Here is a 72,089-nt window from a genome sequence, read left to right as displayed (position 1 = left end):
TATTTTCACTAAGTTTGTGCTATTTCTTTTAGTAGGAGTGTTGCCAGATTTGAGAAGACATCCGTGGTGCCTTCCGTTACACTATTTCGTGCTCACATTGCATTATTTTCACCCACTTCGTATAAAAGGTGCATAGCTTCTCATCCAGTTGGAGGAAGGAAAGTCACCAAGCCCTTGCGGAAGTCCTCACCGCTGTCAACACTATGACTGGCGGGGCTTCACGGATGGGACAAAAGGCAATTCGCGTGATCTAATGACCTTTCAATGACCCATGTGCTCAATACCAAAGTAGCACTATATATGGGCGCCATGGTGCTGTTAATTTGCATTCCTAACATCTCAGAAAACGACACTCATGCCTTCGGATTGCGAAGTAGGAATGCAAAAAACGGAATTAACATCCCCAAACAAGTATTGCAAGTTTGCTTACTGGTGCCATTAGGTAGCTTTGGGATAACTTCACCGTCCACGGTCCACAGTGAGGGACGACGATAAGCAGCTTCCATGGCTGATTGTGATGCGTCAAAAGCACTTTTCATAAACACTTAACAGGGTGTAGTTTCCTACTCAGATGAAGGGGGCCCCAGCCCCTAGCTTTAGCTCCAGTCCCCCCCCCCCCTCCCAACCTTGAGAAGAAAGTAGGCGAACTCCGGGAAGAAACACGTTTGATGACTTATTTCAGGCGGAGGTCAAGTCATTTTTAAGCGTTTAGCCACCAAACTCATTTTGCTCCTGATACTAACAAAAGTACTTCGGTGGACACATCAGCAGCTCACGATTTCTCGTCTTTACGTTGCAACTACGCTCCTGATACTAATAAAAGTACTTCGGTAGGCACATCAGCAGCTAACGATATCTCGTCTTTACCTTGCAAAGCGTGAGTATATCTTAGCAAAGACATCTATGCAAAAATAAAAAAAACACCGCCTCCACCTGCAATACAACGCCCTGCCGTCAAGCAGTTAAGACCTAATATCAGGCGCCAAATGCTACTCCTAAGTTTTGCCAGTTAGTAGTCGGGACAATAATGTACCTTTTCCGTCACAATCGTCTCCGAATTTGCATCATTATTATAGACCACAAAGGAATGCATCGGAATTAATACGAGTGAGCATTACGTGCGATAGAGTGCTACTTCTTCCACACAACCAAGCAACGATAGTCAGAATTGGAGGTGAAGTAGGTAGAGTTTTCAGACAGTACAACAGTGCCACATACTACCTTTAGAGTCCCCCAAGTACCAGATGATAAACAATTGAGCACAAAATGAGCCTTTTATGGCACATGAAAACTTACCACCCATTAAAAAAATTCCATAAAAAGCTATTGGTGGACGATGCACTGTTCAATCGTTGTCAATCTGCAGCAAACATAACATAATCAAAGTGGTATGTGTAAACGCAGGCGTGGTATAAGTGGTCTATATTGCTACACGGCATATTTCATATCACGCTAGTAGCGCATTATGTACCAACATATCTGCCATTTTGAGTCCCCGTCTTCTGCTGACGGTCGCCAGGCGTGCCCACGTGAGCGCCTTTCCCGTGGCGCGCGGATGACGCGTCCCATCGCTCAGCGAGGTGTCATGGCATCAGACCACGCCCGGGGTGTACTCCGCGGGTGCCAGATGGTGTGCAGGTAGACATGCCTCTAACTGAGTTGCGGGTGCACGGCACCCGTCCCATCCTATCAGCTGGACGACCGGCGAGGCCAGGCCAACCTGTGGGTAACATCGGGTGGAAGCGATAGAGGCGGTCTGCTGTAGCTGGTGGCGTCTCATCGCAGCTAGCTGCAAAACACGAAAACGGACGTCGACAATCAAATCTCAAGCGTGCGGCCTGGTGTATTTGTCATTTTATGTATGGCCCGCAGGTTTTGTTTGAGCTCTTGACTAATTTAGGCTTAAAAGCGTGTTGTTCAAATTTTGGCTGCGCGTGCGCATGCATACGTTAAACAACCGATATACGTAAGAACTAATTACTGACAATAAGAAGTGATGCAGCTGCAAAGAAAGGATTCGAAGCGAAGGAGCGTCCGAGTAAAACAGACATAATAAACACCTTCCTTGCTGATAATAATCCGATGAAACGTAGACGGACAGTTTCCGAAAGACGAGGATGCTGTAAAAATTGTGCGAAGCTGCTATTTACCATTCTAGTAACGTGTATGAACTACATCAAGAGGGGCACTTTCGCACCTGTGTTAGCCCTAGCTCGCCGCAGAGCTCTCTTAAGCCATGGATAGTAATTCTGCAGGGTCCCACCTTAGCCTACCAGCAAAGCACCTTAACATGGCATACTTTTGCACACGTGTAATCTGCCGGTGCCGAAAAGTCCCGAGTCGCTGAGGTCACGAAACCAGCTCCAGTACCACGAAACGCAGGGAAATCGGACAGCTGTTCCGGGATCATGGGAATAAACAGCCCTCTGCAGCCAGGGCGACTCGCAGCTGCGACATCGAGACCGTGTGACTGCGTCTGACATGAGAAATCTGATGTTTCAGGGTCGAAGGATTAGGCCGCCGTCCAGATATCTCCGCGGCAAGGACTAACCCGAATATGCGATATCGTCCCTTCTGCGACTTCCCTTGGCGGCAAACCTGCCGCCAAATGACTTTAAAAATGCTGACAACCATTCGGCACCCGTAAACCGATCCGCCATCGCCCATTCGCTCATGTCAGCAGCGGACCATTGCTTACACCAGCCATCGCGAGTGGACGCACCACACCGTCACACCACAACCACGTGCCGGGCCGGGCCGAGCCCGGCCGACCCGGGCTCGGCCGGTCTGGCGGAGCGGCCTGACGAAATCCACCAGTCCCACCTGAAAACTACGCCCGTCGCTTACATAACGCGTCAGTCACCCTGACGTCACGGCCGCATGGCGGGGTGAATCGTCCGAGACCGCGGCGGCACGGAGCGGGCCCCGACAGGCCTCTGGGGCACGTCGCGCGCCGGCCCGGGGTCACGACGAACATGGCCGACCCTGTGCGCCGCGGTAGGCAGGGGGAGGCTGAGTCGTGCCCGACACGACGCACCGTTGGCGACGCCTCTGATCGCGCCGTGAATGGCACACGCCGCGATCGACGCGACCCCGGTGGTGACAGTCGGAACTGTTAGTTCCGATCGAGTTCGGGGCAGCACTGATCGGGTGAGATCGTAAGGCCCTGGCGGACCGAGAGACCAGGCTCTAAGCACTGCCAATGGTGTAGGAGCGTTCCAAAACTAAAGTCTAATGCCCGACGCAACGTTGCGTGCATGTCGACGCGCCCTTAAGGGAAGTGATTCACATTTCTATGGGGTTTTGAACTGAACTAGCCATCTTGAAGATCATTCGATACTGTCCACAGCACCGCCCTTCTTAAGACCTAAGCCCCTCTACACCCTCTTGTCAAGCAGTGACGTATCGATGAGCGTGCATACTAAACAAAGAAATTGTGTTGTCCAGAGCAAAATGATGCACTTAAAAGTACTCCAATATTTATAAGCCAGCTTGTTTCATCATATCTGATGCCTGTTTACATATACTCAAATGTAAAGCATTGTCTTTATACACCAAACATCAACACAACACCATCGGAGACAATAATCTGTCTCAGTATGGTTCCACACATGGTCTCATGCGCTTGAAGTTAAGCTTTCACGGAACATGAGGGGTCATCACAAAGGAGAGAGAGAGAGAGAGAGAAAAAGCTTTCACGGAACATGAGGGGTCATCACAAAGGAGAGAGAGAGTAGAGAGAGAGGAGAAAGCTTTCACGACGGAACATGAGGGTCAGCACAGAGGAGAGAGAGAGACGAGAGAGAGAGAGAGAGAGAGAGAGAGCGAGAGAGAGAGAGAAGAGAGAGAGAGTGAGAGAGAGAGAGAGAGAGGAGAAGAGAGAGAAGAGAGAGAGAGAAGAGAGAGAGAGAGGAGAGAGAGAGAGAGAGAGAGAGAGAGAGAGAGAGAGAGAGAGAGAGAGAGAGAGAGAGAGAGAGAGAGAGAGAGAGAGAGAGAGAGAGAGAGAGAGAGAGAGGAGAGAGAGAGAGAGAGAGAGGAGAGAGAGAGAGAGAGGAGAGAGAGAGAGAGAGAGAGAGAGAGAGAGACGACCGGCTATCTGGAGAAGGCTATCCTGGTCAAAGGCATATTCGCAGGGCAGTTATTGCGCGGCGATGCTGCACAGCTCCCGCTGTGCCTAATCATCACTCGGTGATATCGACCGGCTCACCACTTCAGAACGGCGCTGAGCTCTGCCGTACACGACTTGTTAGCACATAAGGCCTGAGGTCCGATAATGTTAGGGCACGCACTTTTTAAGTGTGTTCTGGTGAAATGGTGATACCACTGGTGAAATGGTGATGGGCGGAGACCAACATCGTACTTACTTCAAAAAAGTGACAAGATATCTCCCGCTAGTTATCGAGCAGAACCCCAACGCTCACTCTCTTTCTCCAGTGCCCCCCTGGCCGAACGAAATCCTTGAACGGCTCCCAGGACACTTTTCCGCCACGTTCAACCTGCATTCACAAAAAAACTAAACGGTTTCAAATCTAGCCAGTCGTGTGCAATAAATCTTGCCACTTTTTTGCGAACGACATGGGAACCTGTGTCTCACGGAGATCAAACTGATCGACGTGCAGACCATTATACAACGTTCCAAAGCATCAGCCATCAACTTTTGATCGACACGCTGGAACATTCGTACCACATGTTATGAAATGGTTTTCCTCTTATCTCCCACACTGTAAGCAAAGCAGCGCAGTGCATGGTAAATGTTTGCGGCAGACGGCGGTCAAGTCTTGAACGCCAGAGGCGAGTCTCTTACACCCCTTTTCATCGCCCTGTTCGTCAACGACCTCCCAAGTAACATTGGGGTGGGGTGTTACACGTTTGCTGATGGCTTTAGGCAGAATCACAAAATTTCAGCACCGGAAAACGCAACTCCGCTGCAAAATGACGCTGACTGGAACAGCGTTCCGCAATTGTCGTCAGATTGAAAATTCAAATTAAATCCGAAAAGAACCATTGTTTTAAAAACGTTATCAGGCACCAACACGCAGCCACCGCGCACTAAATTAAAAACATCACATTGGGTGGCGTCACCCATAACATCCGCCAGCGATTTCGAAGTCTGGCTGCACACCGACCCCACCTTTATATACGACGTAACTTACCGTGGCAAAAGCGAACACGGCGTCCGGCTTAATGGCCCGATCCCTTGACAGCGACGCAAGCAGTCCGAGCTGCAATCCAATTCGAACACATTGCTTCGGCCATGCGCGTTCCACACTTGATTATGGTTGTGAAATTGCGGGAAGCGCATCAAAGGGAGAGTGAACGCTTCGATAGGGCTCGGCATAACTTGATTACCCGTCTGGCCTTGCAAAAACCCAGCGCGCCCGTTCCATCCCTTAGCAAACACGGATTTGCTGCAATCTTTCAAGTCACCTCAGTGCCACAGATGTTAAGACAGTGTGTCACGTTGTATGTGCGCAAGGATTGTCCTGGAAAGATGATTTCCCTTTCCTTGCTCCAAAGATTCCCCTTCATTTCCCTGCGTCCTGTCTCATCGATGCACTCTTACCAAAGTTTCCAGCGTGTCTTTTGGCTGAGTGGACGCCATCAGGTGCGGTGCGGTTACACGTGCCGCGTGCACCACCAATACTTCACTACGTTCATATCCAACCGACGTTTTCCTCGCCACTGCAGGTGTTTTTTCAGATTAAACGTATTATTTTGCATGTAGCAGGCATCGTTTTAGCATCTTAGTGCAGTGGTATGTATTTGTCAAGTCCGTGTATTCTGAACCCTTTGCGTTTTATTCATGCCATTTAAATAATTGTATTATCGTGGCATGCAGTTGTTATTGCCGGTGTATCTAAGTACATACAAAGCCTTTTCGCCTCTTCATGTTGTCTGCCAATCTATACCGGACACTTCAACTTGGTACACTTAGCTTGGACTTGCTGACTTGGGCTGTCATTGGGGATAACTTTTTTATTGACTCATCCTTTATCAACCCTCTCCCTGGTTCGCCGTTCTTCATGGCGCGGGCTGATATTGGTGGCGGGGGGGGGGGGGGGGACGATGTAATTCTCCTGCCATTTCAAAACCTAAAAAAATAAAGCATCGCGGAAAAAAGCAGCCGATTGGTCTCAGCGAAATATTTCCACTGGTGATATGCTCTGTGTTATTCCTAGGGCAATAACTAACAGCACTAGCCAGAGTCAAAGGTAAAGTTTACTGAAAATTGAGCTTTTAAGCTTTATATGTCTACATTTACAGCACCATGCCAGGTAAGAACTGGTGCTGATAAGTTTAGGACTATCTCGCAATGAGGGAATCCCGGGACTGAGCTCTTCCAAATCACGGGATCCTGGGAGTGAGCAGCTATCTTATAAAAAAGCAGGCATGTTGGGGCTTTTCCTGAAATATTGAATACGGCGCACACTTGTCGTCATGGCAATGATTATCCGTTAGCCATACATCATATTCGGCCGTAACAATCTTTATGCCCACCAAGATGGAAGTTCAGAGTAAGACATCTTGACAGACTTCCGTGCTCTTAGCCTCGAACAAAGTAATACGTACGAATTTCGTACATCCTGTATTTCTTGGTTATATTTCGGGTCAGGATGCACACCTCCTCATTGCAACCCGACCACCAGGATGCCACTGTCCTGCTCACATAAGTCACTCGCCACGTTGGTGACACTTCAGGGAGTAGAGAGCATCAACGGGCTCTCGCCGTGACTAGACCGCACTTTTGCGGCGATATTTCAGACAGTGGCGAATACCCGCTCCAACTCAAAACGCACAGCCCTGCCCTTCTGTCAGCAAGGAGCCAGGGACACCATGTTTGTGCTTATCGAAGAGACAACTTCTCTAACTCTTTCCTAATGGCCTCAGCCATAAAGCAAACTTCAAAAAAAAACTGATCACACCCGCAGATGAGCTGTGGTCTGACTCTGAACCACTAACCCTATCTAGAGCTTGTTGAAGCATCGACGGAAGCGACTGCACTGGAATCAACGTGGCCACCAAAGTTTATCTGGTAACCCCGTTGTGACGTCATCGCGGGCCTCCTTGACAAGCCACAGCATTACAAGCCCACAGGAAAGCGTCTTTCTCAGAGGCAGTCTTTGGGAAGATTGAGAAGGCACAAACGGCTGACATGCTTTCAGCATATGGAAAAACGTGTGCCCTCTCGTCCGCCAGGTGCGTTTTGGGGGCCCAGTGCCTTAGCTTCAAAGTGCAAGCCATTTTGCACGGGCACTGCCCTGCTAACCTAAGTGGCGTCATTGGTACCAACACCTGGTTTACAGATGACGCTAGTGTTGTTCATGGGCTTATGACACTCATCCAGTTTTTCTCGTTGCTTGTCTCTTGCTTCCCAAAGCGGTGCGTGTTTGAATGCTAGCTGGGCTTGTCGGGTTGGAAATACGGCAACACCTCACATGTCAATGCCTTTCCTTTATTCATTTCCGGTCGCCAAGGCACATGCACGATCCCGTTGCCTGACATTTTAGTTTGAGTGTCAACGAACGTTCTACCTTGGTCACGCACATATGTGTACTTGCTAAGGTTGGCGTCGAATTAAAAACATGAGTTTTCGACACGATTGGCGTTTTTAAACTTTTTTAAGCGTCCCCGAGAAAAACAACCCCGAGAAAACTAATATTTTCAGATGTGCCAGGTGTCATACATATACGAAAATGAAATACCATACAAATTTATATCGCGAAACAGACATCAAAGTCGCTGCCTGCGATCGGCGGCTTTGTCGGTTACCGCCCGCCGCCCACGCCCACGAAAGACTGCCATGCAGTATTCCTAAAAAGGCCACCTTTCGGAAGCCAGACGCTATAGATACACTTTTGAGTCCAAACACACGCAATCAATGCCCCAGATGATACCAAAAAACCTGTGAACGACTGAACGACATGCCGGAAATATATCCTCAGAGAACCTTGGGGGGGGGGGGGGGCGCATCGACAGTTTTCCAGCTCATCGACACTTATCAAGGGAAGCTAAACTAGCTCAAAAGCACATAAAATGAAAAGCATGCGTAAGCCATATTCATGTATTTGCATGGATAACCAGTTCCTGCTTCAGCGCCTAAGCTGCCCATGGGGCTGGCACCGCCACTGGAGGTGGTTCCTTTTGCGTTGTTCACGTCGCGCTTGCGCGCAGAGAATGAATCTGGGTCCTTCGCTGTATGGAGTGTTCAAGCTTCGAATCGCGTACAGAACCCCTTTGCAATAAAATGCTGCGAACGGACCCTGGTCTTTAAAATCTTGAACAGGCACTTAACGTCGACAGGCACGAAACCATCCGTGCTGCGCATTTCGTCTGATTTCATTGAAAAATAATGATGGGGCCATGGTGGCTGTATTCTCGTTTCACGGTGCACTGCGGCACGATACTGCGCGGCGGATCTTCAGCAATGTCAAACAGATACAAATAGACCGTTTATGCGCCTTAATTTTTATTCTGCGAACTTATGCCACGCCACGAGTTTGTAGAGACCCGTAACCATGGCAATGACAACAATACCAATGGATTTTGTAGAGTATCGAATTTAGCACTGCTAAAATGCTTCACAAACAACAGACATGCATGCTAAATTGTTTCGGCTTACATTCGTTAGACATCGGAAAAGCAAAAGCCAACAAAGATATTGCAGCATTCGCTACTTTCTTGGATTTTATTAAATTATTTTTTCCTGGGCCATATCATTGAGGAAAGCTGCATTAGCCCAGCAGTCTAGTCGATGAGATGCCGTATTCAGTAGGGAATCTAATCTCCCGCGAGTGCATCACTGCTTGTCAGATTCACATAACCTATAGATTGAGTAACCGTGGATCATCAACGTTCACCACTCCTGGATCTACATCGATTTCAGTAGCATGCATCCGTCCTCCAATATTTCTGATCATGTGAAGAACTAAGTGCTGTGCTTCTTTGCGTGAGGACTAGTGAAAAGGTCTTTCCAGATTCTGTCTGCCGTAAGATGTTAGGAAGCGATTGAAGGAGTTTTTCCGCACGCGATCGTCTCTGTCTGATGAGCTGTTTTCAGTGGGCGCTGACTGTGCCAAATAAAAAATTGCCGGTTTAAATGGTTGCCCCCTTAATCACGAAAATTTAACAAAATGTGTGTCAACATATCCGCGACGAGCATATCAAAAATTATTTTGGGAAGTGCAAACCTTTCAATGCACATTAATTCAGTACTAACCGAGCCACAGAACACGCTCGCTCACAGACATGACGCTCGACCTGCTCCGACCAGATACTCCGCACCGCGTGTCCTCGGGTACCATGAAGTGTTATGGCGCGTGCATCAGGAGACGGCGCGCGAGAGGAGCTCGAGCTCCGAGCCTGACACGGTGTGAAACGATGTCGCGTATAGTTCTCATAGACTCATCTCATAGTTGGCGGTTCATCTCATAGACTCGCGGTTCAACAAAGCTGAGATGCCGTTTAACCGTGCAAACGTTATAACAGAAACTGAGACCGCACCAACTGTCATACAGTAACCCGATACGCCTTTCTGTTCACCAACGTGAAACCAGCAACTGCTAAATGCCGTACAAAATATCCATCGCCAGGTCAATTAGATGGACAGATTTGGCGTAACGACCACATCTGAGGCGTATTGACGGTGCTCAACAGCTGTGACCCACCGGGTGGCAGACGGTGAAAGGTATCACCACAGCACCGGTACCCTGCAGCCGCTGTGGCAGGCCCCGCCATCACAGCCCCTCCCATGAACGTCATGGCCCCGGCAGGCGCGCGCGGTAACGTCCGGCCGGTGGGAGCGGCCGCCCTGGCCGGTGTCGAGCCGTCGCAGTCCGCCAGTGCCGACCGGTCGTCACGACAGCGGGCGCGCCGTGCCCTGCTGACCGCTATGGCATGCTGTCCCCTCTGACCCCGCGGTCGGGTTTCCTCCCGTCACCGGCCCGGGTGATAGCGCGCGCGCTAGTTCAGGCGCACCGTACTGAATCGTGCAATGACCTCGGTTTTGAGCGGCCGTTCGGACATTCGCCATCTAAATTATGCAGGATGAAGGACCGTATTGTTTGCAGAGGCTGTGTTTTTCACTGCCTTTGTAATAGTGGCATATATTTGATTACATCCTAAATGAAAAGCAATAGCGTGTGCACCGTAACTTGACCATGCAACTAAAACTACTTGGATACAATCCTCGCTACATCTGTAAAACCGTATTTTCATTTTACAATTAATAATTGTAAATATTCAACGTCACCCTCCCTTTCAATCACCAATCCCACGCAAGGGCACGGCCCTAATCTCTGGTGCTTGGAAAACGCCCTCAGGCACGCAACACAGATAACCGGATCCCCTTGGACGGCCGGTTTCGCCCGCGCTGAGTCCGCAGTCCGCCCATCTGACAAAGCGGCGCCACTGACAGCGGGGGCAGCCACCTCCACTCCCCTCGAACCCGTCCGATCGGGCGGGCTTGCAAGGGGGAGGGCAGGCGGTGGAGGGGGGGGGGGGGGCGGGGGGCGTGCCGACACCGGCCTCCGAGTCACGCAGCCTCACCCTGCCGCGGCCGCCGTCGAGGATTGCAACACGAATACTGGCTAGCCAGCTCACATGATCGTCGTTAGCGGCGGAGAGCCGGCTGACGATTTGGTCCAGCCATGATGTCTTTACACTCTCCAACACAGGTAGATGCGCCCACGGCACTAAGCCTGGAGGTAACGAGCGTCACCTGGTCTATGCCAGGAGCTCACCAAGGACAAACCATTTATCCTCCCGGATGCCGGAGACCGGGATTGACGTTAGACGAACGCCGGCGGCGGAGCAGTAGCCAGTTCATGCAGCGGATCAAGTTCACGTATGCTTATTTCTTTATTTATTTATTTTCATTAGCGCGGTATCACCGCACATATCTACGTTGCAGAACTTAACCGACTTTGGACCTACCGCGCCAAAACTTCATGAAAAAAATAATGCCGCGATGCAGTGACGCGTCGTGGTCTCATGCGATGCCACGTGACCACGCGCGTCATGGTGGAGCAGCAGAATAGCTAAGCTTTCCCATAATATGCCCCAAACCGGGCTGCTCTCCCGGGCGCCGGTAGTGCACTGACTAAGCTGCGTGTCTAGGAAATCGGAGGCATGGGACAGAGGTAGGTATCGAGCCTTCTCCAGAAAAGGAAATCCTCGTAGTACGGCCAGTACATTTTAGGATTCTTATGTATGTTACTTCATACACACAAAACGACTTCCTTTGTGCAGCTTCAGAAAACCAAGCGTGGTGCGTAGGCATATTCATGGATTGCGGTGATTTTCTCCAGATCATAGTGGATACTGCCATTAGGTCATGTTTTTCAGATAGCATATGACAAAATGAACATAGGTTGAGCACCATTAAAATCAAGCACGACAATCAATAAAATTCGCTTGAGACTATTCTTGGTCGCCTGGAGGCCTAGACATCTATCGTTGTGTTCTTTTAAAAGGATGTGTCCATTCAGTCGGATATACACCTTTTCAGACATTATGGGCCTCCTCGGGGTCCAAGGGGTGCCCCGTGCCCCCCCCCCCTCACAGGCCCTCTGGATCTTCCCCGGTCCCCCCTCATTTTGCCGATTTTCTCCTTAACATTGAGAGAACTAGAACCATCGCTGGGAAAGGGGAACAGACTGAAGCTCCCCCCCCCCCCCCCCCGCCGCCCCAACAGAATAGGAAACAGTAACCCTCCCTGGTGATTGATAATGCTACGCATCATAACATCGCATAAGTTATTCACGCTTATCAAGCGGTGCATGATGCGTAACCATGCCGAAAAGTGCGCTCGCAGTCCGCATTGGACCGCCCACTCCCTCCAGCCCTACCACAATGCGGACAGACTTACGGGTTTCCCGTCCAACCGACGATAAACAGAGATACCGAGTACAGCCGTAGTCGGTCCGCTCAAGCACCTGATACCTGACCAAGCCACAAACCCACAGATACGCTTGGCCGGACGATTTCGGGATAGTCGCGATGCATGTTTGCTGCTTGGCACGTGTGTGTAGATCAATGGCGCTTTTGGGCACGGATGCGGCGGATTATTGTCGGGTTTCTACAGTATGAAAGTAAATCGTGGGTTGAGCATGCAGGCGAGCAACGACACGAGTTCCTGACCAGGTCTATGTGGCATGGAAGATATCATCGCAATGGCAAGCTCGGCTTTTGGTACCCTAGCCAAATGCAATATGTCAAGCGCTGGAATGAAGAGTAAATGGCAACAAAAAAAGACCAAGCACGTAATCTTGCGTATTACGGCACCACATGTACCTCAGGGAAAGCGAGTGGTAATCATAATGATCAAAAAGTATTGGGCGCATGAGTACAGCCGTTATTGGGCGCTCTTGGAAGTCTTGGCACACGTTAGGGTGGTGAGTGCCGTTGAAGGGAGTATGCTACCTTTTTAGATCAGACGCGTCCGATTTTGTCGATAATATCAGTATTTCGAATTCCTAGCACAGATGTTCTCATAATTTCATATATATATATATATATATATATATATATATATATATATATACACATCCCCATAATGAGGGGTAGCTTAGAATTTCGAGCTCAAGTAGCCGCTACGGTGGGAGAAATCTCATTGGACACGCGCTACCCACCAATATGGAAGTATTACTTCTAATTTGCCTTGCCTTTTCCAACGTGAGTGCCCTGTTATGTTTGCATTACGCCAATTCTTTAAATTGTTTGAGTAACAAATGCTACGACAGCTTGAAACTCTCTACTTAGGAAAAAGGATACACAAACATTAGGCCATTATCACGATAATTCAACAAAATATACCATATGCCTTGGATTGCATCTCTACACCGTTGAGCACATTGACTCTGTTCTAAGTGCACTTTGGCTTTGAGAAACAGAGCATCACATGGTCTGTTGAGGAGCTGGTACTTTCTAAGATTTGGAAAAACCGCATCCACCCCGCATCCAAACCTGAAACCACGCACTTTTCCCGCAAGGAAGGTTTCCCTAAAAAGCACGCATGACCCCACCAAGTTTATTTTTTCATCGCAGGTACACATGCTAAAACGTATAGCATTATTAGTGCCAAAAAACTGTAAGAAACAAATAAACATGAGCATGCGTTCAATTGTGCTTTTGTCACTGCTAACATCAAAATGCTTCATTTCTATTCGAGGCACATATGCTTAATGTCGTAAGAGCTAGCTCAAGCTTATAATATATATATATATATATATATATATATATATATATATATATATATACTTTATTCCCTTAATGTTATTCCCAAGAGTTCCCCACCTCTGGGGTATATTTCAAACGCACACTTCGGTGAAACCTCAGGACCATTTAGTCTAATGAAAATGCAATCAAATATATACATATATATATATATATACATATATATATACATATATATATACATACATATACATATATATATATATATAGTATATATATATATATATATATATATATATATATATATATATATATATATATGCACGGACGGATGCCATTATGACAATATATGCATCTTTACAAGAAGTTCACCGAATAATACGGAAGTCACAAATGTTCGGCTTGCATGCTATCCTGACAACAGTAAAGTTGCCGGTTTTTTAATGCCCGTTTTGGTGCCAGATTTCGACGGTCTTTCAAATTTTTATATCCACATATCCCGCGAGAAACAGATTTTTAAATTTTGTTGCTGGTTGTCTGCCAGCACTAGCACCAATCCCCCGCTCGGCATGCGTTGCCTTAAAATATCCACGAATAGCGACGGCCGCGGCGGTAGCACCACCTCACTCATGGTAAAAATGTGAAATATTCATAAAAAACCGGTTGCTGGCAGCTGGACGCGCCTGTTTTCTTGCTATTTTTCATCCCTATGCGAGACTCAACTCAACGTGCCAAGAAACCACACCTATTAGGTTGTGATCAGCTAAAAAATGGCACCGATACATATAGTTCACAGCCCAGCACTGACCTACACTCAGTACTCATCCCATCATTATTCATAGTTGTGCATGGTGGGCCATGGTCTGTGAGGCTGGGCGACTAATCTGATAGTGCATCAGCGGCCTGCAAGCGTTCTTTAAGTGAGTTATCCACCTAAATGACGTGCATTTCTCAATACGAGGCCTTAGAAAAGTTTGTCAAAGGCAATATAGATAGGACCTATTTTGGCGGTTGTTCTCAACGCACACATGCATACATCAGACACTATAGCTCCCCCCTCCCAATCCATCACTACACACAAATAGGAATAACTCTGCTCTGTTCAGCGCGTGCCGGCGATTGTCCAGCTCGCCTCTAGTACCACACACTCAGAATTTTGCCACAGAACCGACATCTTCAATTCACATCCCTATGACATCCTGCCAAATACATGAATGTGGCGTCCCAGAAATTGCATGGAAAAGTTTAGTTTTTTAAGACTTGTAGGAAACAATTACACGACCTTTACCACTTTTTTCGTTTACGCATTTAGGTCAAAAAGCCAAAAAAACCTAGGGTAAACATTTTGGTGGCGCTTAACGCAACAGTGACGAATAGAAAATGCTTACATCCTCCAATTAGATTGCAAAAATAGGACAAAAACCATTGGACTGGTATTTATGCAATGTTGCTAATAATTGTGACATTTTAGTATTTTTTAAATGAGGTTGACTAAAGCTCATTTTTCTAAACCGCAAAGAGCACCTTTAAAACGGGCCGTTGCTCACACGAGAAAATGACACCGGAAACCAGCAAAAATGCATGATGTAACGAGAAGGGAAAATATGCATGTAAAACATTATCATTTTGCCTAAAATTTTCTGGACTACATGACAAAACTCTACGCATCATTCCATATATCTTTTAACTCCATACGTTCTTACAGACAGGCGTGAGTCGGTGCCGCGTCTTCAGTGGCATTTAACATCCCTAGGGTAGCAATAAAAATCCGGCTGCCAGCGAGGGTGAAACTATCGAGGGCTAATTTGGCGCTCGAGTTACAATTCTGATATTTATTTTTGTGGTTTGAGCGTGGCTGGAGACCAGTGGGTTATGAAGTGATCTAGGCACGTTAGAACTAGACCAGCGCGCCTGATAGCAGTGACACTTGAGGTTAAATTGCATATGGGCTGGTTGCCATTGACTCCAAATACCTTACACTCCAGTCATTACCTTGTGGTGTGATTATGCGTCCCTGTGACTGTACCGTGTAATATGAGCATTTAAATGATGTTGAATATGCTATTAGCCACTTAGATTCCAGCTTCTAGCTCACTCCATGCTGATGAGATCTGTCAATGCTTGGCTTATTATTATCGTTAGATATAGGTCAGCATCAGTAGGTGTTTGTATGTGTACCTGTAAGACATGTTCTGTAGACGTGTAGCTCATTTTAACTCACCCGGAACTAAAAAAAGATACGTTTGTGTCTCCGGATTGTATTATGATGCACAACACAGGTCAGGTCAAATACGGACAGGGTGGGACATGCTGGATGCGCAGTATGGTGGTTGCAGGAGGCAGGCATAATCTTCTCCATTTGCTGTAAATGATATTTTACAGGATGCAGAACATGATGAAGGATGGGCCTGGTTCTTCTGTTGGATCACCTGAAAGATAAGGTCAGAATGTAGCCTTGGAATGCATCACATGATGCAAACATTGCCCGTATCCAACGTTCTGAGTGACAGTCAATGGTAATCTCAGAAAAATGCATATTGATTTGGCTGGTTGTTTTGTGGCGGAGAGACTATCTACTATATATATATACATATATATATATATATATATATATATATATATATATATATATATGTATATAATGTCAAGATGCCGAACAATGAAAAGGGATCACTTTCCATTCCGATGTCAGGACAAAATCAACACTGGTGCATATGCTCCTGTTACCAAACACATAAGCCTCACATTCATGATTTTTTGCCACTCCGTCAAAAAGTATTTAATCATGACTATTGCTCTACTGTAAACGGTATTCACCTCTGGTGTATGTTCCATATCACTGTTCTAAGAGGTTCAATGTGCCAGCCGGGATATTTTTTGTTATGAAAGATTCTGAGATGCGTACGCTCTGTACGTGTCAGAGCGCATCTATAATTATGAAATGAGGTATAGAAAGGCGCCTTGGGGCTTGTATGCAATTCGTGTACTCGCATCACGATATCTCTCGCTGGCAGTAATTTGGAGATTTGGGAACAGCATGTCCTGGAATCGAGCGTTACTAAACCTGTTAGGTGATCTCGTAATTTGTACCAATAGCTCTTGGCCTGCTCTCGCCGCTAGCTGTGCCAATCACGGACGTTTATTTGTTTTGACATCGATCATACCTGTGGAGGTGCTAATTAGGTACGATTTGGCAAAGTAATTTGCAAGTTAAAACAACTCAAATGTGGCACCCCTAGTCCGTAACAGCTGACGACGGCCCTTGACATGTTGTGACATTGCCATGATGACGGCAGTCGCGACAACTTCACTTGCTGCGGACTATGGCTACACTCTGAGGCTGCCAATGAAGGACTATAATAAAAAAGGACATAATGCAGAAGGATATAATAAAAAATAAATACATCAGTGCCATGACACAACGCTGACAGCGTCGCTAAGACCCGAGAACAATTGAAGTTAATTTCCTCGTTATATCCCAATGGTGCTGCAGTGGCATTAAACAGTGCTATTATTAGACGTCATTGATCCTGATGTTACACCAGAGAATGTTTTTTGAAACATATTCCAAAGGTAGAACACTCCCTTTAATGTAAATTGCTACGTGCATGCCTACGTCCGAGCCTTTCCTACGTCTATACCTCTGTCCCGAATGCGTTTCACTGAGGAACCCGTACCGGCACGATGTGTTGATTTTGACTTATCCACTTTCTAACGTTCAAATGTTCTTTGGTACGAGTTAACATGATAAGATTTGATGATGGCAGGTTTTGAATTCATTGTTAAATGATATATCCTCAACAAAGTTTTTATCTTTTTGGGGCACATCACAAAAATATTCTGCTTCATTTCTTTTGGTGATTCAATTTTTTCAACAGGCAGCACGGTATGCTTGCAAACACACTTTTCAACAACAAGTACACAGCAACTGACATATTACCATGTCACAGCTTTGTGTTTGACGGACCAAACCACTAACGTGACTGAAAAAGCCTCTAAATCTAGGGTTCTGAGGACGGCCGGATTAAGCTTCTACCTCTGTCTGGATTCTACCCGTTAAAATTGATATCAAATGTCTGAAGTCCGTCTATCAAACATCTGTTAAATCCGTTTTACAGGTTACCCTCAACATAAGCTAACAGATCTCATAAAGCTGTGATGTTCTTCTTTTAATCAGCCATATCATCACTTCGTAACCCCAACGCTTCCTAGATTCCCTTAATTAAGATACAAGCAATAGCAACAGGTGCGGCAAAACCTATAGATCCCGTACACAACAGTTGAAAAATGCTTGACCACCACCAATCATGCATGGAGAATATGGAATAGTATGTGACCACGAGTGCAACAACTTTCCTTGGAATATGCAAGATGTTATCACTTTCCATCGAAAAACGCCCATTCTTAGCGGCTTGATCGCGCCCACTTTCCACGCTCTCCACGCTGCTTGACCTCTTGTGCGGCGTGGGGCGAGCGTTTCAGGACTGTTGGCAAGGATTCTGCGCCGATGGCGCACGTTCCGACGTAACTGACCTTTGCGTCCTGTAACTGACCTTTGTAACTGACCTTTGCGTCGGAGCGCAAGTCATCGGGGTCCCACCGGCTGGAATGCTTTGACTGATGTAGCAGATATGTTTGAAGCCAAGTCCTCCCACCCCAGGGCGTCATGATCATGCAAGACCACGGTAAAAAGAGGTAAGCAACAACGAACTCAACAAGGAAGATTGTACATCGTATTGTATGTCAAGTATCACCACATTAACATGCAATATGCTAAGTATGGTGATTCGTCACTCACAGAGAAAAAAATTAGTGCCACTAGGATTACAAACATTTACGCTAGCAAAAAGCATCGGGATATATGGGTGCCCATTCAGAGCTCCAGTAAAAATAATTGTATCTGCGTAGTAGTGCTGCCAAGCATCAACTTTGTCGACATGCCACATTACGAGCGCTCCTACGCAGACAACCGTTTTCAATATATCGAAAGCCTTTGTTTAAATCGGACCAAACTATGCTTTCATTTGGTGATGGCTATATGGCTACTTTCTCCTCATCAGACTGGGCAGGGTCAACACGTTCCACACAGTGCGGATGTGATATCAGGATCAGTCACCTCGCGGTAAAGCAAGAGTCAGACTTCAGCTGCAAGGTCGCTTCAGGAGCTTGCCATTTTGGTGTCGCCATTTTGTCCGGGTACTGTCCCATGGTCCCCCTTGCTTTCTAGAAGTTCATTTCGCCTCTCCACACACGTTAGGAAACAAATGTTATATCACATGCTTAAAATGTATGACTTGATGTTCACAGCACATGTGAACCGAGTTTGCCGCTTGTTCCCTGATACCAACACCCGAGGTCAGCCGATCCAGATAATGGGATAGCCTGTCCTGACCTTCTTTGAAGACGAGGCTGCGTAGGGCTTTACGTGCCGTGCTGGCACGGCTACGCGGGTCAGGTCGGCCCCAGTTTAAACAGTTACCAGTATATCTGACCTCGACAGTCGGTCAAAACTCGAACACAGCCGCACGGGCCAGATGGGTCCCGTTTGGCCAGTTGCCTCCAGACCTTCGATCGATAGCCTGGCAAAACATCAGTCCGCTACCAGCGTGGTCTCCGATACCAACGTATAGTAAATCACCAGCTGCTTTCTTCCGCTTGGCCACGCAGTCTGCACACAACTGTCGCACAAAAATGCTAACACTGCACCAGTGTTCCTGATCCCGGAATGCAGCCGCACGCATGGACAGAGACGTTGAGAACTTGGAGAGGCTTAGGAACTAAACGGATCCAGACAATGCGCTGTGTGTCAACTAAGCTTTAATGTATGCAATCTGCGGGCAATAATGGATAACCTTTGTTCGTGCATAACTCTCGCCCGAGACGGAAACGGTAGCCGGAACATTACATTTTTGACCCAATGCAATCTGATAACTTGTGTAAGCGTGGGACCGACATGGACATTCACGATCGACCAACGCCTCGTTCTTTCTAATCGGTCGTTTCGTCAGCCTGCCTCCCACACGTCACTGCACCTGCACCGTCGTGGGCGGCAAGTTGAGCAGGCTTTTTCTTTTCAAAACAAAACAAGTAAATGCCAAACTTGCCTTGTCATGAAACACCTCTTATGTTGTTGGTTTACTTGTCAGCAAGTGGTGCACATTTTACTTCACTGGAAGCACGCCTTTCGACCTTTTGCTCGTTGTTTTTCAGCACACATAACTTATCAGATTTCACCACTCCAATGAGACAAGTTCGGCATCTTGTGCAACCCTCTCAATTTGAGAGCTTTACGGTAATTTCAGCTTTTAGGCCAGAATTTCATAATTTCATACCAGGATGGCGAATTATTCGGCTATCATGCATGTTATCATGTCATATGGTAGCCCCTTTAGGAAATGACGGAAGTGAGAACACAAGCACAGGGCAGGTCGGAACAGAAGAACAACCGCAAACGCACCCACAATGTTATCATTGGACACTAGAAAAAAAGCGTTACCGTTCCCGATTCACACTTCAAGAGGGTCACCGAATGCCACCGATACGATGCCGCTGGTTGCGCAGCGCGTGAGCAGCCAGTCCTCCGCCGGGTCCACACCGGGTCTGAGCAGGCCTGGTCCACTGAGGTCCACACCGGGTCTGAGCAGGCCTGGTCCACTGAGGTCCACACCGGGTCTGAGCAGGCCTGGTCCACTGAGGTCCACACCGGGTCCGAGCAGGCCTGGTGCACTGAGGTCCACACCGGGTCTGAGCAGGCCTAGTCCACCGAGCTCCACACCGGGTCTGAGCAGGCCTGGTCTACTGAGGTCCACATCGGGTCTGGGCGGGCCTGGTGCACTGAGGTCCACATCGGGTCTGGGCAGGCCTGGTTCACCGAGGTCCACATGGGGTCTGGGCAGGCCCGGTCAACTGAGGTCCACATCGCGTCTGGGCAGGCCTGTTCCACTGAGGTCCACATCGGGTCCTCTGCCCGATCCACATCGCACTTGTCAGGCTTATAATACAGAACAACAAAAAAACGTGGTGTTCCAGTGCAGATCTCAAGCCCCTCACCACTATATGTTTAGAAAGCTTGTGCGGTAGATTCATCATCTCGAGTCCAGCGAGATCAAATTTCGTATTTCTTGGCTCCGCGGATCGCCCCTGGCGGATAGGCATGCTTGGCAGTGAAGCCGGGGTCAGAGAGTGAGACGCTGAGACAATTATGCTGTCTCCGTTGACGGCGGAGACGTCTAGAGGCTACGAATACGTATCCGATTACTTGTAGAGAGACGGAGATGGCACGTCGCTCGCTATTATTGGTATATACGTGCTGGCAAGAGCACTTCACTTCAATTAACCAATCAACGAGGAACGGTGTGACATTTACGTGACACTTGTCTGAAGAGTGGCGGATCAAAAACGTGCCCGGGATGCCATGCATCCGAAGTGACATCACTGTGTCAGCTAGCGGCGTATCATTCCTGTCAGTAAAGGTCAGGGACAAAGGAAATGACACACGCGGCTCGCGTGCTACGGTGGAAACATGTCGGTGGTGCAGATAAAACCGCCATTTCAGTAAAAGAGAACTTACATTATCTTAACAATATTCATGAAAGGCGTCCAAGACCGGGCAAAGAGTGCCCCCAAACGTATGTGCATGTCACCTTAAGGCCTACAAATGAAGGAGGATCAAAAGGAGCTATCCGACCGGGATGGGTCAGCGGGCCAACTGATAACAGCCGGTCTGCCAGACCCAACATGGCCAGGATGGGTCAGCGGGCCGACTGATAACAGCCGGCCTGCCAGACCCAACATGGCCAGGATGGGTCAGCGGGCCGACTGATAACAGCCGGCCTGCCAGACCCAACATAGCCAGGATGGGTCAGCGGGCCGACTGATAACAGCCGGTCTTCCAGACCCGACATGACCAGGATGCGTCAGCGGGCCGGCTGATAACAGCCGGTCTGGCAGGCCCAACATAATCACGATAGCTTTTACAGCAGAGATCTGAGACAAATTCATGAACCATTTGTTGAGCTTTCTTCATGGGTGAGCGCACCGTGCGTGTTGTGGCTACCGTGCACGTTAACCGCACGGATCCGCTACGAACAAGCCCAAGACCGGATATCTGTCCCGGGTTTAAGGCGCGCTTTTTCAGCACACAGCAGAGCCAACCACAGCCTTGGCTGCTACAGGTCCCACGTCGAGGCTAGGCACGAATAAGCTTACCCGGTCTACGCGCCGAGTCCTGATAGCACGGAGGAAACTCTCGGCAGACGAGACCAAACTCCACGTGTATCCGGAATTTAGCCTTGGCAGCTGATAGATATTGAGCGTCGACTACAACAGCTGCTGATACAATCCACGGCTTTGCCCACGCATCTGACTCTCGAGGTCATTGTACCGCCATTGGTAGTGCCCCGAAGAGGTGACACGCGCCCAGAAACAAGCCCCCAAAACTTCGCGTGGACAAACCGATCAGTCGAAACGTAGTACAACCACCGCAAAGCAGCACGGTAACACGCATAATAGTGGTTCAAAAAGTAACTCCAGAAAACTTGTGACAGAGCGGATTCCATTGGCCAAAGAGATATCAACGCCTAGTACACCTGAGTGCAGCCTTGGCTGCTGGTACCAGGTGCCCCCTCCCACGAATGTACCACAATTGTCTGTCCGCAGCCCTTCAAGTATAAGCCAAACCAAAATATGCTTATCAGCCTAGAGCGTGATACACGCGATGTTTACTTCCAATGATGGAAAAATCAGTGACGTTTGACGCCCAGAACACTGTGTGCCCCCCTCCGGTTGCCCTTGCCTTCGCCCTTGTCTTTGTCTTTGCCCTTGTCCTTCCCCTCCCCCAACCGCAACGTTCAAAACATATGGTGGCCACCACTCCTCGTCTTGAGGCCAGCGAGCACATGTGTCTGACGGTATCTCACAGATGCCGTTCGATCGCTCGAGTTGAGCCCGGTTCTACAGGGTGGTCAGGTACACACCATTCTTCAAGTAACCCTATACATGCAGATCCTGGAGCGAGATCGGGCCGAGTGTGCTGGCCAAGTCGAAAGACATACGTAACTGCACAAATTTGGCTCTCTGGTTTTTGCTTAGCTTTCCATATCCGGAAATAAATGATGGTGATCCTCAAGCTGCATGGATTGTCAAAATAATAACATTTAAGGTATAAGATCACTTAATACCGTCAGATATCTAATATATCTGAATCAGAACTATATCTATATTAAATAAATATACCAAATATATATATATATATATATATATATATATATATATATATAAATTTATTAGTGGTGGGACTAATTGATACATATATATATATATATATATATATATATATATATATATATATATATGATATCTTCAGAAATCTACGTGATATTTTGGGGGTATATCTGGCATATATAACGTAAAATACAACAGCCGTAGATATGACCCAGGTGTTCATCAGATTATTCCGGTCATCTTCACATCAATGGTAGTGTGCCCCAAACGTGAAAAAGTGGCTGGTGGAAAGAGTTGCTGCTAGATGATGCCGGTTTTAACCGGTTGAACCGGAACGTGGGAGAATCTAGTTTCGGTCGCCAGAAATAGAACCCTGAACTTGGAGGCACTTTCGAGTTTGATTTTTCAGTTTTATGATCCATAATGTTACGGCCCACGGCAAAGACCAGCGAGATAGAAGTCGATGTGTCAAAAGTACCCATTTACCATGTGCACCACTGCACGGAAACAAACTAAATCATCGCCAAACCTTACACTCTCTCATAGCATTGCCACCGGGCTCAACTATTCCACTGAATGACGAGGGTATCCAGAGGGTTCATAATCAGTCAGCGACGAAAGTCCGGAGCCAGTCATTCTGAAGCGTTCGCCAAGCTGCGTGGCGGTTCATCACGCGGCAGTGCTGCTGCTGTTCGCCACCACCGTGCGGGGCGAGACCCGACTCGACTCGTGTCCCGACTCTCGACAAAGACTGAGAGGCCTCAGACTGTTGGCAGGCGCTTGCAGCAGGCTGATATGCTCAGGGGCATATGTGCCTATCTCGTTAGCTGCGCACGAATATCTTAAATAGGCCCATAAAAAACTCGCTGCTGCTTAGCGGGTGAGTCACCTGAAGTGAAGCATACTTACGTGATGCACTCGGTGGCTTTCGACTGATAACCGGTTTTTTCGTACTAATGCCCAGTACCACGAAGCTTTCACCTTTACCATTCGTTCAGGAAGAAAAGTGTTACGTAACATGCTATAACGTGAATGGACTGATCTCAATCCATGTCTTCAAATAGTCCCACCACTAATCGCAAATGCAACAACAAAAAGAACAACGCAATCCTCAGATTCATCCTAAAAGCGGTTTTACGCAAAAAAAAAACACTGGAAGACAACAATCCGGCAAATAAATACACTAGTAATGGCTTTCATACCCAACTTTCGGACCAACAGCCGACGTTGACAGGCAAGTCAGTGGGCGACCTTTCTGCAGCCGAAGAAAATGCGGATGACTTTCTCCCGTTCACGAGATTCGGTTCATCTTTCATATGAAAATCGCCAATCACCAACTCTGTTGCACTTGAAATCACGGGTCCTAAGCCGTCAGACAGGTGGTGGGGGATAAAATGTGGTCAGCTCGTGCACGGGCAGCCCCAGTTCTGGGACTGGGGGCGCCATGTAACAGAACGAAGGGGGCATCTGAGCCGAGCCATGCTGTGGATCACCGCGAACCCCGTGATCCACCGGCACACGCCACGGCGATGACCTACGCCCCGCAGCCATCCCCACTGTGAGGGTCGCCTGGGAACGCCTCTGCTCGATGCGTCCGGAGATATCCGGCAGCTGCCACGGACACCATCGTGCAACAATGCCAAAAACCAGACGTGCTGGTTCGCCTCGTGGCCTCTGCAATCACGAGAGGCGCCGAGCGGCGCGCTGCCGGCCATTTCGAGAGCCCTCACCCGGCCGTCCCGGTGCCGCAATGCGGAGGGGCTCGGGAGAAGTCGCCCTGCCGTCGGGCCGTGTCCGGCCGCGCGACCGGGGAGCCTGGAGGCGCCCCAGGCAGTGACGTCACGGGGCCGCTCGGCTGCGGCGATTTCCGGGGCCGGCTTCAGGGCCCATCGTGCGCTCGGGGTGGGGTGCGGGCACCCTGGGGCGGACACCACCGCCTGATGGAGGACACCCTGGGGCGGACACCACCGCCTGATGGAGATCATTTCGGGCCGAACGCACGCACGTCGGCGGGAAAGGACGTCACGGATTAGATCCTAAGGCTACAGGTCAAAGCTTTCGCCACTAAATTCCTGGAATTGCACGATTCCAGGTCACCATTCGTTGACCCGGCATTGCACGATGGAATGGTAGGGGCGAAGGCTCACACAGCAAGCACCGCTTAGCATGATATTTGATCCAGAAATATATCCACTCGAATTGTTCGGATAAAAACCGTAACAATTGGACGTGCAAGACGGACGGGAGGCAGCGGCCTGTGACCCCGTTGGAGGAGCTGCCGGACGGGGAGGCCCAGCGGGCGACGGGAGATATTCCCTGGGCCACGGCGATTGCTGATGCGCCGAGCCGACGGGCACAGAATGACCGGTGACGGGAGATATTCCCTGGGCCACGGCGATTGCTGATCCCCCGAGCCGACGGGCACAGAATGACCGGCGTTCTGAAAACATCCATCCATGCTTCGGATGGAGCTGCTAAACCCGTCAGCGCTGCGGTCAGTGGCATCGCCATGGTTTCTTCCAGGAGTGGAGCAACTCTGGTCACTCGTGGTCATCACCCTTCAGTCTGGAGGACCCTCCTCGTCGGTGTAGGGACCGTTTTTAATTCACACGACGCTTTGAAGCTTGGGTTGCTATTTTCAGGTCCTGTGGACTTATTATGCTTTAGAAACCCTGCGGCGTCGTTGACTTCCAAAAAGGACAGGAGTCTTGGGTCACAGGGCCCTGTCACGTCCGGGGCAGGGGGCGGGGAGGCAAGGCCTCAAACGAAGCCTGCCGAATGTGGTGTGCGCGGATGTGGACTGAGGCCTGGCTGGATGAAGAATATGCGTCCAGACTGCGTCAGGTAAAATACTGAGACCGGGACGAGACGGGTATAGAATAATCCACTCCTGAATGTTCGAGGGGCGCCGGGAAGAGTGCCGGCCGCCGGAATTGTGTTGGTACGATGTCCTAGCTTGCTTTAGTGAATGGGCTCGTGGCAGCGCCCCTGCCACATAGCTGTCGTGTTTATTTCGCGTACATCAGTACTGAGGTGAACGCAACCAAGGCGTAAATGCTTGGCCACATTAGTTGGGGTTACGGATATGGAGTGACCATATATGACATGGAGTGTGTTGTCTGAGTCAAAAGGCATGCTTTAGTCGGCTGTATTTTGTTGACTTTCATCGCTGTTCGATGCGCAACATTGCAGCGCACTTTGTTATACGATTATTTATATACATGCTAGAGAGAAGAGCGACATTTCGATATTTGCGCCGTATATTCTCGTCATTTCATAGCACTGCAGAAAATGCTCTTCCTGGCAGGTAGGGGCAATGGTCGCATGACTAGGGTGGTCGGACGATACTTCCGTAAAGCATTGATGGCCCATCGTGTGGTGCATATAGGGCTGGTCAAACGGGATTTCACAGCCTTCCCACAGCCTGAATTCCGAATTCTCAGGGTATACGACGAATATTCGGGATCGTCGCTGCATTATGTCGCCAGCTGGTGCGTAGATGTCAGCTGACGTCTGGCGGTGAGCTCCGCAGCAGCGTGCTATGACCGAATTACGCCGTCAAGTTTTACATCGCCACGGCACTGGACAAAAAGCCTGTGAGACCTTGCAGAATATGCCCTTGTCACAGCTCAGGTAAATGAGTTATACGCCTGTGGAGCGGGCGCCCACGGAATCCCCGCGTTAAGCGCTGCAGGTGGTACAGAGTTGCCGTGCTTCAACGATCGAGACTATATTACTTAATGTAGGCAATAAGAGTGGCTAGCTCCTTGAACTCTGGGCTGCGGGTTTTACGAATTCATAGGTCTTATGACTGACGGCTATCGACCTTCCATACATCAGAAGGTGCTGGTTACATGGCGTTGTGGGGAAAGCACTGGTCATATTGTCAATGCCCGACCTTTCAAGCTGTGCAAATGGTCATGAGTGGTCATATGTGCTGCATATGTGCTTATGATCACGAGTGATCATATCACGTCCTTCGTACGTGCTTATGTCCACGAGTGATCATGAGCACAGCATAAAACAACAAGTATTGACTTGCTTCCTTGGTAACGTCGTTCAAGCAGCACATCCTGGTGCACTGGAGGTCGACAACTGTCAGGCACTGATACTCAGAGTTGCCACGCTGCACACTGCGGCACAGCTGGTGGAGAGAAAGGTAGGGAAAATGCCAGAACGAAGCAGGATTAAGAAGCCCGGTTGGAGAAAAATGTGCACGAATCCGCGTGTTATACAATTGCAGACAAACGCCTAAGAAACATGGTAGGTCACCATGCCGCAGCGAAGGTGAACGGGAAGTTAAAAATCAGTGGCAAAAGCTGGTATTAGCTGGATTAAAGATCGCTGGCTCAAACGAAGTGAATTCCAACCACGCCACTAAAGATGTAATTAATCTAAAACCAAAACAAGTAGCCGACAAAACCACATGCATGCTTGAATATCATAGCGGTAGTTATGCGACACATAACAACAATATCCTGAGAACATTCAAGGAGTATTATGATAGCTTGCATGCGAAAAGCGTAAACGATTCTTGCAGGTTAAAACCCACCGATACCGACAGATATATACCAGGTACCTAGCAGAATATCACAACGATTACAACTTCTATCAAAACCGGCGTATGCGGTGCGAAATATATTCGACAGTTGTCACAACAGATATAAAGAGCTGTTAACTGTCAGACACACAAAATTGACGGCATTTGGCGTCATATATGTCAGAACAGCTTCAATTAGCGGAAGCAGCATTTTTGGTTCTATGCACTGCGAAGGGAGACCGGCGGCGCTGTCAGTGGCAGCCAGTCTTCGAGAGGATGCTGCATGTGTGTCGGGCGGAAGTAGCCAAATGTGCTCCACCGAGACGTAGCCACCCATAAAACGTGACTGTCTCAGATGTTTGAAGTCACATTTCGCATAATAATTTCTAAGGCGTTCAAGATCTTCCGTCAATTTGGGCTGCTCAAATGCACGCTTAAAGGGACTGTTCCACATTTTAAAATACTGAGGCAAGCATCAGATATCATTGGAAAGATCACTTGCTTGTGCTTGTCAGGGGAGGAGACTGCTTTTAATAACACAACTTCACTATTAAGTAAATGTGATTCTCAACACGTCATCGTTTGGCAGCGTCACAGAACTTCTTATGACGTCAAAGTCGCTGCCAGACCGCATGGGTCAGAATCGCTACTGTGCAGGCGACATGACTCACTTTGGTAGATACAATTATCGCAGACGGGATTTAATCCCACGAGCGTCATGTCCGTGTGTTTGACATTTTCTCTTAGTACACTTTTTCGGTTTTGTCTGCCATAGCTTTCTCACTATTTCATTAACATTCCCAGCTGCAGCCTCTTCTTGATTTATTCGATTATCAGCATCATGTTCTTCGTAACAAGAAGTAGCGAACATGCCTGTTACGCATTCTCAAACGCGGCTCCTGATCCAGACTTACGTTCGGCAGCTCAATCTCCCTGTTAGCTAATCGTCCCCTGTCGGTGGACGTTCGATGCTGAATGACTGCGAACACCAATATTTCAGAGGCCATATTTGTGTCGACCAGGAGCACATTGCAGCCAATGAAGTGGGGGCATTCCCCTGACGTTTCTATTCCGGCAACCATGTCTGGGTGCAGAACAAAATAGTACTTCATATGCACAGATTTTATATACAATCATTACAACCAAGCTAGTTTTACAGATCGCGAGATTCCAGCGTTATGTCCATTGTGTCGTGGTACAAAACTGCTTTCGAACCTGACGAGGGGGCCTAATGCCGAAGAGTCCCCCATAGGGGATGCCCCATATTTTGGTTCAAATCTCCACACAAATGTGGAACACTCCCTTTAAAGCCAAGCATCGTCCGCTCGTTATCCGGACTCCATAACATCCTAACGGCAGTAAGAGATAGCTGACGGAAGCCTTGCGTAAATAATAATACACCCGGCGAGGACAATAGTCCGAATTATATTCCAAAGCATCGTGATGAGGAAAAAGCTGCGACGCACCCTCACGGGCGGGGTGGGGGTGGGGGGGGGGGCGTGAAAGTCCTATGCATGGCTTTGGCCGCGCACATGCAGAAGTCATCCCGAGAACACTGCGTAAATCGCAAACAAGCCCAAAACAGAACAGAAACGAATTCCCCTGATCTAGCCCTCAACTCAAGCCGTATAACCATCACCAGCCTCAACCAGAAGAACCGCGCACCTCTCCTGCACGCTTTCACCATCTGCACTCAGTCGCAGGAATAACTTCGTGAAATGGACTCGTCCAGGTGATCGTGAAGTTCGTGGTTGAGCCTAAGCCCTGCATTACTGCATTTTGGGTAGCAATGCTGTGACGTCATCATTGGACTAAGTCATATGACACCAATGCTATGGCGGCGTGAAAACGCTGTTCTTTGCAGGCTGATTTAAACGCAAATATGTCCAAAATCTTATTTGTTTTCGACCTAGCACATTCCATAAAACATTTTCAGCTGGGAAATGGTGTTGGTCTGTAACGGAGTCACATAATTGTTGCTGAAATTCGCTCCCAGCCTGCCCCCGACAGGCTGATGGGGTTGCCGATTCACCAGTGATTTATCCCGAAGATCTCTAGCCGGAAGTGCTTAGAAACAGTCTGCGTAAAAGAGTACAACCTACAACAGCAGCAACATATAATGGAAATGAGATAAGGCGAGCCAGACGAACCCGGATCATAACCCGGATCAGCACCCTGGGACGCGCATTGAGGAGTTGGAATGCACATCCTGTAGCCTTAGCGGGAACATTGTCAGGGTGGATGCAGGATTGGCCTGCCCTCATGGGGTTAGTGAGTGATGAACCTCGGGGGCTTAAATACAGTGAGTGCCCTTTCAGTTCAAGACAGCATAATTTCCCCGCGAAATTGCCGATTTCTGGTCAATTTGAAATATTAAAAATGCATATTTCAGTTCAAGCCCCATAAAAGATGGAGTACTCCGTTCAATTTACCATCGATCTTATCACACAGGTTTCATACTCTATCCAGAAAAGTAAGCAGACTTCCTATTTCTTTCCATTTCAAGGCTTTGTGAAACTGCAGCTCCGCGAAAAGATTATAACGGAGGCAATTTACAGAAGTGTCTAAGTAAGCCCATCCGATGTCATTTCCGGAAAAAATGTCGCGTTTATTGTTCATGTAGTGTGGTTCGAGGGGCAACGACAGCTTTAAACAGAGTGGCATGGCCTGACACGACCTGACTTGAGAAGTGTGCACATGATACAAGACAGCAACCATGGAGGCGGCAACGACAAATGTGCGCAGCCAGGAAGTACGTACATCTAAAAGTGAAAGTGAACCCCACGGCCTCAACAGACAGGTCGATAACTGAAAGGTCCGAATAGGCAAAGGGTGTTGTCTGGAGAAGTCAACAAAACGTTTGGACGGCCTCTGGGGGTCATGTGCCCTGATGTGCACTGCACCCACCCGGGTGCAGTACACCTCAGGGGTGAAGATTCCTATGCAGTTAATTGCAGAAGTGTAGGTTCCTGTTTATTTTTTTTTCTGGGGGGGTCCAGCCCCTCCAATTTTTGGGGCACATTGTATGCCCCTGCACGCCTGGATATGCTCCGTACTGAGGAGGAACCAGCTGGCGTCTGTTACATCACTCAACTCAACTCACTAGATGAATATATGCACGTCAAATTTTGCGCCTGAGGTCCCGACTTGGTGTATGGAAGGACGTGCGCATGTAGCAGTTGTGGGGCACGTGTCCCTCCTCATCATATTAATGGCATGTAATAATTGGCACGTGGATAAATGTTGATAAAAATGTCCAGGCAGAAATGAAAAATAGAAAGATCGAGATCATACGATGCTGCTTCATGACGTGCAAGATATGGCCTGTCTGCGGCGCGCTGAATTCCTTTTTCAGTGATTTTTTTAGTTGTTGTACCTATTGCGTACTTTTGCGTACGCCTCTGTATATAAAATAAGTAACCTGCCCCCAGGGGTGTTGCTCCCTATTCAACTGAAAAGGGCGGTTTGCCCCTCCCCGCCTCGTAGCTTGGAACTCACCCCTCCCACATTTTAAGAGAAAAATAGACCAAATCCGGATTTTTCGCAAATTTTGGGGTGGCTTTCATAATTATTTACGGCTCAGCCCTCCACCCTACTATGTCAAACTATGCCCCTGTGCGGCACTGATTCAAAGAGATCGACAGAACGGATATAAGGGTTCTGATAGAATGTATTTGTGAAAAAATAGAAGACTACACACTACCGTTAACTTGTCCTCATTCGGGAACGCATTGAGGACGAGATAACAGTGTGCAACAAAATGGATAAGCAGTTTTTTTCGTTTGCTTCTTGATATTCAGTTCGCAACTCTGAGATCAATGTTGGTATTGGTATCTTGATCTTCAGTTCTCTGAGACACAGAGAGTAGTAGCGTATAATATGAGGAGGCAGATCACCAAATAGGGACAGAACAACTGTTTGGTAAACCACAGGGTGGGGAGGGCCTGGTGGACCAGACATTCAAAATCTGGAAACATGTGTGAACAGCAAAGTATGGGTTCGGAGGTTGATAAAGTAACTTTAAATGGGTGGAAGCATTGTGCGATCTCCAAAGCTTCTTTGGGATAAGCCATTTTATTTCATTTTGGGCGTCTCATCACGTATTTGGGACAAGCCATTTCACCTGTCAATTGTGTTATCGACACAAGTCAATTGTGATATCGTACCACTGAGTACAGCCATTTGCTAGTGAGGTTTGCCGCAGGAACCCGAAGTGCGACATAAATTTTCTGGACTGGCTATCATGGAACCTCAGAACCAGTCCCAAAGGTGTTGCTGACTAGAGAATAAATTCCTCAGTTACCTCTAATTTCCTACACCTTTGGAACCGCTTATGTATATATATATATATATATATATATATATATATATATATATATATGTATATATATACATCGATGTATACTTATACATAATATATATCTATATACATAATCAGCCGTCAGCACTATCGACCTGCAGTCTGTGTCGAGCGGGACTAGAGACTGCTCGATATGTGTGAATCAAAAACAAAACTAACCTTCCAGCCCACATAACGCAAGTGGCTCTAGCACACCAGGGCCCAACGTGCAGTGAATGACAAACAAAGCGGATAAGCCAGCTTGGCAGGCAACGATTTCTCTCAGTTATCTGGCGATGTAAACAATCACTGAGAGATACGCAATCTCACGATTTCGTCCGCTCACAAGGATCAAATAACGTGGCGTGAAAAAAAAATAGACAGCTTGTGACAAGTCTATCCACACCGCCTGATTACAAGTGTTTAGTCACGAGTGCCTATATTTTTCAGCGGTCCAGGCAGATTGAAACGTTGAGCTTCAATTCATGCACGGGTGTGGCTTCTATCAACAGGCGTGCTGGCTCATGCTTCGTCACGCGAAGGGGCAGTTCACCAATTACGTAACGTTAAATAAGGCGGGGGAGTTGACCCGCCCGTGACAGCGTGTTGCATAGAGGAGTGAGAGTGTGGTGACTAGAGTTGCACGACGACTTGGTGTATCAGTGAAACTGATAACCAAATAGAGAAAAAAGAACACAGAACAATGTAAAGATATGCCTAAAAGTGCAGCTGATGGCACCAGCTTTTAAACCTTGCCCTAGGCAGGGAAGTCCCGTTTCAAGCCTCCGCTGGGTGGGTTCTTCTCTGAAATTCGGCGATCATGCTCAGATGGTGATCCATCCGAGATTATACACACACATCTGTTCCTTGCGTTCACAGAAGTAACAAACGCGTCTGATGAATACAACAGTTGTAACTTAACCGTTGCAGCAGACGCCAAGTAGCACGGCGGAGGCGGCTCCATGGCTTGAGGAGGGACGTTTCCAGTGGTGAGGTCCATTGTGGGTCGCCAAAGCCAGTGTATAAGGAATATATCTCGGTATCTAGGTGCAAAGCTTCAGCCAATGTTTACACAGAGTCGACCTATACGGTGGCAAAATGCTCGTTCGAGTTTCTTGTTCACTAATAGCCTCCAGTGGCAAAAAGGAATTACATGATGATATTTCTGTTGCAGATATGTTATTTTATTCTACTTTGTATATACCTTATCTATGAAATAATCATTAGCCATATTTCTGTTGTTTTCTGTTTATTAGGTCTAATAGTTTTTATCTCAATATCACATAGGCCTACATAACAGCCTGAAATATCGCAAGACTGTATGAATCACGAACTGGTATAAATTTTGCATTCATGATTTTTTTTATCCACAAGGGTGTATCCGCATCACATACCTAAGGATTTGATTGTAACGTGACGCGGCTGGATTTTGGGTGGTTCTGGAATGGAATACACTCCAGCTCGACTATTCCCGCTCAGCTGGAGCAGCGGTGAAACTTTGCACACCTTGGGGGCAAGGACTTACACAATTTTGCATTTTTAACGTAGAGCCTACGACAATGCATGACAACGATTGGCCCCAAAATGTCCACATTTACTTCAACACGCGCCCGGGTGGCCGACTAGATACCCTACGCTAGGGTGGGGGTGGGGGTGGGGGGGAGGGGGTGGGGGGCAACGCCGCCGCTTCTTGATGAATTCCAGGCTGGAGTTGACGAAGACATCATCCTTCACTAGCATTGTTGTCTTCGGAGGACCCACGTCGACATTTGCGTCGCTCGCTATAGATTCCCAATGGTAACTTTGAAATGTATCAGGTGTGATATAAAAAGAAATAGTTCGAAAATCGTTCAAAAGGTCGTACTCATAATACATCAACTTTACTACAACAGCAGAATATCCTTTGTGCCTTCGCAACGTAAGGATGTCTGATCATAAGCGCAGTACTTAAAGGCCTCACGGCTGGGGGGGGGGGGGGGGTTACTGGAGGAGGATTTCGGCAAGTCGAATTTCCGGTCACCATAAAACAAAATCTGCGTATGAGGCCAGCGCACAGAAAGAACGGTGACAGCCAACAATGAACCGACCGTAGGCCGTGGTTTGAATCCTGCACCGATTCATATGCACACCGTAATATAAAAAGGCTGAAATTGTTTTGTTTACCATGCATTTAGCGGCACTAGTCTGCACTGCATGGCTTTGAAAGTACTTCAAAGGTGTTTTATGACCATTCAGCACGCGGTCTCAGTAAATGATGAGATAACGCGTGTGCTTTTGTCGCATAAACGCGTGCGTTTTTAACGCGGCGGACTCGCGGCGGTCCGGCGAAGAAATGAGTTTAGCCTCACGAACTGCTAAATGTGCACGCATCCCATGCGTCCAATGTAAGCAATCAAATGCATGCATCCACCGCGACTACGAACTGCCTAGACCGTTTCAAAGACATGGTAGAGCGTGAGCTACCCGCAAATCGAGGTTTTCACTGGGGGCGATATCGTGGCTCACCGGAGTACATTTGACGGTCACTAGTGGGGATAATCCTCCTCCTCCTCCTCCTCCTCCTCCTCCTCCTCCTCCTCCTCCTCCTCCTCCTCCTCCTCCTCCTCCTCCTCCTCCTCCTCCTCCTCCTCCTCCTCCTCCTCCCCCAGTTACGATGTCAAAGTAGGCCACGGTACGCCCAGTCGTAAATCTTGGTTGCACCTCTGATATCTTGGTTTGTGACGTCACCAACAATCAGCTGAAGTGTTTACGACCTTCAATGTCGTTGCATAATCAGCTGCCGACAGCGCAGCCACCAACATCACTTGGAGCGGGCTGGGCGCCGAGTGCTGGCGAGGAGGCCATTTCTTGTAACATAGACAGCACGGATAAGTAAACCTAGGTGCTAGAAACATTCTAAAATGTCTCCTAATATGGTATTTACCGTAAAACTTACCTGAATACGGTTGCCTTACCTAAAACATTTCATAAACCGCACAACATGGGTACTAGAAATGCCTGCCCGTCTAAGAAGTGCAAGGCCTACGCCGGGAAAATGCTTCTACCAGAGTGAACAAAATGCCTCTCACCCCTTCAGTTGAGTACCGAATCTTTGGCTTACCTGCGAAGGGAGGAACTAGCCGGTAGAGTTCGTTTTCTTGCAGGATTGACTGCAAAGTAAATCCCATTCCAAAATTTGTCTTGATGTTTGCCTCGGAGCCATTCATTTCGAATTCAAAGTTATTGCTACTGAAGAAATGCAAGGAGGCACTAAGGCACCCGCCTATCCACTTCAAACAAGTTTCTCACTAGTCCTTAACAACACTGCATCCAAGCAGTAGAAAGGGCATCTGCTGCGTCCACAAACCTTCTCTCAAAAACCCATTTCACAGCGCTGGCGTTCACTCTTGCACGCACGCAATGACCACCCCACGCTGAATGTTTACATTCATGATCTTCTATAACAGATCGTAGCCCCGGCTGACAACTGCGCTTTTTGGCGCGAGCCTTGTGGATATATTGTTAGCTACGCTCTGAGTTCTTTAACAGCAAAAACATAGTTAGCATTGAAACCATTTTTTACTTTTGTTCCAAAAATTGAATAAAAATTATCGAAATCTATGAAATTTTGGGCTAATTTATACCTTATAGCACATTTTGTTCAAGTTTACGAGAATATCCACTAGTCGCGCTTGTACTTTTATCATCGTTATCACAGCGAACTTGGGTTGTAATTCGCGCATTTATGAAACGCAAAACAATACAGGGCACAATCTCAGAGATGAAGGTGCCAGGCCAAAATATTTTACCCTTGCCATGAAAATATCTACGAATGTTTCATTCAGGCCTGTCCACGCTGACCATGCAATGATTGCCATATTTGGTAACGAAGATGCTGCCTTTATGCAGCGTTATAATCCCACACAGTACCCAATCGCAACAATAGTGCCACATTTGAATCAGTACGCTGCTATAGTTTTGGTGGAGCGTGCTGAGGCCCACATGCGAACCAGCGCGGACAACCGCCAGTGGTGGTTTGAGCTGGAGGGTGTCGGAGAGTGCGCGTTACAGGGCACTGGGCCAGATCAAGGAGCCAGTGTTTAGGTGATATTTATTGTACATGCGTTCTAGTTAGTGTCCTGATAAATAGCAGTGGACATCAAGTCCGCTTATCACATTAACTCGCTAAGAAACCTCTAATGTTTGCTTTAAACGTAGTTGTCTGAGGCACGCTGTGATAAACGTTTGAATGTTGGTAGCAGGGGCATTGCTTCGTATTTAGTTCGGAGGGGCAGGGGAATTCAGCCTCCCTCCCCTTCTGAGTGTGTGGGTGCTTGAGGCCTGCATCATTGAGAAGAGGCCCAAATCTGTGGAAAATATTTTATTGTAACTATTGTTAGTGCATTTTTAGGGCAGGTTTGGCAGTAGCCATTCTTGGCAAGCTATTTTTCTCTGGTAGGAAACATTGGGATACATGGGGTACAGCCTTTGCTACTAAATTCTGCCCTTGACCTGGAATTGTGTGACAGGGAGGTAGGAGTCATGGCTCACACAACAAGCACTGTTTATCATGGGCTCTAATGCCAGAAATCCATATATTCAAGAGGTTTGGATTACATAACTTAAAAACAAATGGGCTGACATTGTGGTCATGAATGTCACACTTAGGTGCAGCCAAATTGTATTAGTTTTTCACATTTTTGTGAATATCTTTTTCAGAATATTTTTGCCCAAAATTACCTTTGAAATGTCACAATTATTTGAAATGGGCTCCTTTTATGCTGTAATTGATACTGGCCATACCCTGATTTCTGAACTCTCAGGTTTACAATGTGGTTGCTCTGAAACTGTTGTGCCCTTCTTACCACTAGAGAGTCATGTTTTTTTTATTTGACAGATTCTTTGGCTTCATGCATTTTAATCTTCTGCCTGGTTTGTTTTTTCATGATGCAGACTGATGCATGGTGGGTGCCATCCTCTTTGTTTCCAGTCTGGGAACAATAAAGCCTCATAGAAAAACCTTTGGTTAGGTATCAACAAGATCATGTGGTTGCTAATGGGTTGAATATTGTGGGATCAATAATGAAGCAAACAGGTCAGCCCAAAAGTCAAAAGTTCCTGAAAATGGAACTTTTTAACCCAACATACTCATGTATGCAAGGCCATGCCCAGTAATGAAGCGAAACTTAAACCAGTTTGTTCCCTGCACAATTATATGCATGATAGGTTGTGGCTTCATGTGTTTGGAGCATATTTTTTACAATATGGGGCCCCATTAATGTGTCAGCATGCTATGCACAGTCTGTGGAAACATCAGTTGCTGCTGTGCCAGCCATTGATTGCTGTGCAGTGTGCGTAAGGAGTGTCTTTTCTGAGACACCAGAAATGGTACAGACATGGTCTGTGTCAAAACACAACACACACAGTAAATGCCTCACTGCTGTGTTGGAAAACTTGATGTTTACTGGGATACTGTATACCAGGATATTTTGTACTCCAGGATTGTGACTAGGTAAAATGAAATATTTTGTACCCCATCATGATGCAACAAGAATAGCTTTTGGAAAAAACTCATTTTACTTCTTTGTGTAAGGACAAAATAAAGCCAAAAGGTGCAACAGCTTGAGACTTGCTGCTTCCATCTGGAGCCATGTATTGATATCTGCAAGGGCACAAATCTTGCACCCACCAGACTAAGATGCCCAATAGCAAGCAGCCTGTGTTGCCACCTAGGTATATGATGAACCATGTATGGAAATGTGAAAAATAAGGCATGTGAATGTTGAATGGAATCGCCTTTGAACAACACCGGGAAACGAGAAACAAGTACCAGAATTGCACCAGTTTGTAGATTAGCAAAGCTCTCACTTCCTATGCCCCACATACACCAACTCAAACTTGAACATAACTTAACCTACCATTGATGAATCTCATTAATTGCCAAGGATGCGACAGACATGCACAGAACATGGCACGCTCAACCACGTGCTGCAGACGGCCACATGCTGCATTCTCCCACAATGTCTTCTTCTGGAAAATGGGGATTTTTGCTGTTAGTTTTCAACTTCAACTTTTGTGAGTTTTTTACATTTGTTTACAGGAATTTTTCACTCTGATACACCATTATTCCTACAAGATCTGCAATAATACTGTTAAAATTGGGAGCAGATATGAATGAAGCATCTAACTGAGCTGTGTGTATGGCTAGCCACATGTCCTACCCTTAAGCAGTAATTGGTCGCTAAGTGAATAAAAGGTTTTTAGTAAATTGGGAACAGATGTAAATGAAGCATTCAACCGAGCTGTGTGTGTAGCTTGCCACATGCCCCACCCTTAAGCATTAATTGGTCATAAAGTGAATAAAAGGTGTTTATAAGCATTGTGTTTGCTCTTCTTGCATGTGGTGTGATTTGTTGGCTATGATACCAACTCTTGTACATAAATCAGACTGCATGAAATAATCCAGGATGCCAATTATTGTGCATAATTAATTTTCAAATCTACCTTTTCCTCATCCGATTTATTCAGGCACTTTTGGTGTAATGCTAGTGACAAGTTGCCCATCATGCGCACTGCTCAACTCTTACATAGACTGGAAACTTTGAAGGTACTTGTTTCGCAACAAATACGCAGCTGAATTCACTCACGGTTTGCTTCTTGCATCAGCTTTTGGACTTTGTACTGTGATCCACACGCACCCAACTAACCCTGGCTCTGCCTTTGCAGGTGATCATTGGTCATGGCCCGCAACGCCGAGAAAGCGATGACGACGCTGGCGCGCTGGCGGCAGGCGCACTCGGAGGCGGGACCCGAAAAGACGCGGCGACCGTACCTAGCCTCCGAATGCGACCAGCTGCCGGACGCCGAGCGCTGGCGCAACCAGATCGTGCGTGAGGTGGCGCGCAAGGTGGCGCAGATCCAGAACGCCGGCCTTGGCGAGTTCCGCATCCGCGACCTCAACGACGAGATCAACAAGCTGCTCCGCGAGAAGGGTCACTGGGAGGCGCGCATCAAGGAGCTGGGCGGGCCCGACTACGCGCGCACTGGGCCCAAGATGCTCGACCGCGAGGGCAAGGAGGTGCCTGGCAACCGCGGCTATCGCTACTTCGGCGCGGCGCGCGACCTGCCGGGTGTGCGCGAGCTCTTCGAGCAGGAGCCGCCGCCGCCGCCGCGCAAGACGCGTGCCGAGCTCATGAAGGACATCGACGCCGACTACTACGGCTTCCTGGACGACGAGGACGGCGTGCTGGTGCCGCGCGAGCGCGAGCAGGAGCGCCGCGCCGTCGCCGCCTGGCTGGCCGAGTGGCGCGCGCGCAAGGAGGCGGGCGTCGACACCGAGGAAGGCGACGCGCCGGCGCATGACGTAGACAGCGAAGAGGAGACGGATGCGGCGGCGCCGCGATTCGTGGCGCACGTGCCCGTGCCGTCTCAGCAGGAAGTGGAGGCGGCGCTGGTGGAGCGGAAGAAGCGGGAGCTCCTGGCGCGGTACGCCTCGCAGGCGCTCGTAGACGAGGAGGATGCAGCCAAGGACCTGGTGGGCGTGGCGCCGGCGAAGACTGAGTCGTAGCGGCAGAGTGCGTCGCGTGTCATTGTGGTGTCATGTTCATCGTGTGAAGGGGTCGTGACGCTGGGCCCCGAGAATGGCTTCGCGGTCACATTTTCGTAAGTGCGGACGAGCGTCACCTGATGGTTGGACGACCATGAGTTTCGTTTCATGTGAAGGTTTGTGTACCCACGGCGTCGATGCGCTGTTGGAACGATTGGCGACTTGGTAGTCCTCTAAAGCGGCAACTCGATTGTGCGTCCCCAAAAGCTTGTTTTTTGGAGACATTCCGGTGTTAGATGAACGTGTAATACAGTATGTTCTGTAGCGCGAGAACGCTTGATCCGGGCAGGACAAGACAGGCTAAGATTACAGCATGTATTTTTAAAACAGTTCATATCAGTGACATTTATACAACGGCGCAGAGAATAAATCACGTGTGTCGGGGCGTGTCAACCCCATAAAAAGCCTTTGGTACGAGCACAAATAGGTGGGCTGAGTAGGACATGCTCGAGTCATGTGACTAGTGGCAGCATGTCGCAACAAACGAGAGCTCGGTGCGACTGAGATGCTTACATCACGATACAAACAGCGTGAGAACCTGGCGCAGCAAGGCAAAGAAATATCGCAAATCCTGAGGTAACAAGAGACCTGCGTTGGCCCCACAGTCGGCTCCACTGGCACGAATATCTGCGGAATGTAATCTCCAGGCGCGGTTACAACACGTGCAGCGTGCGACACTCCGACACAAGCCCCGGCTGGACGCGCATGCTGAAGAGCGCGCGCGCGCCGGGCTCGGCGAGTACGGAAAACATGACACTGGCAGAGCACGCAACGAGGGGCCCATTTCGCTCCGACTGGCGCCATGCAGGGCCCCACCCACACCGGCGCGCCTCGTCGGCGTCCACATCCAATCCGCCCGTGCCTCCCTGACCCGACGCCCCTGGCCTCCACCTCACCCCCTCCCCTCCCCTCCCTCTCCTACCAGCTTGCCGCCGCCGGGCCCCCTTTGTACTGGCGGCGCCGCCGTGCCGTCTCACAGGCGGGGCCGGTAGGCGCCGGCGACCGTCGTCAGCTCGCTGAGCGAGCGCCGCAGCGCCACCGGCGGCTGCAGCGGCGCGCGCGGCACCGCGCCGTTCTCCTTGTCGCGCTGGCTGGACGAGCGGCGCACGAGCCGGCGCTCCAGCCGGTCGCGGCTGGCCGAGCGGCGCGGCGGCCGCCGCTCCTGCTCCTTGCTGGAGGAGCGACGCACCAGGCGGCGCTCCATGCTGGCCGAGCGGCGCACCAGCCGCCACTCCTTGTCCTTGCTGGAAGAGCGCCGCACCAGGCGCCGGTCGCCGTCGCCCGCTGCCGGCGGCCGGGGGGGCGCAGCGTTAGCGAGTGTGCGGGCGGCGGCTTTCCCTCCGGATAAAATGACGCGTGGCAGGGATGTTGGGGGATTATCGCGCTGTGTTGACATTATGTAATTTCGTTGCGTCCGTCTTACGGTCGATCTACTCGGTGTCATATTTCCGGACACCACCGAAGTACGGTACATCAGTTGAACCAGTATGTTTGGGATATTTTTCATTCTTCAGGATGAGCCAAGTGCATGACGCTGGTTCTCGATCCGTGCTACACGACGATTCATGCCATCCAGCACACATGTTTGATATGTAGGCCCTACTTGAGTTTTTACGGCAAAAAAAACATTCAAATAGGCAAAAGGTCGTGAAAATGTAAGCGACCTTGGCGGAGCACTCAAACAAAAAACACCAAAAAGATAACAGGCTTCTGGACTCAGTTATCATTATCCAACCGTACTGAATCAACCAATATTCGGTAACAAGACAAAGCTGGTTATTCCTTAGAGGGCATGAGAATGCATGAGTTATATTTACACCTGATATGGTATGCTGGATGATACCAAATAACACTATACATGGCGGATGCTAACCAGTAATTGCCCAAAGCATTACGCGGGTGGTCACTGTCACTTGGTTTAGTTATGGATCTCGGTATACCCACGTACTCCTGTACACCATGGGTAAACCGCGTAACTTCACCTATTTTGCAACCACGGTACCTTGTCATGAACATAGCACTAGAAGACCCACAGCGCCAGCTTCACGCTCGTAGGTGACAGTCTGAATCGCATGTCTGCATCTATAGCCTATAGCAAACCCAAACCGGCAGCATTCCATCGCCTCCACCGGGTACTGACATGAGACGCAGAGAGTGCGCGCGACCACGGACGTCCGCCCACCGGCCGTCGACATGACGTCATCACCGGCCGTCGGTGTGACGCCATCGCCAGCGGGACCGTACAGGTCGACCGGCGTCAGAAACCACTCGGTCCTGGTGCGCATGCGCTCTGTCTGCCGCTCGTGCACCTGGAACGCACGGCTCGGCGTCTGGCACGGCAGAGGTTCAGCGACGGGTCCGGGTTGGATGCCAGAATGAGCGATGCTCGAGCACTCTGGAAGAGGTCGATCCACCGCGATCCTGACTGGGGCGGGTCGCCACGCGTCCCCTCAGGTGATACGCAAAACAGCCGAACGCCTCACATGTAGTAACACACCACCCTTTACCGATCGCGACACGTGAGGCTATGCGAGCAAAACGTGCCAGTTTTTTCATTAACTGGTCCTTTCAACTCCTGATCCACCCCCTCCACTTAAGCACTGATCAAATAGCAACTAGCGATGACCCGGGCAAACTTAGGTATCATGCCACGTAGTCTACGTGGCATGATACCAGCATGCATATATATTGGAGAACATAAACCAGACGTAATTTTTCCTCCCAACTTCTCCACATAATCCTATTGCAAATCACCGCCGTTTCGCTCGCCGCCACAGCTCCCTGTGCTCACCATCGGCAGACAGGAGCTGTTGGAGAGCCCGCTCTGCACCCGGTCGCCGTCCGAGCCGCTCGTCTCGGCGTCCAGTGGGGCGCCGCCGCCGCCGCCGACTGCGGCCACGCCCTCCAGCTGCCAACAGCGCGCCGCCGCCGGTCACCGCCCACCCACGGGCGTCGACAACTTGACTGCGCGCGGCATTGTGGGCGTTGTGCTTACACGCACAGCGATGACGTGGACCTACCAGCGCCCATGACAGCGGACGGCGGCGGAACTCGGGTCTTACGGAAGGCCGAAGTTCTGCCGACTACGACGTTACGTCGTGCAATGACCAAATTATGTAGACTCGACGGTGACAACAGGTCACCTGTGCGCGTGATGCGCGTGAGAGGGAATCGGACTTTCTTCTCAGCGGACGTGCCGACACAAATGCGCGATGACACCTCGCACCGCCGTCTGACATCTACCAAACGCATAGTTATCCCGAAGAGCATAGTTAACCGCTAACGCATTACCGCTCTCACCACACATGGTCACACATAACAAAGTACGAGCACTTGTCCACTAAATCATAGTCGCGTGCGGCGGCGGCGGCGCGGCGCCACCTCCGCCAACCGACCTGGAAGAGGGCGTTCTCCTCGAGGCTGACGCTGAGCCGGGGGCAGCTGGAGCCGAGCGTGTTCTCGGGCACGGCGAGCGGGCCGGCGCGCTCGGCCGCCGGGCTGGCGCCGCTCTCCAGGTGGAGCCGCGCCGGCGAGGAGCGACAGGCGCCCTGCGTCGACAGAGCTGTGGAGGCGGGGCCGAGCGGGCGCGGTCAGGCGCGTGTGAACTGCAGCGTCTCCTGGTGACTGGTGCGCTCCACAGGCCACATACCGTACTGAGTGATACTGGCTGTACTGACAGTATGGACAGATATGGGGCGTCAGGTAGGTCGCGACTATTCGGGGCCGTCACAGCTTCTCGGCGATGGACAGGAAGCCGGGCAGATCAATCTGAGCATATATGGCTTGCTGGTTTTAAGGACATTTCCCAACCAAGTGGGGACGGGGAAACCTATCATGCGTGCACCGTCTGGTTAAAATCCCTTCGGACGACGTTTGCGTATAAAAATATGTGCCTAAATAAGAAACGGAGAAAGGAGCGGACACAGTCAGGACGTCGCCACACCCCAGACGCGCAGAAGTGTCACGTGACAGAAGGAATGCCCGTTTCAGAAGCATGATCCTGCAAGACAGCTATGAATCAAGACATAGGACACAGACACATGCCAAGCACGCGGCGACGCACGAACGCGCACGCACGCACGCACGCACACATACTGCTGCATGCGCTATATGGCAAAACATGGCCACGGCACAAATACTTTACGTAGAGGTTGTCTCGTACGACTATTCAATACAACCATTCAAAAAGCATACCAGCGTTGCAACTACGATCCTGTAGACAATGGGCCGACCTCAATCTGACAATAAGTCTGGTGCGAATCGTGCCCAGAGAAACGATGAAGACCTCTGCGTATACGATCGCCAAGTCGCCAACGGGATAACGACGATGCAATGCGTGTCAAAGGCGCAGGGAGATTTACGTTGCGCTGGAGACGTGTCCAATAGTGAAGCAGACAGCTTTGACCAGCGGTGTTTCGTAGAATCTATCACAAATGCATCATCTGCGCCTTCGCTAACGGTCACTCATGAATCAGACACATTGGCCAACTGACGCGCAGACAACGCTATGAAAAATAAAACTTTGAATACGCGCTGAACGCGACCTGAAATACTACTCGGAACATTCCATAATGGCGAATGTCCAATCCTAACAAAACAAACTCGCGCTTCAGGCCTACAACAGAAAAATTTCAATAGACTGGTATCTAATGCCGATGTGGAGACATCTCAGTCCATTTAAAAAAAAATATGAACAAGGAAGGCATCAATCCTCATGGACAATACCATACACAAAATAAGGAAAAAGCCAAAAAACATTGCTCAGCGCAGCCACAGATGTGTGACAATCGACGCTCTACGACAGTCACTCACACACACACGGACGGCGCGCCACCAGCACAGGCTGACGGGCAGCAGCGGCAGCACAAACACAAGCACACCGCCGGCCAGCCGGCCGGCGTGGGCAGCGCAGCCTGTCAGCGAGGCTCGCGAGACAGGCATGGACGTGTGAGCAGGCACGTGCGTGCCGACCTTCCAGGTTGATGCGAGCCCCGGCGGCCGCCATCTGTCGGGTGACCCGCTGCCGGGGGGCGACGGAGACGGCGCGCGCCCCTGCAGCGCACGGCCGCCCCATTGGCACCGGTCGGGGGGGGGGGGGCGCGCTCAAACCACATGGCGAGGGGGATGCCTGACCTTCAGCCCCGGCCGCGGCAGCGCGGCTACGGTTCCGTTAAGCCGAATGACGGACCCAATCCGGCGATAGCGTGGTAAACACACAGTACGCCACTTTCCGATGAGAACCGGGCCACTCCATAAATGTGTCATCCCAATCACACAGCCGGCAGCCACGCCATACCGGACGTGGCTGATGTCGGCACACCACCTCAGTCCCAGCACAGCGCTGCGTTGAAACGGTGGCAGTGAACCACGACGGACTGGGGCAGAACTAGCGGACTGGACAGGACGGCACGTCCAACGGAGGGCGCCGAAGTCACGTGCAGGGATAGATACGCTCGGGGCAACGAGCCTCACCATCGACATGTTCAACGTAACAAAACCACGACACCCTGGTGCAAATGTTCACTTTCCCAGCGTCGCGCGGCTGCTTGTGACGTAAGCTGCCTACGAAGATCATCAACATGTCTCAGCAACCCACACGACAGGCCCCACCTCTGCCTGCTATGGTAACCGCCACGACTCTACCACATAACCCTCGACCACTAACATGTCCCAAGTATGCACCACCTCCACGCTCCCCAGATTGCAGTAGACATAATCGGTAGTTAGACGAAGCATGCCGACAATGATGACAGAGGACAAACGGGGAAAGTAAGACTTTTTAAGGCACGCATCACTATCATTTTCGACCCGTGTAAAACACGCTTGGGTAAACCAAACATTGCACTGCACTTCATTTCGCGAGCAAAACATAAAAAGGACCCTTCCGTTACGCCGCTGCACTGGCCGCTGGGAGCAGCACCAGAGCCGCCCCCGCACTCACGCGGTACACCGCAGTCGGGCGGGTAGCGAAAGCTGAAGATCCAGTCGCGCTCCACACGCAGCACGCGGCCCGTGATGCGCGCGTAGTACTCGTAGTTGGCGCGGCCGAACAGGTCGCTTACGCCGAAGTTGTCGATCAGGAACTTCATGACACGCATGGCCACCTGGTCGGCAGAGGGGGCGTTGGCTGGGTGGGCACGGCTAGGGTCGAGCGCGCACCACCCACACCAACCGGCTACGAATCACACGGCGAGTACACGTGCGATCTGTGCAGCCGTGAATGGGTTTGTCATGTTTGTGGAGCACCCACGGTAGCTCAAGAATGCGCAGCAATAGACAGCGGCCCAATGAAGCCCTAAAGTGGAATGAGTCAAGATGATAACTGGGACCACGCACGAATGACCGGCGAATATCATGTTAGAGTATTCACACCGATGCAGATCTACCTACAACTTCAACTTAGTTCGTACTAGAGCTACACACTAAGCAATCGTGCGTCAGCAGACAGGTGTTAACTTACATTCACTTCCTCCTGCACAGGCAGGTGAAAAAAGAGAACACACCATTTGTAACTTTGTCATCGTCGACCATTCTGTACGACAGATACTAGGTGAACATTAGCCCACTCCAACGACACATCGGAGTATCACTGCTTTCCAACCGGCATCCTGTTGAATGCCCACAATCCTCTTATGGCCCCAGGGTGAAACAACAACTGAAAGGTGAAATTACCATCACAAAATACCTACGCCTTCTCAGTTCAGGAGTGGGGGGGGGGGGGGGGAGGGTGAGTACGCCACCTGGCGTCTCGTGGATTCTACAGCATCCCGCGCCATTGAAATGCCTGCCATATGTCACATGTGGTATCCACTGGGCTTTTATGACGCTAACAATGACAACCTTGATTAAAGCATGCTGAAAAGTGTTTGCTGACTCAACAGAACGCTACCATCAGGCCGCTTGCCGATCCAAACGAAACAAGACCAACACCCAACCCTTCGATGGCTCACCGACGCATACCACCAAAGCTCCCCACTCCGACCCCGCCACCAGCAAAGCCACACACAAAAAAAAAACAGCTGGCAGTGGGCCTCGCGCCCGCCACCTCTTGCTCGCGCCGCCCGCCAGCCTACCTTGAAGCGGAGTACGTCTTCGTGGCGCGCGTCACGGCCGGTGACGCAGCTTTGGAAGAAGGAGGGCGCCGCACTGACACCCAGCGCCTCTGACGTCATGCCGGTGCGCGCGCGCTCGGCGTGCGTGGCGATCACGCGGAACGTGCCGAACAGCAGCACCAGTAGGTGCTGCGTGTGAGGCGGCAGCGACAGGATCAGCCTGCGACAGACACGACCGAGGTCAGAGCAGAGGCCGACCCTGGGGCCGAGGTCTGCAGACACGTTAGTCTGAGTGCGAGCAGGAGCCACCAGCGAGTGCTCAGCCGTGCGAGGCAAGCGCAGGTCTGTACAGAACGGCAGCACCACTGCACGGAGCGCTTCGGAGACCCAATCCGCACCTACCGTGGTGACCTTGCGCACAGCGCTAATGACGACAGTCAGTGGTCTCGCGCAGCAACCGCACAGCGTCTGCCGATGGCGGGCACTAAGGCATACAAAGGGGGAAAAACAGCGTTTGCCAGCATGACGCACTACATCCTATCCAAACAGGGAGACCAATGCACAAGTACTGCCACAGGCAACGGCAGAGGCACCGAGACCGAACGGGCCTCTAGTCTGCGCGACAGAGGCCAGGACGCTGTACAGACCGGTGCGTGCGCTCGCGCTGAGCCTCAGGGTCGTCCAGCTGGACGATCTCAAACAGGCGGTGCTCGTTCTCCAGGCCAAAGATGCCCTCGGGGATCATCCGCAGGAACTTTTTCAGCACGGAGGCGATCGTGTGTATACTGAAGATGAACCGACGTACGCTGTTACCCGTCGCACCGCGGCACGAGACAACCGGTTCACTGGTCCGGAACGCCTTTGATAAAGACGTGACATGTTTGAACGTACGCGGATGCACGCATTCAGTCGCAGAGGTGATATTACGCAACAAGGCGAGGACCTTATCTTAAATCTCTAACCATAAAACGTACGCTGATAAATCGCACAAAACGCTTGAGGCATCGGGAATCCCTTACAGCCTTATAACAGCAAAACAAAACGGTTTGCCGTGCCACAGCACCGCAATGTCGCCTACCTAAAGCTGTCGAGGTTAACCAGCCGTCCGTTCTGCAGGAAGTGGACAAGCTTCTTGATGTTGTTCTGGTGACCGGGCGCCCGGAACACGTCCTTCCGGAACGGTGCCTCCTTGTTCAGCTTCAAGATGAGCACCTGCGGACCCCGCCAGCCAGATCTTCACATACGCCCCACGCGCAGTGACACCGATCATAGCCAGCGGTGTATTAAGCGTGGCTAGGCCGCGTCAAGTGAATGATGTGGATGAAAGAGTGCTCGTCGTCGAAGTCTGTGACATTAAGCTACGCGCGTCACAGCCGAAGCGGTTTCAGTCTTGCCCTGATTTAAACTGACTGTAGCTTGCGCGCGAGCGGTGAGGGGAGAGGATGGTAGCAGGGGATGAGCCTCGCTATCCACACAGCAGCGCCCAGACAGCCAAAACGGCCTCATCTAACACTGACAGCACAGCAGTGTCGGCTCTGGCCCGGCGAGACCCGGCGAGTCGGCCCGGTCCAAGCCTCACCAGAAGCGGCCCAGGTATGTTGCTCTTGCATACTTGTTCTAGTGGGAAGCCGAACTTCACCCTGCAGAAGGGCGCAGACGAGCCTGTTAGTTCGATCGGGACGGTGCGCAGCGTCCGCTGGGTGGACGGTGCTGACAAACGCTACAAACCGGACGTTCTCGAGATCAGCAGGACCACGAGCACCGTCCGGACCTGTGTCCAGTCACGTGACAGGCGGCGGCCGTTGGCGCGGCGGGCGGCGGCCGTGGGCGCGTCCCGGACGCGGGATCTCCCCGGTGTGGGCTCAGCGCCGCGCCCGTCCAGGTTGACATGGAAACGCCAGACGCCAGCCGGCCGCCCGCCACGTCCGCCACGTTCGATGACGAGTCGGGGCTGATGACGAGTCCGGCGAGCCCGACGGAGCAATTACGGCGGCCGTCGGCCGGCAGGCTGAGATCGAGCGGTGCCCGGCCGGTCGGAGCCGCCTCAGCCGGCCATCAAACGGCGCATGCCGGCCAAAGGTCAGCTCTCGTCCGACGGAGGAAGCGCCAAATGCCGAGCCAGTGACCTCGCGGCTCGCGACATCGGGACATGCCTGCCGAACTGGTTACAGCCGCTCTGTATGGCTGCACGTGCCATGACATGGGCAAAGTCTGCACCCACCGACAGAGTCACGACGTGACTCCGTCTCTGCCCAATGACGGAATTGTGACAGGGGGTCTGTCTCCGTCTGCACCTAACGGCAGCAGTCCGACGCGGGTCCCATCGGCGCGAAGAGCGCTCCGACACGGGTCCCACCCGCACGGACAGCGCTCCGACACGGGTCAGGCCTGTGTCGACCGACAGCATCCGAGCACGAGTCCTGTCAGCACCGACCGGCAGCCACGTCACGGGGGTCCGGATCGCGCCGATAGAGCAGGGTTCTGCACCCGGTAATCGTTCCGTCTGTCCCACCTAGCGACGCGTCTTGATCACGCAGCCTGGTGGGTTGCTGGCGTGAGGATAGCTTAACTGGTCAACAGGAAATAAGCCGCTCACAAGCCCACCAGCACGGACGCGGGCCCGTTATCACTCCCGTTTGCCGGAGATCGGCGATACGGCGAATCCCTTACTCGAACACGGAGAAACTCAACTCGTGCCACCCGCAGCGGAGCCTGCGTCGCAACGCGCAACGATGCACAGAGGATGCTGGCCGCGCTGGGGAAACGAGGGATGGGCCGCCGAAGAGTCAAGCCCCCCCCCCCCCCCCCCGCGCGAGACCTGGCGACACATTAGGTCGCGCCGGTGCGATCCCTCCCCCCCCCTTCGCGAGACCTACAGCGACGTATTAGATCTCGCCGGTGCGATACCCCTCCCCCCCCCCCTGCGCGAGACCTAGCAACACATAAGATCTCGGCGGTGCAGTTCGTGCTGCAGTTGATTGCCGGAACTGGCCAGAGCCACAGCCACCCAGCTACAACTCACGTCCGCCCTTGCATCAGCTCAGCGTGCCTCCGGCCACTCATGAATCACCGCTCGCACGTACACACGTCACGGACCGAAGCACGTGACGTCACCGTCCGGCACCGTCGCCAGCCAACACCGTAGCCACAACGTACGGGCCGGCAGCGAGTCCGGGAGCGCACAGGCGGACACGGCACACCGGAAACACCCCGCCTTCAATTAGGGTCGGCTGGCAGCCCACCGCAAGCGCCATTAGTTTCTCCTCAGCACGAGACCCCAGCCCACCAAAAACGTCCTACTTTACATTTGGCGACGGGCACAACGGACCGGAGGTGTCCCTCGTTCCCCATTAGCCTGGCGCCTGTACGCTGCCTGGTGCAGTACACTGCAGAGATCACGAAATAAAGCGACCACGGAGGATGACCCTCGGATATTGTCACACAACCTGGCACGGTTGTGTCACAACCTGTCACACAACCTGTCACACAACCGGGCAATATCGCGCTAACAATTTCACAGCATAACACTGTGCACAGTGGGCAGCACTTCACTCCACTTTCACATCGAGACGCGTCACGCTGTGCACATGACCAATGTCTTCCTTCACAACATGACACAGCGCACCGTTAACATCACACGCACGCACGCACGCACGCACGCACGCACGCACGCACGCACGCACGCACGCACGCACGCACGCACGCACGCACGCACGCACGCACGCACGCACGCACGCGCACACACACACACACACACACACACACACACACACACACACACACACACACACACACACACACACACACACACACACACACACACACACACACACACACACACAAGACCAAGACGCGGCACACTGCACGCACACACACACACAAGACGCGGCACACTGCACGCACCACCACATCCACTTCCGCACCTGGAGACAGCACACTACAAACTCAACCACCTGCACCGGCACCACAGGGTAAGGCGCGTTTCGCACAGTAGAACCAGGGGCGCAGGCGGCAGTACCCGGCTATCTTGTAGCGGCGGCGGTCCGGCCAGGCCCAGCGCGGAGCCGGCCACAAGCAGAGCCTCGCCATCACGCCTCACCAGCCGACTGGCGCGTTCCCGGCGCCCGCTGCCGGGCTGGCGCCGCCGCCGGGCGCGCGGCAGGGCAGGGGGCGCGCGGCGGTGGCGGGGGGGGGGGGGGAGGGGGTAGTGATTCTGAGCTGCAGGGCGCGCTGAAACCAGGTCGGCTCTCTTTTGCCGGTGATGCCGTCGCAGCCCGCGGCGAAACCGAACGGTTCAGAGCCGCGCACCACCGATCTACGAAAGGAGAGAAGGGTTCTGGTCCGTGAAAGAGCGTTTGATGTGAGGCTGTTTTCCGAAACTGAAGGGTAAAAGTTAAACCCGGCTGGTCACAGCTGAGTGCGGCGCAAGTACGGCGTAGAGGCAAAATATGAGTTACTGATAATCAGCACAAAACGACACAACTGGGACCGCCTGGTCCGTACGTGACATCTATTACGGCTGGTGTACGCGATGTGCGACATAAAAAATGGAGACTTCAAGCGCGCAGTAAACGAACGTGACGGGGAGTAGTAATGCTATGAAAAGCAGTTTATCACACCGCTACTAACGGTATTGCTACCTGAGCGAGGATTTGACCATTCCATTTGCGGAGGTTATCGCTTCCCGATGAAAATGAATCCTCAACAGTATGGCACCCGGAAACTTTTCGAAATCAACACTTACGCATGAACTGGTGACACAAGAGGAGCGTATGCCGGAGAGGCAATAACTGTTTCTGCAGAGGGCTACGATTACATGGCATTTACCGAAGGCCGCTCGCATCGACCCGAGTGGGCTTCACTGACTGAAACAACCAGGAAAAGCTGAGGGCCTGACCGCTAGCAATCATGACGACACAAAAAGCAAGGCGACCCCGCGTCTGGGACTGGCCGGGGGAGCCATTACAGAGGACAACGCACCTCCCGGCGGGCCGCCGAACTGATTTTTTTTTTACTGCGACGAAACCGGAGCTTGTGAACGCAAAGGCGAAATATGTAGGCCTGCATGGCCGGCAGCCGCAACCAGCTGGACTTGAGGCATAGACGGAGAACAGCTGGTTGCGCCTCATCTCGCAGACGTTGGATGCCGTACGTCGTGCAGATCCGCGGATGCATTAATCACTAGAACCGGGCAGCTTTCATCGTCGGCAACAGCAAAAAAGCCTGCACGTAAAGGCGTTCTTCCGCGGAATCGTCATCACCCAGCGTCGGCGCTAGTGCCGAGGCCGTTTCTGAAGCGCCGCAGCCAGTGGAACTCCGGGAAGCGGGGCCGGCTCAGTGCCCGAGTCCGGACGGCCGCCGCGCGGCAGACTGGGTGGTGCCATGACACACCGTTCCAAGAGGAGCGCGTGCCGGTGACGAGGCCACGCCGCCCAGCGGCTGAACCGGCCACCGCCCGCCCCGCCCCGCCGGCGGCGCCCGCGGCTGCCTGACTCAGTCGCCGGCCGCGGCCAGGAAGCGGCCGACATCAAACGACGCTGCGCGGCGGTGCGAGCAGGGCAAAGTCCAGCACGCGGTCTCGACCGCAATACGTCCGGGAGCTACACTGCCGGCCGACTTGTCAGCGCTTCCTTGTCATTGTTCTTGTTCTGCTCTTGACGCCAGGCCCTCTCGGGATCGTGCCCCGTCGCCCACACTGCATCCCGGTAACATCTGGCACTGATTGCAGGCCCGATGGCGACGGTCACGCCCGACTGAAAGGCCCACAAACGGAAAATCGCCCGCAACAAACGAGCGAGCAAGCAGCCACACTCACTTCTCGAGCCGGCGCGGGTAGGGGCCGAGCGGCAGGCGGCAGGCGGTGACCACGGTGCCGAGGGTGGCGGCGCGCCGGTGGATGCGCTCCGTCCACGAGGCCATGTCGCCGCTGCTGCGGCCGCGGCTGGCTGCCGGCCGTGCCCGGCTGTCGGCTGCCGGCGGAGGCGGCGCCTTTAGGCCGGACGGGCGCGGCTGCAGCGGGGCCGGCGCACTGACGGGCCGCTTCCTGGTCCTGCCCAGCCGACAGCGGCGCGCACCGGATGTGCCAGATGGTACAGGATTGCGGTGAATGGCCCAATTCCAGCATGGGTCAGATGGTTGGTTGGTGACTGGATGTTTCAGAGAAAGATAATAATGCAATACCACCTACATCAACATCAGTCATGTGATTGTTTGGTCAAAAAATGCTTCACAAATATGCTGTTCCAATTTCACTGCATTTATGGGCATCATGGTTGGTACTGTCCCAGGTTTGGGATTCAACCATACCATGCGTGCCTTTATGATGTTTGGCAATATAAAGACCAGAATGTATATGTAGCAATGCCTGCATGATTTACAACAGCAAGGCAACAATCAGTTTGCACACCTTAAGTCCCATTACATTCAACAAAAAGTCATGCCAAAGGCACCACAAAATGGAAGCAGTGGTAGTTGGCAAGTATAAACACTCCTCCTTGCTCCAATGTGGCTCTGCAGTTTCAATGTCTTAGAATATATTCAGGCAAGTAGGAGGCTGCCATTCTGCACAAAAATACCATTCAGAACAATTTAATAATCTGATTGGGCATTCCACAACTAACCTCTATTTTGACATATGCCCCAATGATGTCCTTACATGTTCCAGGCAGCAATGAAAAACAGCATTGGCAGGCACCAACTATTGATCATCTGAAGTTCTCAGGACTTTATAAATGTGTTCAGTTATACTTGCCAAATGTTTGATTTTATGCTCATTTGTGCTTATATTGGCTCTATGGTTCAACATAAATACACAAAATGAAACAAAAGATGCAGACAAGTTCTGGCATAAATAACATTAACATCAGAAAGCCCACGATTCAATTAGTAGCTGGTGTAATGAATAGTTAAATGACTGAAACAAGTCTGTAAGCTAGTTTTACAACAAATGTGCAAACTCATCTGTCTGAAAGCCTGGCAAGGTAAGACAAAAATAATTCATACTCCCTGAACAGCATAATAGATAGATACTTATGTTTGTTCTTGACTGTCAGGCTGGCTTGTATGAAGTCTGAACACAAATGGGTGAATCTTAAATATATCACCCACATCTAAAAATGTATTTTTAGTACTTTTAGCACTGCCATCACTCTTAAGCAGATGGCATAGCTACACTGACATATTTTATAACTTTTCAGTTCATACCACACCACATAGCATGAACTACACTCCTGTTGTGCATGTAGTGGTAGACAATTGAATGCTGAAGCATTTCAAAGTAAATTGCAATGAAGGAGGGAAGAGGCGGTTGCTATGTACTCCCCACTCACCCCTTCCCATTGATAACTTAAGGGGCCTGATTCAGATGGCTTTATATTTCACAACTTTTTGTAAAGAAATAAAATGAACAACAGTTAACATGCTTTTTATATTTCCACGCCGAAAAAACCCACAAGGAGCCAAAATATTTTGCTGGTCCAAAGTCAGTCCTGCATGAAACAGGAGTAGATTGGATCTGTTGACAGCAGCAAATTTCACAGGACCCAAGCTCAAATTGAAAGCCCCTCAGGCTGTCAAACCCTATGAACACTTTTGTCCTTTCCCAGAGCAGTTAAGCCTGTGTGCAAAGGCATATATCTACAAAGCATTAATCTTCCAAAGTAGCTTTTAGCATAAAGGCTTTGAATGCTGATGTGTTTAAAAAGAAATTTGCCCTAAAAGGTGCATTACAGATAAGAGTGAGATATAAAAGTTGAGCCAATTTGACGCTACAGTGATTTAAGTCATCTCGGTTAACAGTCTAATGTGAATACAAATATTCATGTCACAATTTGCAGACATTTCTATACATACAGCTGGCATGACCATTGCATGAGTTTCAATAAGTCTTGCTCAATGAGGGGACATGCTGCCATGTGTATAGTCCAGTCCATGTCAATTTGACCATAGACATAGCATTGAATATCACACAAATTCAGAATATTCCACATACCTGTTTAGCACATAACAAAATAAACATGCAATGAATTGTGACAAAACCTTGAATAGTGAGTGAATGACATCTTTAGAGTTATCTGAACATAAATGCTGCAGCTCCATGAGCTTATTAATGCAACGAAGCCGTCAATGAACTGCCAGAAGCATAAGTGGACAAACAAGTTATATCACTGGGATTGGTGAAAACAAGCAAGATAAAAATATCATTGATGACATGCCACAGTACATACCTTCCGTGATATACCGCTGAACCACCGGAACAATTGTAGTATTGAACAAACTCAACGCAGTCACTGATTATTGATTGTTGGTCGCTCCCCACGCCACACCCCGAGCTGTGAACTAAAACGCGATGCTAAGTCTCGTGTGTAGTGACGACCTTCGTCGAGATCACGCATGTTCTACATTACTTTGGTTGCTAATGGTGCAGTCAATCAGTGCTAAAGTTCGGAACACATTCCCTATATTTGTACTGCACCATCCCACAGCCGCTCGAGCGCGACAACCCACCACAATCGCGAAACAAATTATGTCGCCCCAATGCGCCGCATGCTCGACATTCATGGCTCACACCCTTCCCCTCCCCTTTTCTAGTCACACTAAACTACTGTAATAATCGTGCCCACTATGTCCGCCTGTAAACTATGGCTGCTCCACATGTCCATTCAGCTCAGTACTGATCCGCTGGTGGCCGGCTATCCCGCATTTGACTTGACGACCTAATGTAGCTGTAGCACAGCAAAACTAGCTTAAACAAATGTTTTGCATGAGTCCTAAGATTTTCTATTGGTCATTTTTGAAAACCGATCATAACTAAGAACTAGCTGGCAGCTCAGTATGTCACGGAATCACATCATTATTTTCCGGTCTATAAATTACGTGAACACCGCATTCCTGCTCCAGCGATGTATCGATTTAGTACTCCCAGACGAAATGCGCTCAATCGCTAAGCCACCATGCAGTGCAGGGGATCAGCTTGGAATACCTACCGACTCGTGCCAAGGAGACCTTCTCGCGGAATACATAAAGCGGGAACACCTCCAGCTTCAATAATATATGTTCGGAGGACCTTTCGCTCTCATTATCCACACTCAGAAGACCTACTGCTGTGAGCAACCACGCTCAAAAGGTTTAATGCTGCGAATACACTTCCCTTCCAAGACCTGCATTAGGAGGGCTTTCTCTCGGAATATCTACGCTCTGAAGGCACATTGGCTGGAAGGACTACTCCCGGGATACCAACGCTCGGAAGACGTACATATTCCATAAACACCTACTGACAATGTCCATTATATCAGTTAGAGTGTTGAAGTGCCAGGGGGAGGGGGGCGGTAGTGTAGTGGTTAACGCGTCTGCGTTAACGGGGGGGGGGGGGGGGGGGGGGGGGTAGGCAAACTGTGAATGGCCAGGGCGGGATTGGGCTAGCAGGGGCACATACACTGTGTTGAGAACTGAAAGAACTACTCCCGGACGGCTTGCGCAGCATCATGCCTAGGCTGGCAAGGCCTTCGACATGGCGACCCAACGGCTTAGAGGGCTGATCTAGTATATAACAGCAGAGTAGTATTGGTGAGTGAACTCACGCTGACCCATTCCCGCCCCAAAACGTGAAATGTCGCTGGAGTCGGATCGGAGATTGACCAGAAAACATCATCTGTTGAAAGAAAAACAAGACCAGCAGGTCTTCCGCGCGAACATAATCCGAGCGTACGTTTTCCGTGCGCGTCTTCCTGCTGCAGGTCCCTTGAGGTTTTCCAAGAGTAGCTTCATTCACAGCAGTAGGTTTTCGAGCGTAAGTCTCCCAAGCGTGGTTTCGAGACTAGGTCCTACGAGCGTTGGCCTTCCCAGCGTGGGTATTCCTGGAGAAGGCCTTCTGAGCGTAGGTCTCCCGAGTGAAAACATTGGAACAGCTCCCCCGGGCGAAGGCCTTGCTAGCATAGGTATGATGCTGGGCATGCCTCCCGGGAGTACTTCTTCCGGTTCTCACCACAATGCATGTATCAGCTGATTATTGTTATGTCTTTTGCTAAGTCGGTCATGTCTTCTTGCTTTGTTGATCATTGTTGTTGCTTCGTGGGGGGGGGGGGGGGGCGGTTGTGGAACACACGAAAGCTTTGCTTGCAGTCAAGCACGCGCGTAACATCCCGTTAAGATGAAAGAACGTTTGTGCACCCGGTACAGAACGTTTATATAATAGGGAGAAAGCATTGCGAGGTTTAATGTACACAAAAGTCTGCCCCTCGTCCCTCAGCTGTTTGTCGGAGTCAGTACTAGTAGTAGAGGAGCGCTTTCAGCTCCACCTCACGCATGACCGTACAACTTTATTTTCAGTGTCATTCTTATCCAAAGGCGTCGCGGGGCTGCACAGAATCGGCGTTTGGCTGCACCAACGACAACACGGCTTTTCAAATGGGCTTCTAAGCACGCCATGAACAAGCAACGAGAAACTGCACCCTTGCCACACAATCATGGTCAGTACCTGTATTGCTACTTTAAAAACACGAGCATTACAGACGCTTAGCAATGAGCAGACAACACCATACATTACAATGAAAGTTACAAAATATCAAGGAATGAACAGGAAATGCGGGGCAATGAGTAATTCACATAGCATTCGTTACATTGGCCAGCCTCCCATCCCCACACGGGACTAAGATATGTAGCTCACAACACACGTGTAATCCCGGCGCCTGTTACAGCAGTGACATCACGCCGTTAAGTTGCCATGAAGTGCCGGATATCAGATGATGTATATCCCGGTACTTCCTTGCTGCAACGTAGTGCAGGGACATCTAAATATGAGGCACACCGTTTCAGTCACGCTCAGCCACGTAGTGTCGGTATATCATAGTGACGTAAAGGACGACTAGAACTGCAATAAAAATGTCATCGAAGAGGCCTAGCATGCCGAAGAACGCTTCGGGGACAATGTCCAGCGGCGACAGGAGGTACATGACTGCCGTGACGAAGCAGGCGACGACGCGGACCCGGAACATCAGCAGCAGGCCTCCCTCGCTGAAGAACTCCAGGCAGAGGTGGCGTAGCAAGCACGGCACGTCCCGGATGTATTCCAGCCACTGAAACCAAAGTTAAGCGTGGAGGCACGCCTTTTTCTACACGTACAAAATGACGCCGTATGTTGTTGCTCGAACCGCAACAAGTTTCTCACATCCTCAACAGACCACAAAAATGTAATCAGCCTGTTGTGTGGCTTTCTGCACTTATGAACAGCATATCGCTGGTCCTACCTCGCGTGGCTGACCAGAAAAGCGTCGATTGTAGGCGGCGACATTATGGCGTGCCGTCAAGCGAGCCTCTGCGCTCTCCAGCTCGGCGCAGTTCAGCTCGGCGTCGGTGAAACAGGCAAACAGCATGATCACCTACCGCAGGATCGGTTCTTTTGTGCCAGGGAAAGACGAGAGGTAGAGGTGGAGGAAACGAAGACGGAGGGAGAGGAGGGATGGAGGGAAAAGAATAGGTATATGGTATACTCAAGCGCATACATTCACACGCGAACGTAGCCCCCCCCCCTCCCCCCCCCCCCCACACACACAAAGTAACGAATGGCAGAGTACTGCTTTATCAGCGCAAAAGATTGTCTGACGAATTCGCCATGTGTATTTTTAATATCAACTGTTCGTAATTTCGCAAAGAAACTTTAACAAACGCCCGGGTGGAGTAGCGTGGGTCAATTTGACCCCCGAAGGTTTTTTCCGGGACGTTTTCCGAGCGCAACGCCGTAGTCGTACCAAATTTTGCAAAGCTGCAGGAAATTGCATAGCGGATCGTTTGGTATAAACAATTTAGATCTACCTTGTAGGGTCGTTGCCCTATGACAGGTCAAAGTTAGGTCATGGATTCAGCGAAGACGATTTTTAGGAAAAATTTTCAAGCTGATGCAGCAGCGGAATGTCAGACGGAGCTATACCTTTCTGAAATAGCTTCTCAGGCGATTTAACGATTCAATGATAAAATTTCAATGACCTAGGGTCAGGTATTTAGACCTAGGTTAAAACTCTGGAACAGGCTTCTGAAAGGTCAGGTAAGGTCACTGACCTAAAATGACCCCGTTCAGCATTTTTTTAGCAACACACTGCCTAGCGTAACATTTGACGTTTATTAAAATGCAAAGCTCTATGCAGCCTTGTATAAATTTGTGTCGCTATGACTTGCAAAAGGTCAAACAAGATCACTGACCTTGAATGAGCACCCGCGCCTTTTTTGTTAGAACAAGCATCTCGGTTCTGGGGCACTTTGGACAGCAATCTTGAATTTGGCCTTATTCGCTCTGATTTGACCCGACGGTCATGACCCAAGAACCTCACTTTTTACAAAAGTGAGGACACGTACAGGTCAACACACACACAACACAACACAAATGTCAACGCAACACAACACAGGTCAACAACACAACACAATAACAACAACACAACACACAACAACGCACACAACACGCCTTGTAAACTGAATGTATCTAGCTCTCTCAGATTCTAAGATCTCAGGGAGGGTCAAATCGACCCCCGCGAGCGGAGGGTATGCAACCGACCACCCGGCACGTGTTAAAGAATGAAAACACTGAAACCCGATGTAAATTATATCACATACTGAGGTTCTATAACTTTTTAAGAGCCTTGGCTTCATTTAACCGGGATTTGAACTTGAACAAAAAAGCTCGTGATAAACATTGGCCCTTTTCCCGCTAACATTTATTGCACTGGTACCTGATTTGGTCCCGCCGCGTTCCCCACGCGCCTAAATTTGAAAAGCCCAGAGAACATGAAAGATAGGAATGAAACTCGTTGTCTTCCGCCCGGGAAACATTACTCTGCAATCGTTTCCTTTCGTCATCTTGTACCACTTTGTCATTTTACGCTCGGGTTTTCTCATAGCAAGAAATCATAGCGTGCGCGAACGTCAACGTGCGCTCGGGTGGGGGTCAAACTGACCCCCAAAGGATTTTCCAGAGCAATTTTCAAACGGCCTGGCGTAGCATTCAACCGGCTACCTGGGCGCATGTTAGAGGGAGTGTTCCACATTTATATGGGGCTTTGAACTGAAATAGACATTTTGAAGACCTTTCGGGGCTGATCACAATCATGCCCTTCTTACGACATAAGTCCTAGTTTCTGAACTACACGCCCACAAAAATGGTGAAATGTATATCGGGGAGAGTATTTCAAAGTGACTTTGGTATTCATGTCATGATAACGTTATTCAAATCCTGCCACCCCATAAGCCATGCAGGGATCAAGACGAACAAATGATGTCGAGGCGTTCATATCTTGCGTTCGTGAGCGCGATTTCCAGATATAACAGCCGTCAATTGGCCCTCAGTCGATGATGTGCAAAACGCGATAACGTAATCAAACCACGACGCATTGAAGAGCTTATTTAGTACACAGAGCATTGTGCCGTCAAGAACAGTTTTTCCACTTAATAAGTATACCACGAGATAGAAGTAAGCTTATTTCATCATATCTGATGCTCGCTTTAATGCCTTCAAACGTCAAGCATCCCCTTTAAATGACATAGGTACACGATAATATGAAGCAAAGGCGTCTCCGGATTCAAACGCTATGGCTATTTGGATAGCCCTGACGACATGCCATGGCCCTGCTCATGCTTTTTCCCGAATTTGTTTCGCGCATTTCAGGTTTGGTGCCCGATTATATCTCTGTCCAAAAATGTTTGTGTGAAAAGGGCTTTTTCGAAGGTCTTCATAGGAAGAAGTAAACTGCGTGTATGTTGTCAAATTCAATGAAGCATATATTCACACACGCACGCCGTACGCACGCACGCATGTATGCTCGCACGTACGTACGCACACACACACACACACACACACACACACACACACACACACACACACACACACACACACACACACACACACACACACACACACACACACGCACGCACGCACGCACGCACGCACGCACGCACGCACGCACGCACGCACGCACGCACGCACGCACGCACGCACGCACGCACGCACGCACGCACGCACGCATGCACGCACGCACGCACGCACGCACGCACGCACGCACGCACGCACGCACGCACGCACGCACACATTGTATATATATATATATATATATATATATATATATATATATATATACATGCACACCTTTAAATGTATATATGTTGGGAATCTGCGTCCATCGCTACCAACAATTGGGAAATCAGGTAGTGTTCTCTTTATAATAGCTTTGGTTCCCTGCCTGAGGGTCATTAACCACTGATGGATTGGCAATCAATGTCACGAAATTGTCCAGTAGTTAATGAGTTTTTTTTCATTTCTAACACTCTATTGGCTGACTACGTTGGCAATATGATGATATGGTATGGTATGATAATCTTGCTACCTGATCCAGCTCATAAGATCTGAGAAAAGTTGTGCAGGATGAATTCAGCGAAAACAGACCCCTCTAAGACCGTGCGTCCTAAAGGGATGTTCGGCGTTTGAAGAGATTGAAGCTAGCATCAGATATGATGAAATAAGCGCAACTATTGGCATGCTTTAACCGAAGATGTTTGCTCAAGACAACGCAATTCCTCTGTTTAATAAACATGCTCCTCAATACGTCACTGTTCGATTACGTCATCGTACCTTGCACAACATTGATTGAGAGCCATTGTGCGGCCGTTATATCTGGAAATCGTGCTCACGAACACCAGATATGAGCAACTGAACAATATTATTTTCTAGGCCTTGGTCGCTACATCGCTAGAATGCTGCGGCAGGATTTCGATGACGTTATTATGGCGTTACGGATGCCTGGATGATCTTGAAATAGTCTGGACATCCTCAAGGGCGCGTAGTTCAGAAACTGGAAAAGCTTAGGTCTTACGAAGGGCAAGACTGTGAACTGCACCGAGCGATCTTCAAGATGGCTAGTCCAGTTCAAAACCCTACACAAATGTAGAACATTCCCTTTAAATCCAAACATTCCACTCCCTATTAGGACTCACTGACGCCTGACAGCGGTGGAGTTAAGTGGCGAAAACTTTGCGTAAATACTGATACACCAGACGGGGGTTGTGATCCGAATTACATTCAAATTCATCGTGGTGAGGAAAAAGCTGCGCTGCATCCTAACGAGGGGGGGGGGACGAAAGTCCCATGCGTGGCTTTGGCCGCTCACAGAAAAGCTTATTGGAGAACAATGCATAAATCGTCAACATGCCATAGCGGCACAGAAGTGAATCCGAATGCGCTGCATGATCTTCAAGATGGCAATTTCGGTCCAAAGCCCTTCACAAATGTGGATTACCCCCTTTAATACTGCACGGTACACCACTGATTTCAGTCTCAAATTCCAATAAAATACAATAGGCTGCAAAATTTACTATATTTAGGTAAACATGCACTCGTCAGTGAGTTTGGGCAACCGAAGCACGGATGGGGGATTGATTATCGTCATTGTGCCGGAGAAACACGAAAGGGCTCACCTGTTGACGACATACAGGGCATTTCATTGGATTAAGCGGACTGCCATGGCCATAGTACGCGAAAAAGCAGTCGGCACAGAACAGGTGTGCACAGTTTGTTTCCACAACATGGCTAAGTCCGGCCAGACATATCGGGCAGGCTGAATCAGCGCTGTTGGCACTGGGCCACCGCCGTTGGCTGTCGGCGGACACGATTCTGTTGTTCCCTGCAAAAAGATATGAGATAAATCATCATCATCACCGTTATATACGTGCATGTCATTCGCCAAGCGGTCTTTCAAGTTAAGTATAACGTTACATGGGTACATCGCAGATCCACGGGTAAAGAACAAAACATCATAGCTTTGGCGACAATGTACCGATACTTAATTCGAAATAGGTAATGCAGAAATATGCAGCGCCATAGTCTGAGCCACAAAAAAACATTACAGAATTAGAAGCATATTACATGAACAGCACACCACATATTTAAGCGATAATGGGGTATGCCAGCCAGGAGACAATTTCTCCGGCACACCTCTGCATTCTACATCATCCGCTTACGTATCCGCACACAATCAGTTTTATCACAGACATGAACAAAGCGGCAAACATTTTTGTGGCTATCAATTAAAAAGTGTTCTCAGACGTAAGCAATCCAACCACTGGGCATAACCAGTAAGCACTTACCAATGTCTTAAATTCCCAATGTGTAGTTATATGGCTTTGCAATAAAAACACTCGTTTCCATTTAAACCATGCTGAGCTTATCAGCACATAATTTCAATACCAGCTGACAATTTTGAAGTTATTGTGAGCGGCATAGATATAAAACTAGTCAGAACCAGCCATACCACTTGAACGAATCAGTATAAACTATTAAACTCACAAGATAGCACACGGGATTAACTAGAAGCTTAGTTTGCTGCCTGATGCAAGCAGTCTGAATTAATTTGGTTCGCATGAAATTGAATCAAGGACTAGCCTGTTCCTTTATGACAATCTGGTACCAGAACCTACTCAAAGTTTGGCTATTTAAGGGGATGTTCCACATTCGAAGATATTGAAGAAAGCATCAGATGTTATGAAATAAGCCCACAGGTGACTACTAGTGTACTTTTGAATTGAAAGGACAGCTCTAGACAACACAATTTCTCTGTTTGGTAGATATCCTCATCGCCATTGCTTGATTACGTCATCGCACCATACACCACATCAACAGGCCAATTATTGAGAGCCAATTGACAGTCGTTGCATCTGGAAATCGTGCCGCAGAACGCCAGTTACAAACGACTCGACAATGATATTTTTTACCTTACTCGCCACATGGCTAATGGAAGGGCGAGATCTAAATAACGTTTTAAGGTGTTATGGGTGCCTGAGTGACCTTGAAATGGTCTCCCCGAAAGTTTACACGTCCTTCCGAGCGTGTAGTTCGGAGACTGGACATGCTTATGTCTTAAGAAGGACGGAGCTGTTAACTGCATCGAATGATCTTCAAGATAGCCGTTTTAGTTTATAACCCCATACCAATGTGGAACAATCCTTTAAGTGCTCTATAACATGCATTTATTGGTGGTTCATACGGTGCCAAGAGGCTCATGACCGAGAAGAGATGTAGCAATTATTGTGGGTCTACTTTTTCATGTAGCTCCTTATTCATAACGCGCAGCCTTGTAATAAATGCGGGATGCATTATACTAGCCCAGTGAAGCCGTTTGGAGTTAAAGCAAATTACAACTTGTCTGCTTGTTGCATAGTAACTTACGTGGCATGGCATCTGATGACGGTTGTACACATTTGTATTTGTTCAGTCACTTTCATAGCGGTCCACACCACGGGCGTCAGGGATATTATTAAGCAAGGAAGGCCATTGCTGTTCCTGGCTTGCACTACACCCATAAATACATCTATCGAAGATTTAGTCGCACTTGACTGTTTCAGTGCCAAATCCAGCCCTGGGTCACATTTAAATCTAACTAATCACCGTGTGCTGGTAATCATCGCTTTTTTTTGGGGGGAGAATGCATTTTTCAATTATCATAGCCGGTGCAAGAGCAACGTAACCAGGTTTTGGTTGTGGAGCTTTCATCAAGTTTGGCAGACCCGCGTCCTGTTTATGCTGCTTGAGTAATGCAACCATATTCCTACCATTCAAAGTTTTTCGGCCTATAGGTAAAAACCTTCCTAAATAGCAAGTACTATTAACAATTACAAATATGGCACGTATGCGTCAAAAATGCACCTCAGAGATGAACAATGTATGTGTATATTGACGTCGATCAACACTGCTGTTGTAGCCACAGTTATTAGCTGCGGAGTTAATGCAGGTGAAGTTGAGGTCTTGTGCTCCGGACGCGCACAGCCTAGAATACTTCACCTTTACGTTTCATTCGTGCTAATACTGTTATGTGTAAGGGTGCGGGCTAAATGCTGCTTAACAAGTTTTGTTATTTGTAACTTCTCACTTTAATTGGACGTGCCTTTTTGAATTCAGGCTCAACCACCTGAAATCGGCTGTACAGCCAGCTGCTATGTTGCTTCTGAAGGGTATTGACTATATCATATGCTGCATACTGCACTTGTTGCATGTCTAGGAATGCTGCATATCTTGCATTTAACTGATTTTTTTCATTTTTTGGCCAAACATGCAAGTTGAAACTTGCAAATTCATTGTGGTATGAGCATGTCTGATCTTTTCAGGCATTGGGTGAAGGTCTAACATTGGATGTGGACAGAATTATGCTCCTGCAAGTTATTGCAGAAGAGGGTCATGTGGCAAGATTCTTTGAAGACACAAATTTAAGGTAATGTCAATATTAATGGTCTGAGTCAAGTAGGGTTTGTCAAGTGCAATTAGTTGTGATGGGATTAGATGTTAAACATTTCTCTTTGACCTAGACCTATCCAGAGTGCTGGGACATATTAATAGAATGTCTTATAGCATTTTAACTTTATCTATAAGCATGCAACTAATTGTTATCTGATAAAATGTTACTGCAATAATAACACCACCAGGTGGTGGCTGTATTGCACTGCACTGTGCTTGCATTGGGGCAAAACAATTGAAAATTATCATGTTTCAAAGCTGAGACTCCAAACAAAAAGAGATGCCCTGTTTGGGACAAGACAGTATGATGCAAATTTCTAAATATTAGACTATGAACAATATTTTGGTCAGCCACCCTCTTGGCTAGTAGCAGTTTTAGGACTTCCATGCTCTAATTCCATCATATTTGCTCATCTATTTCCTCGGCATGATGTCAGGGGACAGAGCCCATCACAGCATGCTAATTTTAGTTTCCTTGAATATTATCTCTCCAAAATGTGGTCTGTTGGCTGCATCCAGCTTAAATGATGGAATATTGTTGCTTTTACCTTTCTCTGCCTCTAGAAGTATTGATTGTAAGGCTGCTTTCCTAAAGTTACACTACTCACATTTGGCACATGTAGGGTTCATGTCACAAAACTATGCAGACTTGTCATTTCATAAGGAAACAACTTGTGATGACAAGAAAGTTACTAACTAAATCAGAAAGGGATCTGATCATTACATTAATATTTAAGTCAACATGTTGCTTTGACCAGCCAAGTGCCCTTACTACTGGCTTGGGTGAATGTGAACAAGCTACACTGAGTGATTGCCATCAGTTAATGTATGATGATTAAAATGCATTTGAAATGACCCATGTACTCCAAGAAGATAATGAGTTTAGGTGATGTTGGTTATGTATGTTTTGCTGCTTATTGCTTCATCATATGCTGCAAATTTCAGTAGTGTGACAGCAGTAACCTGCTTTACTTCAATGTGTGTTCAAAGCTGGGTGCATGAGCCATCAGTTGATGTACTCCACCCATAATCTGTACCATTTCAGACGCAAGCTCAGTGCTCTTCAGTCTACACCCCAGCTCAAAGATGGACGCTTTGGCAAAGTCTCAACGTGAGAGCGGGAACAAAAGCTTCCGCGCCGGCCGCTTCTGCGAGGCGCTGCGTCCGGTACGGGGGAGTGTGTGATGGGAGCTGCCAGTGCGGAGACGCTGAGCTGCGGCTTTGCAAACAGATCGGCCTGCGCTCTTCCACCTGGAGCAGTTTGAGGTATGGCCTGTCTGTGTGATAATAGTTTGTTGGGACAAAATCACTTTCGAGTTTTTCGGTGTGATAATATGGGATTCATTGAAGTTTTGCGTTAGTGGATGCATTCAATTTTATGCTTTCGTTTTTTTTTTACTCGCCGGCCTGTGACTGCAATAGTTTTTCTTATTTTCAACGCCAGGAAATGGCCCATAACGTTGTTAAAGTAAAGGTGGCTGGGCCCACTGGGATAATCATCTAAGGGGCGACTTTTTGACTCATAAGCTCAAAGCCCATCTAGACATTACTCTATTTCAGGACAGCCTGTGTGACATGGAGAGCGCGTTAGCGGCCGGCTACGCGTCTGAGCGGCACCACAAGCTGCACGTGCGCCGCGCGCGCTGCCGCCTGGCTCTGGGCCGGCCTGACAGCGCCCGCTCGGCGCTGGTGCAGTACAGGGCAGCCGTCCACGATCTGCACCTGGGAGACATGGTGAGAGGTCAGTGACCTCGCCCTGGTCAGTGCCACGGACGACCGTAGACGGTCTGTACCTGGGAGACACAGCTGGAGGGCGGTGACCCCTCCCCAGTCAGAACAGGGTGGCTGCGGATGATCCGGGGTTCAGAGGCGCTGCCAGAGAGGTGTGCTCAAATAAGCCGCCAGTCGGAGGTGCCTTATGCAAGACGATTTCGTATGGGTTTTGGGACATGGCTGGCGCGGCCTTCGGCTCTTAGCTAGAGCTCAGTATTCTGACTCACGGGATTCGGATAAATTAAAATCTTTTCAATCCTCGAATCCCAAAACCAGGATTAGAACGCTAAGAATCAGGATTCCAGTCCTAAAAACTGCGCGGAGTTCTGATAGCCATCGTTTACATATGAAATTGCACGCTCGAAGTAAGATGCGATTTCACTTAAGATCAAGCAAATGCAACATGTATGTTTTTGCCCTGTTTCGAACTTGCTCGCCGTTCCCATTTTAGTATTGCTGATTGATAATCGGTCGGGCAATCATTCTTGTGTGGTGTATTGACATGTACGCAGCGTTGATCTTTTGTGGTGGTACATGCTCTCGTTATTACAATGCATTAGGTTATGCGTCCTGTGCATTGGTTTAGACCTGTCCAAATGCCGCCAGGGAAGATACTGAGCGAGGCGGACGCCTTGGAGGCGGCCATCTGCCGGACGGCGGCCGCCGAGCCGCATCCCGAGGGCCCGGACGAGCCGCCCGGCCGGCCGGCGGTGGCCGCCAACGCGTCGCTGTCGGGCGCCGATGACTGCGTCGAGCTGAGGTGTGCTGGGACCGTCCCCGTCAGACTGTGTGGGACGTGTGGACCGTCCCCGTCAGACTGTGTGGGAGTCGGGGCCAGTCAGGTGGCGCTAGTGTGAGTCACAGTGAGATGCAACTGCGGTAAACTTTGGTTCTTGTCTGTTTTTGTTTGCCTGCGTCCAGGAGGCTGCGTACCAGTCTCAGTTTCAGGTGGGTAACAAAATACTGCAAAACCTAGCATATCAGAGCCTCTCCAGAAAGGCTTCATCACTACTCAGCTAGTACGCGGCGCAGACGACTGTTGAATGAGCGTCATCATGGGCTCTGTGATGCGTTTATTCAACCTTATCCTACCGTCATGCGTCAAGATGCCGTCAAGTGTCGATGTTTCGACGGAACTGGGAGAGTGCACTTCGCGGTTCACCAAGTAGCACATCGATTTGGACGTTGGCGCTTAAGTGGCATGGCTGCCCTTGACATTCGTCACCGTCGCTGCAGGCAGACCGAGAAGAAGGGCCGTCATATTGTGACGTCACGGATGGTTCCGAAGGGGTCCGTGCTGTTTGTGGAGGAGCCGTACATCTGTGTGTTATTGCCCACACGCCGTCTCGACCATTGCCACCACTGCATCAAGCAAACGCATGCCCTTGTACCGTGAGTATTCCGTCTGTCTTGTCTTGCTCACTTTTCGGGCTTAAATTCCATTTGCGCTCTAGCCATAGAGCAATGGGACACCTACTTGAGCTCGCGTCATGCCCGACTGGAGCCCCCTCCAGTCGGAGGTCATGAGTGGTTTGGTGCATATCGTTTTTGAGTATTTCTGCTCGGGCTGGTGGTTGCCGTGTCCTGGAAGCCTTTGTGCCCGACATGGCTGTACGGCGGTCGCGAACTCTGCGCCCTGGCCGCAGGTGTTCCCGCTGTCGGGACGTGGGCTTCTGCAGCGCCGCCTGCCGGAGCGCCGCTGACGCCATCTACCACGCGGCCGAGTGCGGACACGCCATCTTCCTGGAGGCGTTCGGCATCGGGCGGGGCGGCGGTGCGCATGGCGCTGACGGCCGGCTGGCGCCGCCTGGCGCGGCTGCGGCGCCAGCTGCGCCAGGCGCCAGCCGCCGCGGAGCCGCCCGTCCGCGCTGCGAACGGCCGCCTCTCGGGCGACGGGCCCGAGCCGCCCCTCGAGGGCTGCCGTGGGGGCGGTAACACTGAGTGAGGACGGGGCGGGCAGCGTGCAGGGACGTGTGACGGTGATGCGCTGCGGCTGCTCCCGACCGGACGGCGATCGGTACCTGGCGGTGTTTCACCTGATGCACCACCTGCGGGAGTGCGACGAAGAGAGCGCCTACCACTACTCGCGGGTAGGTACAGGGAGGGATCTGTGGCCGTTTTCGGGTATGCTTGTTGGTCCGTATCATATCTGGATGAGCAATTTGACCACGCAGTGCTCGCAGTACCTGGATTATTAAAGCAGATGAACGAAAGTGTATCGTTCCCAAATGTGTGTTGCTGGTGAGCGAGCAATCACAGTTGTCTCTTACTTCCTCCCCGCCTCAGTTTTGTCAGTTTCTTAATTTCGTACCCCCTTAGCCATACAAATGACTCTAAAAAGTCTTATTCTTCCTCGCTGTAATCCGAACTCCTCGCAGGCAGCCGCCACTCTGGCGGCATTCTTGGCCGAGAAGACGGCGTTTTTCGGGCGAAGATAGTCCGCCATCACAGCTCGACATGTGTTGGACTGCCGCCATCCTGCTGCGCCACGTTCTCCAGCTGGTGTGTAACGCGCATGCGCCGACCAAGCTGATCCCGGTGCCGACCGAAGGCAGCGTGGCGCAGCTGAGCGAGGAAGCGCATCGCCACGGCCATCTATCCGTCCGCCAGCTACATGAACCACGCCTGTGATCCGTCCATTATAAACAGGTGGGTGGGCGGGGCGTGCTGAGGTGCTCTGCGTTTGTGCTCGAGCCACAACGTGGTTATGCTGTTAGCATGGGGGGAAAGAAGCATTTCAGCTTGTTGGCACTTCTAGTTGACGCAATTGTGGCGTGAAGAAAAGACGCGTGCAGAAATCAGGTGAAGTTAAGACAGATGGATATTAAATTTTTACCATGCATTTCTGTCGGTGTTTCTCCAAGTACTTCGTGCACCATCCGCACTGGTGCCTTGTTGTTGATTGGGAGTTTTAGGGCGCGCCCACTACTGTAGTCGTTTTGCGCCCAACAACATGCGCATTGATGCCTTGCTGCATGGCCTCGTGAGCATATCTGTTTCATGCTGCCCGTAACGTTTGTTGTTCTTATTTGCCTCATGCGCCATGTAAAAGTACATTCGCCGCCCCGACCACTTTGCCCTGTGACCGGTTGCCGTCGTCCCCGCCGGCAAAACGGAGGTGAACGGGAAATGTGCGTGTTGTGTGGACCACAGATACTCCTGTATACATATACAGATACAGATACAGATCTCCGTACTCCTGGCGCGCTGACGCTGAGTAATTTCATGCTGCCCTTGCTTGATGACGTCATCTCAGGATGGTCACTGGATGTCTCGACTGCGCAGTTTCTGGGAGCGCACCCTGATCGTACGGAACGTGAAGCCACTGCGGGCCGGCGAAGAAGTGTTCCATTGCTACGGTACGTAACACGCGGTCTGCTGAATTTTGAGCGGACTCGGCTGCAGATTGCTTATTCCTCTGCTCGTTACTCGTTGAATCCGCTCTGTAAGTCACTTGTTCAGTCAATGCATTTAGATGGCTTTGTGCATTAACAGTGGTGAACATCGTGGTATTCGTTTTGCACAATATGCATTGTATTTTCAAGGGACCTGTTCAAAGGGATGTGGTATACCAAAGAAGCTTTCTAAGATTATTTGTCCTGGAGTGGGCAGAACATAATGATTTCGAAATGTGTTTTCCAATTCAAGTGGAATCCCGCACATCGCTAGTTATTATGGCCACTCGTGTTCAGCGCCGTAACGCTATGGACTACAACGCCGCCGTGATGGGAGCATCGCCACGCGGCTTTTTCCAATGAGGATGATCGTACTATGAAAGGTTTACCAAACAATTGAGGTAAAAAAAAAAATGTTTGGCATAAAGAAAGTGCCTGTAAATCAAGGGAATGTGCCGCAAGTATTTATATCTTGATCTAAAAAATGTCCTATTGGATAACGCAGTCCTTTTTTAAACAGCATACTCTCAGTGTTGCGATCTAGCTCACCTTACTAACTCAAAGCATGCGTGTCTGCTCCGCCGATTCTGTGTTGTGAGGCTGAGCGTGACGCACTGGCGGCAGCTGTCACGTGGCCTCGTGACGCGTCACGTCACCCCGCGTACCCACTTAACATCTCCCGCCAGCCGGCGACTCCCCGACCGGGACGTGACGTGACGCCCGTGATGACGTGACGCCCGTGACGCCGTTCCGCAGGGCCGCACCACGCCCGCGCTCCGCCAGACGTCCGGCGCCGGGAGCTGCAGGAGCAGTACCACTTCACCTGCCCGTGCCGCCACTGCACGCGGCCAGAGCTGCGCAGACGGTTGGTGCGTCCGCGGCCGCCGCCTCGCTCGACCGGTCCGACTGACGGCCCGACGGTCGGGCTGACAGTCAGCTGACCCAGCTGTTGGTGCGACGTTTGTGCTGACAGGTGGTCAGACTGATATTGACTGATATTCCGACAGTTGGTCAGACTGATGTTCCGACTGTTGGTCGACGGATATTCCGACAGCTAGGATAGACTGATATTGCGTCAGTTGCCCGGACTGATATTCCAACAGTTGGTCAGACTGATATTCTGACGTTGGTCAGGCTGATATTCTGACTTTGGTCAGACTGATATTCCAACAGTTGGTCAAACTGATGTGCCGACAGTCGGTCAGACTGATATTCCTACATTTGGTCAGGTCCGCGTCAGTTGCGTCAGTTGCCCGGACTGATATTCCAACAGTTGGTCAGACTGATATTCTGACGTTGATCAGGCTGATATTCTGACTTTGGTCAGACTGATATTCCAACAGTTGGTCAAACTGATATGCCGACAGTCGGTCAGACTGATATTCCTACATTTGGTCAGGCTGATGTTCCGACAGTTGGTCTTAAAGATATTCAGACAGTTGGCCAGGCTGATATTCCGACAGTTGGTCCGACAGCTGACCGTACAGACCGTTTGATGGCCGTCCGGTAGTCCGTCCCACAGTCCGCAGGGCAAGCGGTCTGACATTAAGTGCACATGACTGTTGGCCAATCATTTACATGGCCCTCCGTTTCCTCTCTTTTTCCCAATGAGCGAGACATTTGGCTCAGCACATTGGCCCTACCACGCTACCTAACTCGAACAATGCAGTTTGTCGTGCATTTCCCCCGCTTTCTGGAGATAGACCGCACGCCCATGTAAGTGCGGGCGGTCGCGTGAACATTATCGGCGGTACCGTGTGGGCGTTGAACAGTCCCCCAGCCACCCTGCGATGACTCGGCCCATACTTATTGCAAAAGATCCGTCAATTTTTGACTTGTAACAGTAATCTGTAGGCATGACCCGCCATCCATTTTGCTGTTGAACTTATCACGTGTACAAGATAGGTCTCCATTTTATGACGCGTGTCCAACGCCAAGTGATCTACCTGCCAGAACCTGAATTTTATCCCTGCTGGTAGCATCCTCGACGTTGAATACGGTATGCGTCGTCACCGCGCGACGCGGACAGCGCTGGCGCTGATGCGGTACAAATGACATTGGGGCCTTTGAAAATGTTACCATGAGAGGCTGACAAAGGATGCATCGTTTGTAGATTTCCCTCGTCCTTATCGATGTATATAAAGCTAAGCATATCGATGTACATAATGTATACATTGATTATCGATGTATATAAAGCTAAGTCGCAGTTATGTGGAAGTACCTTGAGGACGATTCGCTGGCATGGGACAGCTGGTCTGGTGGCCGCAGCGACCATTTAGGTGAACCACGAGGGAGGCATTTGTTATTTTGTTTGCCCCACGGATGCATCTGGCGCGTGACCGCGCACGGTAAGTTTCTGCGCGTCACGATGATGGCGGATCGGGAATGTCATGGTCATGTTGAACTGTACATACTTCTTGGTGCTTTTTGAGGCACACCGTCCAGTTGCATTCAGTTTATGAACAACCAGATAATAATATGAAAAAAACAAAAACAGGGTGAGTCAAAAGCAAGATAGATCTGCTTTTCATGGACTCGTACCGTGGACGCAGTGGTCATCAAAGCACGTTGCTTAGTTGGTTGGGCCACTTGCCTTCCATTCCACCAACCCGTGGCAGTAAGAGGCCAAACTCGTTTGAGTTGCTCGACATTTGCCCCCGCCTGGGAAGGCTTGCTGCCGGTGGTAGCGGCCGCGCTTAAGGTCAGGTGACGCCAGCTGACAGCATGCATCGCGTCAGGCTTTGCGGCACG

The 72,089-nt window shown here is 50.0% G+C and overlaps 3 protein-coding genes across 5 annotated transcripts; 2 read left to right on the top strand and 1 right to left on the bottom strand.

Annotated features, from left to right (window-relative positions):
- Positions 1–35,067: 35,067 nt before the first annotated feature.
- On the top strand, positions 35,068–39,739 carry LOC119108541 (pre-mRNA-splicing factor ISY1 homolog). Of its 3 annotated transcripts, none has more exons than XM_037232133.1 (2): positions 35,068–35,136; positions 37,980–39,739. In XM_037232133.1, exon 2 carries the CDS (start codon positions 37,993–37,995, stop codon positions 38,818–38,820), a length of 828 nt encoding a protein of 275 aa, XP_037088028.1. In that variant the 5' UTR covers positions 35,068–35,136; positions 37,980–37,992; the 3' UTR covers positions 38,821–39,739. The 3 variants fall into 3 exon arrangements, with proteins under 3 accessions (XP_037088028.1, XP_037088026.1, XP_037088027.1); XM_037232131.1 differs by lacking the exon at positions 35,068–35,136 and adding an exon at positions 35,210–35,357; XM_037232132.1 differs by lacking the exon at positions 35,068–35,136 and adding an exon at positions 35,766–35,786.
- On the bottom strand, positions 39,513–54,420 carry LOC119107455 (uncharacterized). The gene is made up of 13 exons (XM_037230899.1): positions 54,137–54,420; positions 51,727–51,880; positions 47,491–47,551; positions 46,990–47,123; positions 46,559–46,696; positions 45,933–46,131; positions 45,320–45,331; positions 44,801–44,963; positions 42,255–42,421; positions 41,651–41,767; positions 41,000–41,168; positions 40,014–40,143; positions 39,513–39,615 (listed from the first exon to the last, which is right to left on the bottom strand). Exons 2-13 carry the CDS (start codon positions 51,828–51,830, stop codon positions 39,513–39,515), a joined length of 1,497 nt encoding a protein of 498 aa, XP_037086794.1. The 5' UTR covers positions 51,831–51,880; positions 54,137–54,420.
- Positions 54,421–65,256: 10,836 nt separating this feature from the next.
- LOC119107452 (SET and MYND domain-containing protein 4) lies at positions 65,257–68,512 on the top strand. Its single transcript, XM_037230895.1, has 7 exons — positions 65,257–65,337; positions 65,731–65,911; positions 66,550–66,703; positions 67,180–67,335; positions 67,590–67,706; positions 67,904–68,033; positions 68,495–68,512. The coding sequence occupies exons 1-7, from the start codon at positions 65,257–65,259 to the stop codon at positions 68,510–68,512; spliced, it is 837 nt and encodes a 278-aa protein (XP_037086790.1).
- Positions 68,513–72,089: the final 3,577 nt, after the last annotated feature.

The sequence above is a fragment of the Pollicipes pollicipes genome, unplaced genomic scaffold (genome assembly GCF_011947565.3).
Source record: "Pollicipes pollicipes isolate AB1234 unplaced genomic scaffold, Ppol_2.1 Scaffold_6686;HRSCAF=7923_pilon_pilon_pilon, whole genome shotgun sequence".
NCBI lineage: Eukaryota > Metazoa > Arthropoda > Thecostraca > Pollicipedomorpha > Pollicipedidae > Pollicipes > Pollicipes pollicipes.
This window is presented reverse-complemented; position numbering and strand designations above follow the sequence as displayed.

What these genes read in the sequence shown, in the direction of transcription:
- LOC119108541 (XM_037232133.1), top strand. Translation starts at nt 37,993, where the DNA reads ATGGCCCGCAACGCCGAGAAAGCGATGACGACGCTGGCGCGCTGGCGG.
- LOC119107455 (XM_037230899.1), bottom strand. Translation starts at nt 51,830, where the DNA reads ATGGCCTCGTGGACGGAGCGCATCCACCGGCGCGCCGCCACCCTCGGC. An exon ending in GTTAACCTCGACAGCTTTAG is followed by an intron (nt 46,697 to 46,989) that starts GTAGGCGACATT and finishes GTTCATCTTCAG; the next exon opens with TATACACACGATCGCCTCCG. An exon ending in AGCAAGGAGCAGGAGCGGCG is followed by an intron (nt 39,616 to 40,013) that starts GCCGCCGCGCCG and finishes GTGCTCTGCCAG; the next exon opens with TGTCATGTTTTCCGTACTCG.
- LOC119107452 (XM_037230895.1), top strand. Translation starts at nt 65,257, where the DNA reads ATGGACGCTTTGGCAAAGTCTCAACGTGAGAGCGGGAACAAAAGCTTC. An exon ending in TCTGCGAGGCGCTGCGTCCG is followed by an intron (nt 65,338 to 65,730) that starts GTACGGGGGAGT and finishes ACTCTATTTCAG; the next exon opens with GACAGCCTGTGTGACATGGA. An exon ending in GATGACTGCGTCGAGCTGAG is followed by an intron (nt 66,704 to 67,179) that starts GTGTGCTGGGAC and finishes CCGTCGCTGCAG; the next exon opens with GCAGACCGAGAAGAAGGGCC.